Below are 72,089 nucleotides of genomic sequence, written 5' to 3' on the forward strand. Positions count from 1 at the left end.
CGAGAGTAGGAATCAAAAGATTTCAATTTCAGGGAACTATAAAATCTCTGCTCTGATATGTGCTTGGAGTAAGTAGACTTCAAGACAGACCTAGAGTTTGTGGTTAACAAATGAGGATCATCAAACATGTATCTAAGCCCTAGGTTCTCAAAAGAGTTTTGCAGAAACATAAGCCAGGGAATCCTATTTGAATTTTCCAATTGTAGACAATCAGAGATACAGTCTTAGACCAAACTTGCCGTAGGGTTTGACCAACATCTGATCCAGAGCAGTAGGGGGACCATAAAGACCCTGTCCTCCAAAAAGCACTGACCAAGTTCTTCATGGCAGATTCTATTTGCGGTGCATTTTGGAACCAACAATAATCTGCGCAGGAATTTATTTTCAACACTCTGAAGAGACGGTATTTTATTATAGCCCCAGACGCCTGCCCCATAAAGGACTGATGCAGTGCATTTGGAATTGTAAAGAGTTTTCAACTGTGCAGGGGGTCTGTGACCTAATTTATTTGAAAAGCGAAAAATAGCTTCGTTGTTCCTTATCAACTGTTGGAGTTTAAAATTAATGTGTGTCTTCCAGGACAAGGAAGAACTCATGTACATGCCTAGATAACAACATTCTTTGACCTTAATAAGGGTGTGCCCTCCCATAGTAAATTGTTTAGACTTAGTATTGCGTGGGCCACAAGTCATAACGAAAGTCTTGGGGTAATTTACTTTCAGATCAAGGTTCAACATAAAATCATAAAATACATCCAGTAGTCCCTGTAAACCGTTTGCAGTACGAGCAATTAAAACTGCATCGTCAGCATATAATAAAACTGGAAGTTGTCTCTGGCCCATCTTCGGTATATCCTTTGCATGTTTTAACAGTGAATCATAGAGCCCATTAATGTAAATCAGAAAAAGAAAAGGGGCTAAGATACATCCCTGCCTTACACCCCTAGTTGACGGGATGGGGGAGGTTCTCTGCCCATGTGAACCGACCTGAACAGAAATCGTTAGGTCTGTGTGTAGGCGTTTAATAAGTTCCAATAGAGGCGGATCGCAGCCTAAGGCTTCCAAAATTTGCCATAACTTTGACCTATTAACCATATCGAAGGCACTGGTTAGATCAATGAAAGCCATGTGAATCGACTCTTTTTTGACTGTCACGTATTTGCTGAGTATCAGCTGCAAGTTTAAGACTTGCTCAACTGTGCCTACACCAGGTCTGAAACCAAATTGAATAGGAGATAAATCTGGGCCTCGGACACCCAATCTTCTAAACGGGACAGGATCACGCTACCTAAAATCTTTGCTGTCGAATCGATAAGAGAAATTGGTCTGTAACAAGAAGGATCTTGTCTATTTCCTTTTTTGAAGATAGGAACAATAATAGCCGATTTCCATGAAAGGGGCACGTTACTATTTACCACACTATTCAACACATTGGTAACTAACGGACCCCAAAGATCAATTTCTGATTTAAAAAGATCAGCGGGAACCCCATCGGGGCCAGGAGCTTTTCCCTGCCTTGATCTATCAATGGCATTTTTGACCTCATAGAGGTCAAAAATAATGTTTGGGGCCTTAGTTTTGGAGTCTAAAATAAAAAGTGCAGAAGGATTTACATGCAAATTCTCATAAGTTTCTGAACAGAAGACTTTCCTAAAATGAGTTAGCCAGACGTCCTCAGCAATAAGACATTCATTGGCCAAAGAGTGGTTATCAGAAAAGTAAGAGTGATTTATCACTTTCCAGAATTTAGAAGTATCCTTCTGCTCAGATGCAGCCAAAAGTTCGCCCCAGGCCCTAGACCTAATTTCTGATTTCCGTTTGTCAATGGCAGCCTTATAATCGGCTCTTGCTATTTTGACTAATTGACAGGAGAAAGGAACTGCTTTAAGTGCATCTTTGAGTTTTTTATGGGCGGATGAGCACGCAGAATCGAACCATCTGTGGGCCACCGGCCCCTTCGCAGGCCTGTCCGCCGCCAGGGCGCGTGAGATGTCAATGCTTAAGGATTCAAATTCACGCACTATGCGGTCAGAATCTAACTGCTGGGACAGACACATATGAATCGAGTCAGACCTACTTCTTACAATTTCCTGGTTAAAAATTTTTGGATCTATTTTGTCCCATTTTAGACGTATGCCACAATTTGGATTATAAACAGTAGCAGCGCTCAAGCTTTTATTCTTGGGTGCCTGAATTTTTTTTAGGTCCAATATAATGCTAAGGGGGTTATGATCGCTTGCACAATGAGGCGTAATCTCAAATTCTTGAATTACATAAAAATCAGAGGAGCTGATAAGTATGAAGTCGATAGTGCTCCCCCTCAAATTCCCTGTAAAGGTTGGTGTATTACAGGCGTCGGGGGCCAATTTCTCGGTGACATGAACCAGATCAAATTTAGAAGTAAAAAGGTTTATGGCATCTCCTTCAGATGTATGGTTAAAATGAATTACTGACTCTCTGCCCTCAGTGATATTGATATATATATATATATATATATATATATATATATATATATATATATATATATATATCTACATAGATATATCTATAGATAGATAGCTATATCTACATAGATATATATATATATATATATATATTAGTTGTTGTATGGTTTCCTTGGGGGCCAAAATGGCCCCCAGGGAAACCCTACAACAACAAAAAAAAATATTGCCCCCACAGGGGGTCGCCCTGCCCATGGGCGACCCCTTGTCCATTTCTTTAAAAAAAAAATATAAATAAATAAAATATAGCCCCTGGGGGGGGCGTGATCGCCCCCCCCCCCCCCCCAGTGGGCAACTACCTTTTCTTGCCCATTTTCCGAGGGGGCTGACTCCCCCAAGTGAAATCCCTGGTGTCTAGTGGTTTTTCCAGGCCCCCGATCGCAGCACAGTTCGGCCAGGAAACACTTTCAGGAAGGCCTCGTAAGAAAGGGGAGACTCTCCCCTTTCTTACGAGGCCTTCCCGAACGTGGGGAAGGCCGTTTGTGGCCGTTTTCACCATTGGAGCATTTTCACCATTGGAGCAGGAAGCGGCCGCAAGGCCGCTTCCTGCTCCAATGGGGAAGTCCACAAAGTGACGTCAGCATGCCTCGCAGTGCGCTGACGTCACAAAGGGGCGGGTGGGTGGCGGGGGGAGACACGGAAGAGCTTCCGTGTCTCCCAGCGAACAAAAAATAATAATATTATAGACCCGCACCAGGGAGGTAGTGGGGGCGTTGGCCAGTGGCCGACGGCCGCATTTAAAGGGTTAAAGAGTTATTGATAATTCTTCCTACAAGTGTGGCAGGAGAAGTAGATAAAATAATGTTCTTGAAGAAGTGTGGTGGACAAAGCCTGCTTGCTTTGACCAAATCCATAAATTTACCTTGTGATATTTGTTTGAAGGAGTGCAAAGTGTGGGTTGGTTCACTCTTTGAGGGGATTTTAGGAATTGGGTTGGTGCTGATGGTTTTCTTCTGTTTTTAAATATGAGTCCAATGTGTCTGCCTTGGTTGTGTAATGAATTGCCAGTTTGTTTGTGAAATATTGAGTAGTGGGATAACTTCCTTCCATGCATCTAGGTTTTTGAAATTCATTGAGAATTTTATAAAAATCTTTAGTTGCAGATTTAGCATTTTGAATTCTGTCCAAGTAATACCTTTTTTTTGTTTAGCTTTTTTGATTGATGATTTGTATATGCTGGTAAGTTGTGTAGATGAAGTTTGTCTTGACTGTTTTGTGCCAGGTCCATTACAGCCCTCTGGTTTGTTGCTTCGTCTTTTTTAGTTCTGTGTTTCTCCAAAGTGTTGGTTTTCTTTTGTCCTGTTTAGTTTTTTTGAGTGGTATTAATATATTGAAAGCTTCCTGTAGCCACTCATAAAGTTTTGGAACAGAATTTATTGGGTCTAGATCTGCATTGGCTGTTAGTTGTGTTTCTAAGTCTTCAAAATGTAGTTTGTTCCATGGTCGCTAGATGGATACATGTAAGGTGTAATGGGTTGTTTTGATTTGTGGTGTTTTCTGTCTGAAAGTTACCAAATGGTGCTCTGACCATGTGATTGGCATGATGCTTTGAAATGTATGTAGTTCAGGGTTTGCAAAATGCCATCTAGGATGTGTCCAGCGGTGTGTGTGGGATTTTGTACAATCTGAAGTAGGTTCAGTGTGACGAGGCCGGTGATGATAGCTTTTAGATGGGGCATATATTGGGTTCATCAAGCCAAATGTTTAGGTCCCCAAGAATGCATAGGTTGGAATATAATGTTATATGGATTGAGACTGTGTCTAGAAAAATGTCCGGGAATGTTGAATTGTTAGGCCTGTAAAGGAGAAGAAAGTTACAGGAGGAAGTTGGTGTAGAGTTGCATCTGGAGAGGAGGGCCTCACAACCTTGTATGGAAATGCTGTCTGTTTTACTGAGATTTATTGCTTGTTTGAATATAATAGCTAGTCCACCTCCTCTTTTGCATATATGGTTTTGTGTGATAGTTTGATAGCCTGGAGGAACAGTTTCATTCAATACTGGAGCCATGTCATCTCCCAACCATGATTTCCGTTATGAATAGTAAATCAGGTTGTGTGTCAGTGAGTAGGTCGTATATGTGGTGCTTGTTTTTTTTTTTTTAGAATAATCGAGTATGTATGAGCAGGCAGTTTAGAAAATGTGTGTTTGTGGCTGTGTCATTTTGTTTTGGAGAAGGGTGAGCAGTATATTTTGAGCTTGTAGCAATGTGTTGTTATTTGTGATAGCTGTATGAGGGTCAAAATAGTCCTGTTTTTCTATATAGTGTTTCACATCATCCAGCAAGCTTAGGAAGCATTTTGTTTGGTCTGTGTGTACTGGTGGTTGACTCCGTGGCTGAGAGCGACATAAGTGTAGTTTGTTTGTAGAGTAGCCTTATTGTGTAATAGATCCTAGCCCTAGTACCACTTGCAATAGAAGCCCTAAAACCACAGCCATAGTACCAACCAGAACACAAACCCAAATCCTTAAGTCAATAGAAATACTAGTCCCAGCAACCAATCACAACAACATATGCTACAACCAATAGACATGTATATAAGGGCCACGTTAACTAAAGCCTAAGCCCCTGTGGAAGGGAGGAGGGAGGTGCTCCTCTATGCAGAATCTGCTTGGATACAGGCAGGCAGAATCCACACTTCCAAGCTAGCAAAGACTACTTTCCAGGTAATGGACAGATTGAAAAGACTGAGACACTGTTTGTCTCACACTCAAATATTTTACTTTTTCAAGGCAAAAATAAGTGCTACAGACACTTTCTAAACACAGTTTAAACCACAGAAGCAGATTAAGCAGTCTCCTAAACACACTCTGGTTAGCCACAGAGGTGTATTTACCCTTTTTTTTTTTTTTTAAAGTGTGCGGGGGTATGGCTTTATTCAGTCCTTTTTCACATACTAGGAGGGAAATTTCAAACAGTCACGGGTAAAAAAAAAAAATTGCAGTTTGAAAAGCACCAAGCCAGCTGAATCACAGAGAGCCTACTGTAAATAGGCACGGGTAGCTGAACAAAACCTTTTGACCAAGTAGCAAGAATTCCCCAAAAGTCTGGGGCTCTTACCAGTCTCCTAGGATTTTTGATCACTGGACTGTATTAGGGCACAGGGAAGGCTGGGCTCATAAAATGGAGGCGGCTGTTTTGGAGTTCCCTCCACAAACTTATGCAACAGTGAGATCAACAGTGGTACACCACTTAATACCCTTGATTAGAGAAAGCATCTAATTGATCTTAGGTAAGGGAAATTGATCCACCAAAATAATTGTACTAGGATCCCTTACATTAACAGGCCCCATTTGCCATTAGCACTTCTGGCGACTACTTGGGGACAACCCTATCCGAGGGTTTTACAGGTTCTATCATCCTCATCTTTTAAAGCTTTCAGAATATTTCTAGCCTTATGGTCACATGGCACAGTTTTAGGTTTAAAAACTATTTTATATTGAAATCCATCCAAATTAACAATTCCTCACAAAAATACTTCAGAGCAAGAGCTCAAAAAGCTGTGTCCAAACTCCTCATCAGGTTGACGAGGTAACACTGGCTCGGGACTATTGGGATTTAATGTAAATCCTGATTCTGCTTGTTCTTTCCAACCAAGCACAGATTGTCCTATAGCTGACACATACAATTTGCTTAGTATTTCCCTGTTCTTGAATTTGATTATTTTCCTAAAACCAACAATATCAATGGTTTCTTCTGCAAAAGGTTTTGGAGCTATATCAGCTGGTTCTAATTCTTCCTCAAGAACCGGAACAAACGTATTATGACAGACACCATTGGTACCACTGAAAGACATATCACAAATCATTTTTTCTTAATTCCCCCCCAGTACTCCACACATCAGCATCAGTATTTTGAAAAAGTAACATTAGGCGTGCCGCGTCGCGGGGTCGAATGCAGTGCGCCTTAACTGCCATGATGCTTGGGCTGCATGCGATATGGTGTAGCCCTGTGCTTCTCCTTAACTGCAGATCAAGTGTTGGTCGTCGGCACAGGTGTCCAGGGTAAAATGTGCAAGTAGTGTCATTCTTGAGGTTTGGGTATCCAGTGTACTCTGTGCCATCTTGGTCTTATAAATGCCCTAATACAAGGTAGTGTCTTTCCGATTCTTTCGTATGGGTGTTTCCCAATCCAATATGGCAGTGCTTTACTTCCTGTTCCTGGTCACCTTTCAGTATATAAAGCAGTGAGACCCTGTCTAGAGTGTAAAAATGCCAATTTAGGGCATTCTCTGACGGTCCGCTGTACTACTGATTTACCTTCAGTGCAGGAAGGAACCCTGGCTTTTGATGGTAAGGCAGAGAAGGTGCATGAGTTCCTGGATTCCATGACGGTACATTTTACTTTCCGCCCAATCCAGTTTGATCAGGCCAGAACAAAGGTGTGGGCTATGTAATCAGTTGTCTTTCTGTAAATGCCCTTAGTATCCTCTTTGGTTACCAGTTTGGACAATTATATTTTGTTCCTGGATAAATTCCAGAAGATATTTTCTCATCCAAATCTTAAATATTCTGCAGAAGACACCCTATATAATATACAGCAGGAACCTCAAGATGTCATGGCATACGTAACTTGCTGGGCAGAAACCCAGGGGCTGAGTGGTCTTGTCTCACCCTTTTTAGGCAGGCCTAAAAGAAGAAATTAAGGATGAGTTAGTGCATGTTCCTCGACCAACCTATCTAAATGAAGCAATTGAAACAGTGTTACATATTGAATTTCACCTACAAGAAAAGATTAGAGAGAGGCGGAATAAGTGAGGAAGTTATTCTTCTTCTGCAGCAAGGCCCTTCACTCCCATTCCACAAAAGTACAGAAGTCCACAGAGTCCCCGGAAGAACCAATGGAGTGAAGTATGAGTGTAACTAAATCTTCCTAATCATTTGTAAAGATATCCCCTTGAACAGGTTCCTTCTGTTTTATTTCCATTCTGTTATATATTTTTAATCCTCCAGGACCCAAACAATGCAAGAACATTTTATTTTTCTTCTCTGGCATAAGATCTTGATCATCATCAAAAATAGATTTATAATTTCTAAAATATTCTCTGCACTCCTCACATTTCATTGAGGACACCCCTGATGATGCAAGATAAACTTAAGGGGGCGAAAGAGTCGTAATATTCCTTGATGCCTTGATGCAGGGTTATACAATGGAGGTAAGTGAAGAGCAGTATTCTGACTGAAAGGATTGTAAAAGAGAAGTGTAGCACGCACAGTAATACTTTTGAAGCAAAGTTTTTTTTGTTATTTAGGGAAAAAACCTAACTCAGATGTATGTTGTGCCAGCATTAGTATGAATGAGACACTGAGATTTTCGAAGCACTGGAGAATGTGTGCTGTGGAGATAATACACTACTGGATTGTTGTTTGTTACACCTGGCATCCTTGGCTTGGTCTCCCCAAACATTTTACCTCTGCTTCCCAGGTTTTCGCTATGTGCTAGACTCTGTGTTTGCTGTTTTTGTTACTCTGGACACTTTATCACTGCTGACCAGTGCTATAGTGCACGTTTTCCCTATGCCAAATTGTACGTGTAATTGGCTTTTCCATGATTGGCATATTTGATTTACTAGTAAGTCCCTAGTAAAGTGCACTAGAGGTGCCTAGGGCCTGTAAATCAAATGCTACTAGTGGGCCTGCAGCACTGATTTGCCACCCACATGAGTAGCCCTGTAAACATGGCTTAAACCTGCCACTGCAGTGTCTGTGTTTGCAGTTTTAAACTGCCAATTCGACCTGGGATGGTACCCACTTGCCAGGCCCAAACGGTCCCTTTTTATACATGGAAGGCACCACGGGGAGGGTGCAGTATATGCTAAAGGTGGGACATGTAGTGGTGTGTTTTACATGTCCTAACAGGAAAATACTGCCAAATACGTTTTTCACTTTTGCAAGGCCTATCTCTGTCATAGGTTGACATGAGGACTGCCTTTAAATAACCTTAAAGTGCAGTTTTCCTTTGAGAGCAACTAGAGATCAGGAGTTTGGGGTTTCTGAACTTACAATTTCAAAATACATCTTTTAGTGAAGTTGGTTTTTAGATTGTTTGTTAGTTTGAAAATGCCGCTTTTAGAAACCATTCTGTGACTCTGCCTGTTTGTGGATTCCCTGTCTGGGTCAGACTGACAGTTGGGCTGTTTGTGAATCTCTTCTAGACAGTGACAAAAAGGGAGCTAGGTTGTAGCCTGCATATGCTGATGAGCCATCTGGGCTAGAGTGGAGGGAGGAGTGGTCACTTACATCTGAATGGATCTTGTAAACAACAGAGACTTTTCTTTAAAGTTGGGCAACTTCAAAGGCAGAAAGGGGTATAAATATTGGACCCAGAACCCCAGGCTTTAGATTTCTTCAAGATTTGCTTCTGGGGCCCAGAGGAACCTGTGCCAAGGAGAAGAGCTGATAAAAAGTGCTGCCCCTGCCTGTGACTGTGCTTTTTGGGCTATCCCTTAGTTGCTGCTGCTGCCTGTGAAAGGGGACAAATACTAGACTTTGTGGCATATTCCTGCTTGAGAAGAATCTCCAATGGCTTGGACTGAGCGTGCCCCCTGTTCTGAAGTCTCAGGGCCATCCAAGACTTCTTCTGCCAGCACCTGGACTCTCTGCTGAGACTCCTGCCCTGCCAAGTGGTGCCTAATCCATTCTCTTGGCCCATGAAAGGAGAAGCTGGTGGAAAAACCAAGTGAACAGACTTTGGACGACCCCAGACTGATACCGCTACCGAATCCTGGGACGCCGCCTGCAACCGAAGCCGTGGTCCTCCCTAGAGTGCGATTTCCCCGCAGGCCCTATGTCATTGTAGCCTTGCTAAGGTCCGAGACTCTGTGGAAGTCACCCCACCACGTCGGGACCGCCGGACATAGACCTCCACCGCTCCGCAGCAAGGACCCGACACCCCTTCATGACTCCTTTGCTCCGCAGCACCGGAACTGACGCTGCCTCAGATCCAGCGTCACCGCAATCCTTGACTCTGTGCACCGGCTTGTTTCCGATTTTGCACAAGGTACTTTATCTGGAGGTTCGTGTGACTCCGTGACCAGCGCCATTGGCATCGGATTGTTGGGAAAAACTCCACCACAATGCCGTGATATCACCTAATCTAAGCATTTGTGTTTCTAAGGGCTATTTCTGTGTTTTTGGGTCTGTGGGCTAAGCCTTTCTGCTTGTGCCAAGCTACCAAGGGTGTGAGTGCAGGGTTAACCGGGTGTGTTTCTCCTTTGCCCTTACGAGAGTGAGGGTCGTTGCTTGGACAGGGGGTAACCTGACTGCCAAACTAAGACCCCATTTCTAACATTGTTGATAGCATCCGAGGTACTGAAGAATGAGTGATACATATGGTACCATCTTTTTGTTGACAAGACTAGAACTAATCTTCTTCCAGGATGACCTCACATCGCATGAACTCTTTGTGTGACTTTTGTGTCGTTATTTGTTCATGATGTGCGCTTCGTGACGGACCCTTTGCATTTGAGCAAGAAATCCGTTCCAGTGATGGAATAGTAACATTTTAAGGCTGGCTTTGAGTCTAGATATACAATTAAATGATAATTGATATAGTAACTGTTATGCAGAAATACAGATTACACTCAAAGTTTGTAAATTATTGCTGATGACATAATGCCTCTAATTGTACTGTTTAATAGCATATAACTATTATGCTAATACTTGCATTCTTTAAAGAACTGATACAGCAAATAATGGTACAGTGTACAAATGATGCAATGGGTTCCTGGTACCAGGACAACTCATCTCCAATTCTGTAATGATACACAACACTGTACAGTTCATTTTCTTTATGTAATATACATTAAAACCTGGTACCAAAGACATGTCGGAGTCATTCCTTCACACCACTATTGCCTCATCTTCTAAGGACTTCTCTCCCACAGATCCACCTTCTCGCCACATTCTAAATTCCAACACAATACTCAGAATTATATATGGTGTCCTCAGTTGTACAAAATGAATGTAATATAGCAGGAATAAGTAGAGGCCACCTTCCAAGTCATGACTGTCCCAGGAGGTTAATGTAAGGTGCGTAACAAAGGAGTAGAGTCTTGAAGAGTGGAAGCATGTAGGCAGCCAGGGGAACTTCCAAATGTGGTTGCCTGCAATAATTTCATCCACCAAACTCTAGGCTTTCTCTGTGTATCTAAGCTGGGCTGCATGATAGTAGTTTGTTTTTTGTTGAACTCCCGGGTCTCTGTCAGATGAAGGGTGATACACCTTGCTTTTGGGGAGTCCAGGTCTCTCACCTCAAGTATATAAGTATTTATTGTGCTCTAGATGTCTTTTAAGGCCCCGTTCAGTAGTTGTAAGGTAAGGGATTGGACAGAGTAAAGAAATCTGGGGGAGGGCTGACATATTGACTGGAGTGATTGCTGCAGAGTCGCAAGAAGACACCATTATGCCATTTTAAAATTTTAAAGATTAACTTGAAGGAGCTTCAGAAGGTCCAAACAGTTTACACAGGCCTTGTCTTCCAGGGAATGATAAACCTTAACTTTCTGGTACGTGATGTATTTCTCAGCCCAAGGCAGGTGGTATTGTGCCCGTATTCTATGCATGGGCTTCGGTGGGAGGGATAAGTTTAGTAGTTGGGGCTTCTCTAGATTAATTTTAAATCCTGCTACCTGGACAAATTTGGCCCGCGTCTCTAGAAGGGGCAGAAGCGAGTGGACTGGATCAGTCAGAGTACATGCAGATTTTATGATCCTCTATGCCTATGAATAAACCTTTAATATCTTGTTTTGCTCTAATCGTTTTTGCCAGCTACTCCATATATACAGCACAGAAAAGGGGAGGATGGGGACAGCTCTGTCTACTCCCTCTCAATCTGAAACATGTCAGAGGCCCTCCAATGACCATTGCTCTGGCTAAAAGACTCATATAAATGCTTGCTATTCAGGCTCTGCACTGAGGCCTGAACCGACATTCTTCAAGAATTTTCCATAAAAACGGCCAATGCACCCTGTTGAATGCCTTTTCAGGATCAACAGCCAGGAAGAGTGTGTAGGTGTGAGATCTGCGTACCTTGTCTATATACAAGGTGCCCTGTGTAATATTGACCATGCTTTTGTCTGGGATAAACCCTGCTTGGTCAGAGTTGGTAAATCCCTGCATGTGAGAGGCTAGTTGAGTCATCAGAATTACAGTGAAGATTTTGGTGTTGTTATTCAGCAGGGAAATTGGCTAGTATGAGGAACACAATGACAGGACCTTACCCGATTTAGGGATGATTGCTTCGGAGGCTTTATGCATAGATTCCATAGTAGCAGAATTTGTGACAAAGAAATTATAGAGGTGGGTAAGAAGAGGGGCCAATATAGAACCAAAAGTTTGCTAAATAAAAAAAAAAAGCCCCACGAAGCTGTCAGGGCCAGCAACGTATTGCAGTTTTAACTTTGCTATCAGAGGAATAACCTTTCGCTGTGTCAATTGGGCTGTCAAGGGCATCCCTTTGGGACTGTGGTTGGTATGTGAATGTCAAGTTTCTAATATACCCCAACATTGCATCTTTCCCATGCACTGGTGTATATGGGGTTTTCTAGAAATCATGAAAACCCCTAATGGATTTCTGATTCCTCAGGATGTAGGGTCCCTGATTTGGACCTAATGGAAGAGATCCATTATATTCTAATCCTGGCTGTTAGTGTGGTAGCAACACATTTCCTGGCCTTATCACCCTCACTGCAGTATGTTTGTTTCACCTATAAGTGTGAGTAATCAGCACTGTCATAATCTAGTAACTTTAACAGTCTGCAGATCTGGCAGAAGATACGTCTCATTTACGTACTTCGTCCAGTTTCTTGACCTGTCCTTCCAAGTCAGCTCTTTTGTCTTTTATGACCCTATTGACTTTGTCTGTCAGTGATAACATTTCCTTGCATGTAGTACTTTAAGGTGTCTCACAGAGTGTTCATCTTGTATATGTTCCCAAGTTGCCCTGGGACCACTCAAGATACATCAACATCCCTATCATCCTTACCATATGGAGAGCCATGATGTCTGCTTCAGTCAAGTCTCTGAGTTTGGGGTCGAAGATCAGGTGGTCTTAAGTTGTGAGATGAGCTGCCATCTGGAGGTCACGGGTGCTCCCGTCATTCCCAGTGACTAAGACAGGTTCTAGAGAGGTGGAGGGCGTTCAAAGATGGCGATCGGCAGTATACAGAGGTGGGGTCCTTCAGCGATGCAAGTCCGCTTAGAAAAAGACGGGAGATCCTGTTGTAAAAGGGTAAACCCAGGCGAGCTTCGGCGAGGCGGCACTCCTTTGAAGCCCCAAACAGCCGTACGGGACAAAGCAACCAGACTTCTTACACGAAGCTTAGCGTTAAGGTGGGCACAGCTCAAGTAGCCAAACGACACGCCTAAGCAATGATCCCCTCCGCCATTGGGATATATTTCACTTGCCTTGCTGCAGCACTTTACAGCAGATATGACACCTCCACATGGCATATAAATTAGGAGTTGCCAGTTCTAATATCAAGATTTAAGGTACGCCAAACAGGCACTGGAGCACCACTACTCTGACACTATATTACATTATATGCTTAATGCTACATATTCACCTGGTCGACCTAAAGAACAGAAATAGATTTGATGCGTTTAGTGACACACTGAAATGCTATATAAGAATATAACCTACGCCTTGTGTCATATAATCCAGCAGGGACTGCGGGGATCTCATAGAGCAAGTATTAAACACCAAGCACTGTGAAGCACTGTCAAGAAAATAAGAAACGAGTAATAGTCTTTCTTTTGCTATATGAGTTCCTTCGTTTGAGCAACAGCAGGAGGGTCTTGTAAATAGCCACTGCATATCTCTTTTGATGCAAGAGAGCTCCTTGGAATACAAGTTATGGTGTTCATGACTTTTGCTACTATATGGCAGGTGTATGGCAGCCTAGAGAGCTCAATAGGGGCCTCTCTAGGTAGAAGCCACCTCTGGTTGCTGCGGAAGCAGTTCGCTTTGTCACAGATGCAGTTTGTGGCCTCCCAAGCTTTGCCTTTTTGCCGTTATTTTTACGCTATCCCATTACTGCACCATAACCTCCACTCTTGTGGATAGGGGAGCTGATATTGCAGACAGAAACAGAAGCATGATGAAAAGGTTCCCGCTGAATACTTCGCTGCATGCCCTCAAAGCATCGGGGACACATCACTTCCAGTAGCCCTAAGATAGTGTCAGGACAAAAAATGATGGACAGCTCATTAGACTAGTTAGTGCAGATGTCTTTTTACAATCTGTTTCATCTGAAGGTGTACAGCTGGCTACTAATGATATTGAGCTAATCAAAACACCAGCACTGGTGGGGCCCACTGCCAACAGGAAATCCACAACAGCTCCTTCAGACATATTGTGGGAACCAAGAAAGAAAGCCCCATTAGAATATGTAGAAATTGAGAAAATGGGGCAAATGGATATTATTGATAAAAGCCACCATGCCGGAGCAGTGCTTGAATAACCAGCCTATTCCATATTTACCGTCATAAATACAAAAGGCTCTCAGGCTCTGCAATTTCAGCTAATATGACGACCAGCCCCAGGAAATGATTAAGCTGTCTCGGGAACAGGCCAAATAAAAACAAAAACAAATGATCAACTCCTTCAACTCAATATTAATATGCAGCTCTTAAATGCCCGTATGTCCCTAGCAGAACAAAGAATCAGATTTGGAGGGCTCCAAACAGAAGATAGATCCAGCGACTTCAGAGCTATAGTCTAAATTTGCAGATTTGTAGTGGATGATTTGGAGAATTGATCCCATTGATCCAATCTGCTCTTCATCAGCATTCTGGAAGGACATGAGAGTGGGACCACCGTTACAGCAGTTGTTGCTGAGTTTATAAATAAATATATGTGCCCCAACATGGTATCCAGTGAGGTGGATCTCACTATTTCTTGAGCGCATCATGTACCTCATAATCAAAACCCTAATTTCCAGCATTCATGAACCATTTTGATAAACTTCTGATAAAACAACGGATTCTGTCTAGCGTGATCAAAGACAGGGTGTACCACACAGCTGATAACTTTTAATTTAGTGTTCTCTGACATGTCACTTATAGTGGCCTATCGCCGCAAATAACTGAAGGGCATGATCAACGCCTTTTAAACTTTTGGGGCATCTGGGGAAATAGTCCAGCAGTCAAAATTGAAAGTCTCATATAAGGGACACACCCATATCTTTCAGTAAGTAGAGAAAATCAAGACTTTTTGGATCAAATTCATCAGAATTGAACAGCTGTAAATTTGGTGGTGTATTTTTATGTATCAGCTTTTTATCATAGTAGGCGGGTATAGGTGGGTGCATGGCTCAAACACATGAGATTAACAAATCTGTAATTGTAGAGGGGGTCAAATTGTTGATGATTTGTGAAAGGTGTAGCGTCCTCCAATCATTCTTCTGCTAGGAACCTGCCTGAGGCGCCATGCCAATGTGCCATAAGCGGGGGTGATGGGAGATGCTCAGGAGGAAGGAAGGGAGCTCTCCTAGATATGCCCAAGGCGAGCAGGGTTTCAGGTACAAGGAGAGTGGGAGGGGCTAGAGGGGGTTGGAGGGACACTGGGTGGGGAAGCACAAGGGACAAAAAAGGACTATCAGGAGAAGGCATATAACACAATTAGGGTCCTTTCAAGGCGAGAAGATGCTTGAAAAGGTAGGAGGAAGAATGCTGGGCAGTGCTGGTTACAAGTATTTTGTGCCACTTATCCTTGGCAAAAGAATGGAAGCCATATGGAAAAGGATCAGTATGGCTTATCAAGGTTTAACAGAGAAAGTATTCAAGACCATTTCATATAATGCAAATGGTATTAATAATCCAAATAAACGTAGATCCATTCTATCTTGTGACAAATCAACAGAAGCACAAATAATCTTTCTTCGGGAAATGCATTTGAAGGTATCTGCAAAACAACCAGCTTTTTCTGAAGTATGTATCACAGGCTTTCTTCACATCTGCAAACACGGCTGTCACAGGGATTGCTATTTTGTTTACTCAGAGGTTCACAAGTGAACTTTTAGGGGTAGGCCATGATCCAAAGCTCAATGGATTCTTGTGTGCATAAGAACTAACAGCACTACAATCCATTTAGTTCATTTTTATGGTCCAATGAAAGATTTGGCAACACCACTCCAGGAACACTGTGACCTTTTATCCCCTCTGACTAGATGAGTCTTAATTGGAGGGGATTTTAATCTTAAATAAGAGACCAATCTTGATTGTTGTAGTCAAAGCAAAGTACAGAATAAACCAAATTCAGCAAGGGCCTTGGTATGGATCAAAAGGGATCTTGTTTTGATAGATCCCTGGAGAACGACTTCACTGCAGTGCAGGAATTTACATGTTTTTCTAAGCGTTTTCATACCACATTCCGCATGAACTACTTTTTGGCAAAGAGCAGGATACAGTATTCTGATTAATCCTTTTTCTGACCATTCCTCTCCATATACAGATTTGAAAATCAGTAGCCAGGCAAAGAGGATGACACAATGGGTCATAGAGAGGTCTTTGCTGACTCATGACAGGTGGGTTGCCAATATGGAGGAGGCATTAACAGATTTTTTTTACAAACAAATCAGGGCACAGCTTCGAGCTATTCAGCCTGGAAAAATAGGGTAAGATGCAAAGAAATTGATGCACTGCAACAGGAACTAGATTAGGCCAGGAGGGTGGATGCCAGCTTAAATACAACCCAATCTAATGCCAGACTAGTAAAAGCCAGTCAAAAACTTAAAGATTACTTTGATTCAAACGAGATTATTAATCAAAAGACCTGTTTTTAGAAAGTATATGAAGAAATGAACATATATATAATGGGCGTCTTTTAGCATGGTCAATCAAAAAACAACACAATCAGGGGATTATCAGAACCGTTTTTGATCCTAAGAATAGGGTGACAATAACCGATAGTGAGCAAGTAGGTAGAGTATTTTTTTAGAGAACTATTCCGATCTGTATTCCCATAGTGACTCTCCCACACCCAACCTGGTTTTGCATTTCTCAACTCGGTCAAATGTCCTGTGTTGGAAAATTATCGGAAGGAAAGCACAGTTGCTCCCATTACCTGGGTCGTATTGTTGAATGCCATCAAAATTCTTCCTAGTGCTAAAGCATGCAGCAGCTATGGTATGCTGTCTGAATTTTACAAAATGTTTGCCGCACAAATAGTGGACCCTCTGCTTACCTTATTTAACAAATTTTTGAGTGGAAGTGAAATTCTAAAAGACTTTACCGAAGCGGTTATAGTGAGCTTCCTAAAGAAAGATAAGCCTCCTGATTCACCAGGCTCCTATCGGTCTGTCAGTCTGCTAAACACAGACTATAGGCTTCTTGCCAAAATTGTGGCACTACGACTTGATCCTGATGTGGCATTAGTTGTACACAGGGATCAAAAAGGGTTCTTGCCCAGCAGGTCTATCTCCAGTAATACCAATTTCCTGGTTCAGGCTTCTGACTACTTTTCAATTAACAGCATAAAATCTGCCATAATGATGCTGGATGCCAAAAAGGCACTTAGTCCTGTTCAGAGTAAGATCCTGTTTACAATCCTTGCACGTTTCGGCTCCCCCTCAAATTTAATTGGGCTGCTGTGCAAATAAGAGAGCAGAGACCAAGATCATGATCAACTTGCAGATAATGGGATATATTCCAATACGCAGGGGCACGCATCAGGGTTGTTCAATGTTGCCGGTAATTTTTTCTTGTTCGTAGAGCCAATGGCATTGGCCATTATACAAGACCCAGCAATTTTACCACCTTTTAGATGGAGCCCCAAAACTCAAACTATTTGTGGATGATATTGTACTCTACCTAGCGGGGACTGCTTTGAATATGCAGAACACTTTAGCCAAAATCCAGTCCTTTTCAGATATGGGGGCTATAAATTCAACCAGGCTAAAACCGAAACTCTGTTGTTTCATTGTCAACCTGAAATATTGCCTAGAAAGATGCAAGAAAATTTACTCAGACACTCATTCTATAAGGTATCTTTTTTTGTTATGTGTCACTTTTTGGAGCATTATAAATTGAATTATATAGCTATTCTGAAAAAGGCATCTTCCATTTTGTCTAATTGCCATCATCTACCATTGTCAATAGGACAAGTCATGATAATCAAAATGTCTATTCTACCACCATTTACTTTCATTTTTTCAAATATTATGATTGCTATCAAATAAGCGTTTTTTCGTAGAAATTGATCAGATGATACAGAGGTTTCTATGGAAAGGCAAAAAAAATGCAAAAAATTGGCCATTCCTCAGCTTTCTACTGAAGATGGAGAATTACCACTCCTGCACAGGCGTAAATATTATCAGGCAGCATGCTTGGACTGGGCTACAACAGAAAGTGTTGCATCAAGGTGTTTTTACCTGCAAAAAATGCTTGCCCAGTGTTTTCTTTTTTTTTTAAATATCGACATTTTCAGTTATTCAAGAGGACTATCAGTTTCCCTTGATGCACCTCCACATGCTTCTGAAGGAATCTAGATTAGTAAGCCTAAATCTACAGCAAAATATCATCAAAACATGGGCCAGATTGGGATATCATAGATTCAAAAACTTTGTATTAGCTGGCCAAATTAAAACATGCCAACATATAGTTACAGATCAAGCAAATATCCCAATTGATCTAGTGTTTTCCTACCTTCAGATCTATCAACACCTCCGAGCACATATAGCGGCATCAATTGGGGTACACAAGCACATCAATAAGGCACACTTTGTAAAAGAAACAAAAAACTTACAGGTCTGGGAAACTGGTACTGGATATTGTACTTATTCACACAGTACTATTGCTTGAGCTGCGTTTGGCTCTATTTCACATCACATTGAGGGGAAGCTTAATTTTGTTGGCTGTGCTAGGTTCAATCGTATGTCTTATAAACACCTGCGTGGAGCTTATTTGAAGCGCATGATGTTTTATTCTAAATGGGCACTGTAATATACCCGATATCGCTTCCAGCAAATGTTTCCGCTAGGTGCCACAGACATAATCATCAGAGAGGAGACTGGGCACATATGGGCTTTCTTTGTCTCAATTTATCTGAGTTCTGGAACAAGATCTACTGCTTCATGAGTGACAAATTGCCGGTCCATATTAAACCAGATGTAAGGTGAGCCCTGCTCAGAATAGCCTGCGTTCACTGTCAACTGCGTCTGTGAGAACAACAATTTTATTTCATTGTCTCACTTGTAGCCAAGTCCTTGAACTTGCAAGAATCGAAGTCCCCGAGTCCTCCCATATTCAAGACTTTGTTTATTAAAATGAAGCAGGTTAGGAGGCTGGAAGTGGCATATGAGCAGAGAGTGGGGGCAAGGAGAAAAGCTGTAGGTATTTGGAATCTTATGAGGGGGAATTGATCAAGAGGCTGTGGTTGAATAAGCTGAAACATTTTATTACCTCGTAATATTTATATTTTAATGAATGAAGTTTCAATATTACATTACAATATTATATTACATTCTTATACTTTTTATCTTTTGAGATGACATATGTTCAAACTTAAGTATCGGTATACCTGCTTATCTAATAATAACAATTTTAAATAAAAAAAGAAAGAGATGCCCATTATTCCTCTCTCCCAATCCACCAACATGATTACCTCCTTTTATTTATAACTGGGGCACGCAAGTGAAGATATCGGCGGTGGGGATTCTACACTTAAGGGCTGAAGTGCCTTTTCTTTGTGTCCAGTCCGTGGTGAACTCTGAATGAGATAGAACTAGTAGGATGTGCAAGAAGAGCCCCTTAACATACAGTTCAAGGGTATCAGCTTTGGCCACCAGTGGGACTTCCCTAATTAGGTGAATTCATGGTTACCACAAGGGTGCATGAGTCAGATACCCCAAGAAGGTCAAACAGTTATAATTTGACTTTGTTTTGTTTTTAAGCCTGAAACTCTATCTGATGAAGACAAGCTAAAGTATATAAAAACGTGGTGGATCGAATGCTTTATTTAATATTGGCTACTGGTAGTTACTTGGGGCTGCATACCAGTCCATCATTATTTTGCACACCATGCCACTTCAGTTTGGATCTAGCCATATGCAAATCAGTCTTGACCCTCCTTCAGTGGGAACAGTCCAGCCCAACCTGCCTGGCAAGGTCCTCCACGAACTGGAACACAAGCAACCCAGGGGTGGTTTCACCCTAGTTAGAGCTCATCATCCAGGTATAGCTTGGTTGCAGTAACACAGTGTACACACGACCCACGCCCAGGCATACGCCTCCCACTTAGGGTGGCAAACTAAAGTATACAAAAACATGATGTAGGAAATGCTTTAATTGATCTCAGCCACCCTGTAATTTGTCTGGGCCGCATCTCAGCCCATCGTTATTTGAAGAAGATGCATCAAATTGGACACCTTTGCCATGAGGTCCCACTGAGAGCTCTGAAGGTGGTGGAAGTCCAAACATTTTCCAACTCCCAACTTTTCAGGTTTTCTGGAGCAACTCCTCTTGCTCATTTCTAAAGCTCCCAGGACCCAAATGGACAGCACTTTGGGGCCAGGAGTCACTACAGGAGAGGCCACCCATAAGGTCCAGCCAAAGTTCAGTGGTACGGGTGAAATGGTAATTTCAGGAAAAATGCCTCCTGTAGACTGCTGTGTCCTTGTAGCCACACAGGAGGTCATATCCAGATGAGTCGTGGAGTCCACTTCTTTGGGCTGGGTGCAAGAAGAAGGCAGCCCAGCCCCTTGGGCTCCTTTCAGGTCACAAACAGCACATCCAGTCCTCTTCTGATCTTCCACAAGAACAGAAAACATTCTGAGGATTGTTCCCTGTGGTGCCACATTAATGGTTGGCACTAGCGAGATGGTGGGGTGATCAATGGAGAAAAAGTCCATAGGGGCACCCCATCCACTTTTTTCAGCAGTTCCTATTTGCCCTTCTACAAACAATCCCACCATGCCTCTCACTCCTAAAATCCAAAATGGGAAAACCCTTCTCCACCATGTAGAGCTCATGTCCACCTAGAGGTGTGGCCTGGGAACTGAGCAGTCCCCTCTCCTGTGTCTTCTCCAAAGCAGTTCTAGGAGTAGCTTCCCTCACCTTTTGGTCTAGAGCCAGCCTGGCTAGATTGGGCCTTATGGACAAAAGCTTTCCCTTCTTCAGGCCTCACCTTACATGAAACTATGATTTGGGAGGCCTCACCTCTATACTTTTAAGTTATTAAAGTACTGGGGTCCACTTAACTGTCCTTGTTGGGCTGATAGGGATCCATTACCTCATATACAGTCCATCCCTGTTGCAAGGCCCAAACAGTTGTTCCTCTCTGTTAGATATTTCATACCTCATTAAGGTCAGGCACTTGCTTTGCAGCTGCTAACAGGCTAATGAAAATTAGCCCCTGGGGCTTCAGGTAGGGAAAAGGCAACTTTCTATCAGTTAGTTTCCTGAATAATTACTAAACCCAAAGTTCAACATTGAATTGGACTTTTAATAAATGTGCAAAACAGTCCTTGAATTACTGTTTTTGCCATTTCTTGTGAAAAGGTACAGATTAAAGTTCATAATCTGTATGTTGACATTGTAGGAGGCTGGACTGGCTTGTAGTGAGTACCAAGGGGTACTTGCACCTTGCACCAGGCCCAGTTATCCCTTATTAGTGTATAGGGTGTCTAGCAGCTTAGGCTGATAGATAATGGTAGCTTAGCAAAGCAGCTCAGGCTGAACTAGGAGACGTGTGAAGCTACTACAGTACCACTTAGTGTCATATGCACAATATCATAAGAAAACACAATACACAGTTATACTAAAAATAAAGGTACTTTATTTTTATGACAATATGCCAAAGTATCTTAGAGTGTACCCTCAGTGAGAGGATAGGAAATATACACAAGATATATATACACAATAGCAAAAATATGCAGTATAGTCTTAGAAAACAGTGCAAACAATGTATAGTTACAATAGGATGCAATGGGGAAACATAGGGATAGGGGCAACACAAACCATATACTCCAGAAGTGGAATGCGAACCACGAATGGACCCCAAATCTATGTGACCTTGTAGAGGGTCTCTGGGACTATTAGAAAATAGTGAGAGTTAGAAAAATAACCCTCCCCAAGACCCTGAAAAGTGAGTGCAAAGTGCACTAAAGTTCCCCTAAGGACAAAATAGTCGTGTTAGAGGGAGAATGCAAGGAAAACACAAATCAGCAATGCAACAACGATGGATTCCTGTCTGAAGGTACCTGTGGAACAAGGGGACCAAGTCCAAAAGTCACAAGCAGCTCGGAGATGGGCAGATGCCCAAGAAATGCCAGCGGTTGGTGCAAAGAAGCTCTTACTAGGCTGAAGAACTGTGAATACTGCAGGAACGACAAGGGCTAGAGACTTCCCCTTTGGAGGATGGATCCCCCACGCCTTGGAGAGTCGTGCAGAAGTGTTTTCCCGCCGGATGGACGCCAACAAGCCTTGCTACACGCAAATCGTGCGTTTGGCGTTTTTGGACGCTGCTGGGGCCCAGGAGGGACCAGGAGGTCGCAAATTGGACCTGCAGAGAGAGGGGACGTCGAGCAAGACAAGGAGCCCTCACTGAAGCAGGTAGCACCCGGAGAAGTGCCAGAAACAGGCACTACGAGGATGCGTGAAACGGTGCTCGCCGAAGTTGCACAAAGGAGTCCCACGTCGCCGGAGACCAACTTAGAAAGTCGTGCAATGCAGGTTAGAGTGCCGTGGACCCAGGCTTGGCTGTGCACGAAGGATTTCCGCCGGAAGTGCACAGGGGCCGGAGAAGCTTGCAAAGTCGTGGTTCCCAGCAATGCAGCCCAGCGAGGTGAGGCAAGGACTTACCTCCACCAAACTTGGGCTGAAGAGTCACTGGACTGTGGGGGTCACTTGGACGGTGTCGCTGGATTCGAGGGACCTCGCTCGTCGTGCTGAGAGGAGACCCAAGGGACCGGAGATGCAGCTTTTTGGTGCCTGCGGTTGCAGGGGGAAGATTCCGTCGACCCACGGGAGATTTCTTCGGAGCTTCTGGTGCAGAGAGGAGGCAGACTACCCCCACAGCATGCACAAGCAGGAAAACAGTCGAGAAGGCGGCAGGATCAGCGTTACAGAGTTGCAGTAGTCGTCTTTGCTACTATGTTGCAGGTTTGCAGGCTTCCAGCGCGGTCAGCGGTCGATTCCTTATCAGAAGGTGAAGAGGGAGATGCAGAGGAACTCGGCTGAGCTCATGCATTCGTTATCTGAAGTTTCCCCAGAGACAGAGACCCTAAATAGCCAGAAAAGAGGGTTTGGCTACCTAGGAGAGAGGAAAGGCTACTAACACCTGAAGGAGCCTATCAGCAGGAGTCTCTGACGTCACCTGGTGGCACTGGCCACTCAGAGCAGTCCAGTGTGCCAGCAGCACCTCTGTTTCCAAGATGGCAGAGGTCTGGAGCACACTGGAGGAGCTCTGGACACCTCCCAGGGGAGGTGCAGGTCAGGGGAGTGGTCACTCCCCTTTCCTTTGTCCAGTTTCGCGCCAGAGCAGGGGCTAAGGGGTCCCTGAACCGGTGTAGACTGGCTTATGCAGAATTGGGCACATCTGTGCCCAACAAAGCATTTCCAGAGGCTGGGGGAGGCTACTCCTCCCCTGCCTTCACACCATTTTCCAAAGGGAGAGGGTGTCACACCCTCTCTCAGAGGAAGTTCTTTGTTCTGCCATCCTGGGCCAGGCCTGGCTGGACCCCAGGAGGGCAGCTGCCTGTCTGAGGGGTTGGCAGCAGCAGCAGCTGCAGAGAAACCCCAGGAAGGGCAGTCTGGCAGTACCAGGGTCTGTGCTACAGACCACTGGGATCATGGAATTGTACCAACAATGCCAGGATGACATAGAGGGGGCAATTCCATGATCATAGACATGTTACATGGCCATATTCGGAGTTACCATTGTGAAGCTACATATAGGTAGTGACCTATATGTAGTGCACGCGTGTAATGGTGTCCCCGCACTCACAAAGTTCAGTGAATTGGCTCTGAACAATGTGGGGGCACCTTGGCTAGTGCCAGGGTGCCCTCACACTAAGTAACTTTGCACCTAACCTTTACCAGGTAAAGGTTAGACATATAGGTGACTTATAAGTTACTTAAGTGCAGTGTAAAATGGCTGTGAAATAACGTGGACGTTATTTCACTCAGGCTGCAGTGGCAGGCCTGTGTAAGAATTGTCAGAGCTCCCTATGGGTGGCAAAAGAAATGCTGCAGCCCATAGGGATCTCCTGGAACCCCAATACCCTGGGTACCTCAGTACCATATACTAGGGAATTATAAGGGTGTTCCAGTAAGCCAATGTAAATTGGTAAAAATGGTCACTAGCCTGTCAGTGACAATTTAAAAGTAATGAGAGAGCATAACCACTGAGGTTCTGGTTAGCAGAGCCTCAGTGAGACAGTTAGGCACCACACAGGGAACATACACATGCACACCTATGAGCACTGGGGCCCTGTGTGACAGGGTCCCAGTGACACATACATATAGGCCACAAACCTATGAGCACTGGGGTCCTGACCAGCAGGATCCCAGTGACACATAACAACCATACTGAAAACATGGTGTTTTCACTATGAGCACTGAGGCCTGGCTATCAGGATCCCAGTGAGACAGTGAAAACAGTGACAAACACCCTGACATACACTCACAAACAGGCCAAAAGTGGGGGTAACAAGGCTGGAAAGAGGCTACCTTCTCACACAACCCCCCCCCAAACGAAGGACAATAAGGCTAACCTTGGCCAGTTGAGACTTTATTGTCTAAGTGGTGATAAGTGGAGAGTAGCTCTGCAATAGACTGGTTACTCCCTTTATCATCCACTATATGGTTACTTCCCTGTGGGGATGTAAACCACCCTGTTTGAAGTTTTTTAGCTAAGCAACAATGTGAAGATGTATTTTCAGAGTTTCTATCAGTAAGTCTTAGGTTAGAGCAGTGGGAATTGTCCACTGAACCTATTTGTAGTGATGGAAATGCCAGACAGGGATGCTGTCTCAGAAAAGCCATAGCTGGGCAAAAACTTTGTCCATCTGGCTGGAAGAGAGAACAGGGATGCTGTTTCTCTTGAGTTGGAGCAGGGCAGGGATGCTGTACTATGAGCTCCACACTAGGGCAGGGATGCTGTCCTAAGTGTTGTGAGGTAGTGCAGGGTTTCTGCACTAAAGTTTCTCTGGGAGGGTTGGAGGGATGCTCCATGTTAACTAAAATGGTGCTGTTTTTCTCACCAATGTTAGTTATCCCACAGAGAGGTACTTCCACCTCAGGGAGTCCAGCTTTGCCAGCTGATGATTCCCTTGGAACAGGTGCCACCCCAGGAGAGGTTTCTCCCACCACAGGAATAGTATCCTGAATGGTAGGGTGGTTAGGGGATACTGTGATACCCTTTTTACCTGTTGATGGAGAGGGATCCTGAGTTTTCAGGCCTTCTCTCCTTTGCTTTTTCATTTCACTTGAAATGAGAGGGAACAATTCCTCAGGGATGCCCAGCATGGCTGCATGGGCATAAAACTCTACATCAGCCCAACCTGAGGCCTCTAGGTCATTACCTAAGAGACAGTCTACAGGTAAGCTAGGTGATACCACCACCTGCTTAGGGCCAGTAACTCCACCCCAACTAAACTGAATTATAGCTAAGGGAAGAAACTTAGTGGAGTTATGGACATCAATAATCTTATACTGTTGTCCAATGATGTGTTGTTCAGGAGGCACTAGGTTTTCAGTCACCAAAGTGAAACTGGCACCTGTGTCCCTGTAGGCCAAGGCCTCAACACCATTTATTGAAACTGTCTGCCTGTACTTATCCATTGTAAGGGGACAAGCAGCCAGTGTGGCAAGGCCAATGCCACTAGGTGTGACAGAAACTGTCTTGGGACTGATTACATCAGTTTCCACTATGGACCCATAAGTGAACCCAACTACACCCTTTGCTTGACTGTTGCCAGCAGTCCCACCACTAGTACCACTACTGCTAGGGGCACTAGAGCTTGATGTATTAGTGGTGGTAGGCTCAGGGGGTTTACCTGGACAGGACTTATCCCCTGGCCTATGGCCTCTGTTTTTACACACAAAGCACCAAGGCTTTTTAATGTGTGCAGGTTGGGAAGAAGAGGAAGAATTTGTTTTATCCCCACCCTCTGAAGAGTGTTTAAGATTTGAAGTGGGATCTTTGGTTTTACCCTTATCCCCATGCTTATCTTGAGATTTTTCACCATCTTTCTTCTTATTGCCATCTTTGTCACCCCCTGTATGAACTTTTCTGTTCACCCTTGTTCTGACCCATTTGTCTGCCTTCTTTCCCAATTCTTGGGGAGAGGTCAGATCAGAGTCTACCAGGTACTGGTGCAACAAATCAGACACACAATTATTAAGTATATGCTCTCTCAGGATTGTGTTAAACAGGCTTTCATAATCAGTAACTTTACTGCCATGTAACCACCCCTCCAAGGCCTTCACTGAATGGTCAATGAAATCAACCCAGTCTTGTGAAGACTCCTTTTTGGTCTCTCTGAACTTTATCCTGTACTGTTCAGTGGTTAAGCCATAACCATCCAGGAGTGCATTCTTAAGAACTGTAAAATTATTGGCATCACTTTCTTTCACAGTAAGGAGTCTATCCCTACCCTTTCCACTAAATGATAGCCATAGGATAGCAGCCCACTGCCTTTGAGGGACATCCTGTACAGCACAGGCCCTCTCAAGTGCAGCAAACCACTTGTTAATGTCATCCCCCTCCTTATAAGGGGGAACTATCTTGTGCAGATTCCTGGAATCATGCTCTTTTGCAGGATGACTATGGGGAATACTGCTGCTGCCACCATGGGTATCTAAACCCAACTTCTGTCTTTCCCTCTCTATTTCTAAAGACTGTCTATCCAAATCCAGCTGTTGCTTCTTGAGCTTCAGTCTGGTTTGCTCCACTCTCAATCTATTGAGCTCCCTTTCCAACAATCTGTCATCAGGGTGGGTGGGAGGGACATTTCTAGATACAGAGGTATGATGGGAATGAACAGAAGGAGACCTGTCCCTTACAGAGGGCACCCTAACAGCTTGGCTACCAGTATAATGTGAGAGCACATCATCAGTATGATGTGATTCAACCTCTGTACCAACTATGCTAGACTGTCTAGTAATGGGCAGGCTGAGAAGTTTCTTTCCTGAACCTTTTCCTGGGGGAGTCCCTGGATCAGATTGAGAACCATTAGCTACTTTTTCTACAGATTGGGCACTTATGGCCTTATCCTGTACTCTTAGCATATTAATTAACAGTTCTAAGGAAGGATTCTTCCCTACACTCAAACCTCTCTCTATGCAGAGACTCCTTGCTCCTTTCCAGCTAAGGTGATCATATGCAAGTTTGGACAGTTCAACTTTTTGGCCTGTGCCAGACATTTTTAGAGAGAGTTAAAGTGATAGACAAAGAGAAAAAAAGTTTTCAGAACTTTTTGGAAAGACAGAAAAAAACTTTTTAAACTTTTAAGAACTTTTTGAAAGTTTAGAAGTACTTTTCATCACTTAGAAAAGAGTGAAAAGAGGAAATGCAAAACTTTTTGGCTATGTGTATATACACTGACCTTGTTTTGTATATTTTTCTCTTATGAAAAGTACAATGACAAGAGTGGTAAGTAGTCTCAAGCACTTATCCCACCACTGCACAACCAATGTAGGAGGCTGGACTGGCTTGTAGTGAGTACCAAGGGGTACTTGCACCTTGCACCAGGCCCAGTTATCCCTTATTAGTGTATAGGGTGTCTAGCAGCTTAGGCTGATAGATAATGGTAGCTTAGCAAAGCAGCTCAGGCTGAACTAGGAGACGTGTGAAGCTACTACAGTACCACTTAGTGTCATATGCACAATATCATAAGAAAACACAATACACAGTTATACTAAAAATAAAGGTACTTTATTTTTATGACAATATGCCAAAGTATCTTAGAGTGTACCCTCAGTGAGAGGATAGGAAATATACACAAGATATATATACACAATAGCAAAAATATGCAGTATAGTCTTAGAAAACAGTGCAAACAATGTATAGTTACAATAGGATGCAATGGGGAAACATAGGGATAGGGGCAACACAAACCATATACTCCAGAAGTGGAATGCGAACCACGAATGGACCCCAAATCTATGTGACCTTGTAGAGGGTCGCTGGGACTATTAGAAAATAGTGAGAGTTAGAAAAATAACCCTCCCCAAGACCCTGAAAAGTGAGTGCAAAGTGCACTAAAGTTCCCCTAAGGACAAAATAGTCGTGTTAGAGGGAGAATGCAAGGAAAACACAAATCAGCAATGCAACAACGATGGATTCCTGTCTGAAGGTACCTGTGGAACAAGGGGACCAAGTCCAAAAGTCACAAGCAGCTCGGAGATGGGCAGATGCCCAAGAAATGCCAGCGGTTGGTGCAAAGAAGCTCTTACTAGGCTGAAGAACTGTGAATACTGCAGGAACGACAAGGGCTAGAGACTTCCCCTTTGGAGGATGGATCCCCCACGCCTTGGAGAGTCGTGCAGAAGTGTTTTCCCGCCGGATGGACGCCAACAAGCCTTGCTACACGCAAATCGTGCGTTTGGCGTTTTTGGACGCTGCTGGGGCCCAGGAGGGACCAGGAGGTCGCAAATTGGACCTGCAGAGAGAGGGGACGTCGAGCAAGACAAGGAGCCCTCACTGAAGCAGGTAGCACCCGGAGAAGTGCCAGAAACAGGCACTACGAGGATGCGTGAAACGGTGCTCGCCGAAGTTGCACAAAGGAGTCCCACGTCGCCGGAGACCAACTTAGAAAGTCGTGCAATGCAGGTTAGAGTGCCGTGGACCCAGGCTTGGCTGTGCACGAAGGATTTCCGCCGGAAGTGCACAGGGGCCGGAGAAGCTTGCAAAGTCGCGGTTCCCAGCAATGCAGCCCAGCGAGGTGAGGCAAGGACTTACCTCCACCAAACTTGGGCTGAAGAGTCACTGGACTGTGGGGGTCACTTGGACGGTGTCGCTGGATTCGAGGGACCTCGCTCGTCGTGCTGAGAGGAGACCCAAGGGACCGGAGATGCAGCTTTTTGGTGCCTGCGGTTGCAGGGGGAAGATTCCGTCGACCCACGGGAGATTTCTTCGGAGCTTCTGGTGCAGAGAGGAGGCAGACTACCCCCACAGCATGCACAAGCAGGAAAACAGTCGAGAAGGCGGCAGGATCAGCGTTACAGAGTTGCAGTAGTCGTCTTTGCTACTATGTTGCAGGTTTGCAGGCTTCCAGCGCGGTCAGCGGTCGATTCCTTATCAGAAGGTGAAGAGGGAGATGCAGAGGAACTCGGCTGAGCTCATGCATTCGTTATCTGAAGTTTCCCCAGAGACAGAGACCCTAAATAGCCAGAAAAGAGGGTTTGGCTACCTAGGAGAGAGGAAAGGCTACTAACACCTGAAGGAGCCTATCAGCAGGAGTCTCTGACGTCACCTGGTGGCACTGGCCACTCAGAGCAGTCCAGTGTGCCAGCAGCACCTCTGTTTCCAAGATGGCAGAGGTCTGGAGCACACTGGAGGAGCTCTGGACACCTCCCAGGGGAGGTGCAGGTCAGGGGAGTGGTCACTCCCCTTTCCTTTGTCCAGTTTCGCGCCAGAGCAGGGGCTAAGGGGTCCCTGAACCGGTGTAGACTGGCTTATGCAGAATTGGGCACATCTGTGCCCAACAAAGCATTTCCAGAGGCTGGGGGAGGCTACTCCTCCCCTGCCTTCACACCATTTTCCAAAGGGAGAGGGTGTCACACCCTCTCTCAGAGGAAGTTCTTTGTTCTGCCATCCTGGGCCAGGCCTGGCTGGACCCCAGGAGGGCAGCTGCCTGTCTGAGGGGTTGGCAGCAGCAGCAGCTGCAGAGAAACCCCAGGAAGGGCAGTCTGGCAGTACCAGGGTCTGTGCTACAGACCACTGGGATCATGGAATTGTACCAACAATGCCAGGATGACATAGAGGGGGCAATTCCATGATCATAGACATGTTACATGGCCATATTCGGAGTTACCATTGTGAAGCTACATATAGGTAGTGACCTATATGTAGTGCACGCGTGTAATGGTGTCCCCGCACTCACAAAGTTCAGTGAATTGGCTCTGAACAATGTGGGGGCACCTTGGCTAGTGCCAGGGTGCCCTCACACTAAGTAACTTTGCACCTAACCTTTACCAGGTAAAGGTTAGACATATAGGTGACTTATAAGTTACTTAAGTGCAGTGTAAAATGGCTGTGAAATAACGTGGACGTTATTTCACTCAGGCTGCAGTGGCAGGCCTGTGTAAGAATTGTCAGAGCTCCCTATGGGTGGCAAAAGAAATGCTGCAGCCCATAGGGATCTCCTGGAACCCCAATACCCTGGGTACCTCAGTACCATATACTAGGGAATTATAAGGGTGTTCCAGTAAGCCAATGTAAATTGGTAAAAATGGTCACTAGCCTGTCAGTGACAATTTAAAAGTAATGAGAGAGCATAACCACTGAGGTTCTGGTTAGCAGAGCCTCAGTGAGACAGTTAGGCACCACACAGGGAACATACACATGCACACCTATGAGCACTGGGGCCCTGTGTGACAGGGTCCCAGTGACACATACATATAGGCCACAAACCTATGAGCACTGGGGTCCTGACCAGCAGGATCCCAGTGACACATAACAACCATACTGAAAACATGGTGTTTTCACTATGAGCACTGAGGCCTGGCTATCAGGATCCCAGTGAGACAGTGAAAACAGTGACAAACACCCTGACATACACTCACAAACAGGCCAAAAGTGGGGGTAACAAGGCTGGAAAGAGGCTACCTTCTCACAGACATATTCTAGGATCCAGCCACATCCCTAATTTAGAGGCACTGTGCAAGTATTTATGCAGCACACAAACTGTAATAAAGTGAAAACACAATGCAAGAAAAATCCCACACCAATTCAGAAAAAATAGAGTAAACTTTATTAAATAAGATGACATAAAAATGAATGAAATCCAATCAGTAGAATTGGCATTACAAGTTTTTAAAGTATTTCTTTTTTTAAATTAATAATAACATTTAAACGATCAAAGTGCCAACCGCAGGTATTTAGTTGGGCATGACTTTGGTGAAGTCAAAAGTTATGGCCAACTGCAAGTAAGAGGGAGTTGGCTACTTGAGGTGGATTGCACCCTATCCCAGCTTATTTTAGGATTTAGAAGAAATTCTGAAGAAAGTTCCTGAGAAGGTAAAGTTCAGTGGGGCAGGATCTGAGGAAAAGGCGACATTGCAGAGGAGCCATTAGACAAAGCCACAGTGAAGATTTCTATGTTAAGACTTTGCCAGTTTTTTAGAGGTTAAACATCTTCAGTGGGATGAGGCTTCAGGCTGTAGCCACTGTGGGAGCGTGATTTTTCTAATATGTTTATTAGTGATTTTCATACTAAAATGTGTACATGAAAAACATGAAAAAACGACTAACTTTTGAATAATGATTGTAAATGTTTGTTTTCTGTTATTAACTGAGTACAATTCTAACTAGATGTTGTGGTTATTTTCCATAATTCAAAGCTTACATAAAAGTGTTTTCGAAGTTTGTGTAGCTGTACCTACAGCTACCCCTAGTGGGTTGCTGCGTTATGTCTTACAAGGTCATGTTTTAAACAAGCATTGAATATGTTCAAATGTCCTATTGTTTGAGAATGTTACTAATATCTGGTCTTTCCTCGAGGATGGAAGTAAAACAGTAACTGTAAAAGTTTTTTCCTGAGAAGTGGTGTCCGAACGGAGATGGAACAATGGGGCTACAGACACGACGGAAAAGGAAGAGATTAAGCTGAAGAAAATGTTTTAATGTAGAATTGTCGTATTTTAGGTTATCAGTTTAGTTATTGATTGGCTAGAGCGTAACCACCCTAAGGACTAACCAATCATAAGCTTTTTAGAGTTTAGTATAACAAGTTAGAGAAGAGAGGAGAGGAAGCAATTGATGACGAGAGTCAGATGAAGCAGGAGGCTAACAAGTGTTCATGTACCAGTGGGTTTAGCTATCGTTCGGCCCAAATTCCGAAGACATAACTGATGGTGTCCACTGGCTGAAGTAGACTGCTTGTTGATGTTACTATTAATAGGGTAAAGTATAATATTGAATTGTTATGTGTTTTTCTTTATTTTCCAAGTGCCAGCTGCAACATATGATATGATCGCTGCATAATAATAATATTATTACTTCTATTAATCCAAGATAAGAGTTTTTCTAAGTTTGTGTTACTAAATTCTTTTCACATGGAGCCCAGCATGTTGATACTAATTTGGGGTTAGCTAGGGAACTAATATGAAATGCTCATGACTTATCTTGAAATCATTTTAATGCTGAACTAATTTATACTTTGCCATCATTACAGTTTTTTTGTATTATTAATAAGTGTGATTCTTTTGGAAATAATTTGTTTGATTGTCCTACTCAGATTGAGATATATAAGACACTTTAATCAACCGCTAGTAATCTTATATGCCTATCATTTGTGTTTGAGAGTTATTTTCGTCACATTGGCTTTGTTAATATAGGTAAATAAATTAATAAATTCTTCTTAATAAACTGGTGTGATTATTGAATGTGGTTTAGTATTATTAATTGTGATTGACTTTTTGTTGATGCTCACATCGCTCATTGATGACATCACCTCAAACCTATGTCGCTTTGATCCATCGTCCTCTAGCGCAGAATCTACTATTCAGTGTAAATAATAGCTAGCATTCCGTAGCGCGCTACAGCACCACCAAGGGCTCTACAACACCAGATACCATTTCTCTGCGGTCCTACTGAACTGATTTGCTGCTGCAGAGAGGAACATAGCAGGAGCAACCGCAAAGTCAGGCGACAGCTCAGGTGGATCAGCGAGCAGATAGGTCCCAGTCTTCTGTTGGTTCCCATGCCAAGTTTTGGTGAAAAATATTCTAAGTATCAACTTTTAGGGTTAGTCAGGAGCAGCACCTTCCACACCACAAGAGTCTAAGACTGGATAGGTGCCACTTGGGGCAGAGATCAGGGCTAACTCGAGCAGAGGCCAAGTGCAGGGTTCAAGGTCTCTGGAACCTATGGCCTTGTAGCTCACTCAGGAGACAAGCAAACTAGCCCCTTGAGTCACTCTGGTAGTCCTGGGTTCAAGCAGCAAGGCGTGCTTCAAAGCAGCCGGGAAGTCCTCGGAGGGTACAATGCAAGCTTCAAGCAGCAGGACAGTCCTCTGAGATACAGAGCAGGCCTCAGGCAGCAAGACAGTTCTCTGAAGTACAAGGCAGTCCTTCTGGAGTGCCTCCACAGGTCAAGGCGTGTACTCAAGCTGGTCTGAGAGTCCAGTATTTATACTTAATGCCAGCCTTTAAAGTGGGTGAGAGCATCTAGGCTACCCCACATCTGGTTTTGCAAAATTTCCTTCCGTCCCCTGCACAGGCTCCACGTGTTCTAGAGTTAAAATAGGCTGATGTCAAGTTCCTTTGTGAGTGTGCTAGAGACAGTTCATTGAAATGTAAGTGGAGCAGAGAACAGCTCAGCCCACCCTTCCTGCCAATACCTAGTCCCCCTTTGTCTCACTGTCTTGAAGGAACATACAAAAGCCAACTGCCAAGTATTCACAGTCATTTGACCCAGGACACAGGCTGCAGGCACTAAATGGTTAATACAAGAGAATGCCAACTTTCTAAAAGTGGCATTTTCAGAATTGTAATTTATAACCCAACTTTACCACTAAAGAGAGTTTTAAAATACATTTCTTTTGAGAGCAGACATGATACTTTTACCTATTCCTATCTAAGGTTAGCACTTATATAATGTAATAATGTAACCCAATGTTATTCCATGGGAGAGGTAGGCCTCAGTAGTGACAAAACAAATTTGGGAGTTTTCACTACCAGGACATGTAAAACATAAAAACGCATTTCCTTCCTTTTGAATACAATGCACCATACCTGCATACCATGCCTGTTTAGGGTCTAGTTTAGCAATTACAAAAAAAGTTTAAGCATGGCAAAAGGTTCATTTTGCCAGGTCGAATTGACAATTCAAAACTACATGCAGGCAGCAATGGCAGATATAGTTTAAAGGGCTAATAGCATTTCATTTACAGGCCCCTGGCACACGTAGTACCACTTTATTAGCGACTTATGAGTGAATTAAATGTGCCAATTGGGTTTAAGACAATTTTACCATGTTGTAAGAAGAAGGCACATGCGCCTTAGCTCTGGTTAACAGGCTAATGCCACTAAAATTGAAATTAAAAAAACAGAAGGGTAGCAGGCAAAACGTTTGGAGGAAGACCACACCAAGGATGTTAGGTCTAACTATATACTAGGGACTTATAGGCATGTTAAGTATGTCAAGAAGGGGTAAGGACATTTAACCAGGTTTAAAAGGGAGTCACTGGCACTTTATTCCTGTGTATCAGGTGCAAAGAACACAGAGTTATAAAAACACCAGAAATAAGATCCATAAAAGGTGTTAAATCTGGGATGACCATGTAACAAAGACAAATGTGCTACAAATTGCATCAGGAACTAAACTGATGTGACAATTGTATTCCCCTGATGGTTCTAACAACTGGTTTCATTAACACATCTTGAAACTCAAGATAGTGTTTAGGAATGTATGACAAAGTTGTAATTATCAGGGAGGAAGCGGAATCTTGAGTGAATAACCCAGGAGACCAATAATGAACAAATAGTACAGAATGAGAAGGTTGGTTCCAATGATGTGAAGAGGCTTTCAAATCAAAAGAACACATTTCTACATGTTTGCCTTCACTTGTAGCAGTACAGTTCTCTCAGTCATTGGACCAGGACTTAAACAGATGCATCTACTGCTCAGACTACATCAGGAGTTTAATAGTACTACTTGAATCTGGTATTGATCAGCCCAGGACTTGTCCATAAATGATGCTGTAGCTCTACAGTGTATCTTATTGGGAGTGTCAAAATTAGAATTAGGAAGTATCGACTGTGGAAACATTACCAATGGTACTGATTACTGAAGGGAGCAATGAATTTGAACTACCTGCACTCACGTCCCCTTCTTGAGGAGGGCATCAGAGTTTGTCTGTCAAAATTGGGCACATGTGTAACATGACCCTTTTTACTGTAGTATAAACCGAGAACCCGTTCCCTACATCTCTTTCATTCTTCCTCAGACAGAGGTCATCTATTGGAGCCTACCTGAATAAGCACTTTTGTATTTCCAGAGGTTACATATACCATACTATTAACTGAAGATCTCAACAAGCTAGGGTGTGAAATTTGCCCACGCCCCTTCTCATTCTTTCTCTCTGCGATATTATTATGCTCTATATGTAAGCAAATTTCTAATAATCCTTGTAGAGTCTTAGGACAAGTTACTCTGGCTAATTCATCCTTAATTGCATCACGTTGCCCTCAATGGAACAAAGTGTACCATGTCTTTTCCTGCCAATCTACTTTTAATGCTATCTGTTTAAACCAAGTTATGTATGGGAGCATATTGAAAGAGCCCTGATGAAAATCAGAGATATTGTTCAGTGAAATATAGTGTTTCAGATCAATCAAATGTTCTACCCCTGGACTTTGTATTCCTGGTTTTCTTCAGCCCTTTGAGACTTTGCCCAGCATCTGGGTTTTTTTTATGCCCTTGGCTTTTTCCTGCTGAGACGGTGGCAGTGTCCTAAAGGCACTTGCCTACCACACAGTTCTGTGTGTGGTGACACCATGGCTTCCTTAAACAGTCACCCATACACTGGACAGTAGAAGATCAGGACCCGGGTTGCCAGTTAGTGTCCAGACCTGAAGAGGTTGAGAAACCCAAAACGTTTGACTGTGTTCAGCATGGAACCTAGTGTAGACCTTGCCAGTGTCCTTCAGCAACAAACCCTGTAATTGGCCCAGTAAAGGATAAGAAATCTGCATCCACCAAGCAATCCCTTTCAGGCCCTGCAACCTTACTGCCTTCAGCCTTTCAAAGCTTTAAGTATTTTGATATCATTCAAGGCTGAAAGATTTTTTTGATGGCCTGGTGGTTTATTTTTCCTTTTGACCAGGACATTTTCCCTCTGACAGATTGAAATTGAGGTATCTGATTGGTTCCTTGACCGGTGCAGCTCTGGCTCGGGCAGCTTCCTTAGTTGTCACGAAAGACCCATGTCATAAAAAAGTATGCCCATTTTTTGACAAACTTGAGTAAGATGTTTGGAAGAACCAACTATGAAGCTTCCGCAAAGGACGCTGTGTGAGAGATATCTCAGGGAACATCTGATGCACTATTCTCTTGTACACACTTTTGTAAAGTTGCACTTAAACCGCCTGGTTAAACACATTCAAATGACATTGTCCCAAAAAGGATTAAAGGAGTAGCTAAAAGTTGAGCTGACAAAAGTTCCCTTGCATTTTCTATTTGCTAAGCTCCTGGATCAAGTTCTCCTGATTGAACACAGTGGAATGTAATAGCGGAGGTTCTGTTCTACTCCTCCTCCGTTAGGTGAACTGAGCCTGCTGACTCTTTGCCTGATGTGCCTGGCAAACCAATGCAGCTTGGATCTGCTAGAGTCCCACTGTCCACAGCTGAAAGAGATCAAAGATGTAACGAAGGCTTGTATCTCTATTGTACAGCACAAATCATTTGTTGCAAGACTACTGTTGGACCTTCCAGGCCACCAGAAGAATGCCAGATCCTGTCTTCTGTGAGGTGAAAGGGGACAGAAGATTCCATTCTCCCTAAATGTTTCCCATACCTCTTGTGCTTTCAGTTCACGCTTATTCATGGTAAATTTAGTCATTCAAGTCTATCCTGGCTAGTCCATCTCTGTTCCAGCCCAGTTGGATTCTGGTGCCACTAGAATGAATATGGACTTGAGTTATGCCCAAATTCAAGTCAGAAAGAAGTTGTCTCTGAATCGTTTACAAACAATTGACGGATCACCATGGTTATCAAATCATGTGACCTCCATCATGGTTCTCTTCCTAATATATTTAGGCAGTCCTAAAGAGATGGTTGCCTTTGATCAAATCACATCTCCTAACTATGCCTTATTGCTTGGAATACCCTGGCAGAAATAACAAAACACATACTTTAATTAGGAGACCAGGGTTGTCTCTCTTTCCTCCTAGTTTTGTAGATTATTGTTATTCAGACAAGAGTTGTTGGGCTCCACAGGTACAAGAACGTTCTAAAGACAAGTCTCATCCCACTATAGCTCAGACCATATCCATTCCTATGGCGTATCAAGAGTTTTTTTAAATGTCTTTCTGAAGCTCATATCTGTGTTTCTTCTTCCTCATCGGGATTTGGATAGTGCCATTCTGACTGTACTCATAGCCATATTGCCCTATGGCATGATATATTCACTTTTGCAATTTGAGAAAAGGAAAATCTTGATAAACTTTGGACTGGCCTGATTGTCAGGTAAATGTTCTCCACTGAATCACCTATTGCCTTTCTCCCAACAAGGGCCAAAAATGTAAGACCCTGCATAAATTACCCTGTACTGAATAATGTCACCATTGAGGACCGTTACCCACTTACACTCATCAAAAACACACTAGAGCCCATTCATGGTGCAAAATATTTTATGAAGTTAGAGGTCAATGGAGCTTACTATCTGCTCGAGACGAAGCAGGGTCATGAGTGGAACACTGCCTTGCAGGCACCCTTTGGGCACTATGAATTGGGTCATGCTCCTAGGCCTTACCAATACTCCGGCATCTTTACATAGATTCATGAATAGTATCTTCCCAGACATCGTGAACCAGGTTTTATTGTGGTATACCTGGATGACTTCCTGCCTTTCTATGAGTTTCTCTAAGGTGTTTTTCAATGGTATTTATTTAAGTTGCATGACAGAAATGACTTGTCATATTCCAGTTAATGCGTTGTTTTCTTTTCCTTTATTCAGGTTCTCTTCGTCCATTTAATTTGACCCAGGTTTTCCATCCTTGTTCTTTTCCATCATCTTCCTCTTCCTGTGCCTGCTGCAGCTGATTTCCTATAGAGACTTTAGTCTGAAAGAAAAATACAAGATTCCAAAACTGCTATGAAAGCTAAAACCAATAAATTTAATAAGACCAGTCCCATACTTTAAGGCGGGAGAAAAGATGTGTTTGTCTTTTAGATGCTTGCACACTCGAAATTTAGCAGTCCATGTTTTTCCTCGTATTTTTATTTATTTTGTAATAACCAAACAAAGCTTTTAGGCTCCATTTTCCTAACTCTTGGAAGATTCACCTTTCCTATCATGTGTCAAAGTTGAGGCCTTTTGAACCTGACTCTTTTTGTCAAAGTTCTCCTCCTCATTCTTTTATGGTAGATTGGGAACCAGAATACAAAGTTGGCGAGATACGTGATGCCTGAATTTTCAGAGGGTAGTTGCAGTTTTTTGCACTCTAGAAAGGCTATCCTACTAGTGAGCATTCTTGGGTTCGTGCCTGGGGCACCAGGAAGTGGATATGCTGTTGCGGTCACGGCATCTGTTACCTGAATGCCCGAGAACCCCGGTACCTTGTATGGTACTATGGTACATGTGGCTCAGAAAACACCACATGAAACCTGCTGCTGTAGGCTGTGAGTTTCACTCACCTGGGTTTGCCTTCTTTCTTGCTCCTGAGTTCTAAGCTACTGCTTCTTGCCCTTCCAGCTCCAAAATGGCAATCCCATATCTGAGTTTTCAGCTGCTTTTTAAATGTACTATGCAGCTAGTCCACTTCAGGTTTTTATTCTCTTTTGTTTTTGTTTCCATCATTGCTATTTCTTCCTTGGTTTCTTCCTGATTTTCTCAATCCTTTGTGTTTCCTGTCATGTGATGTTCTGATGTCATTTCCTTTTCCTGTTGCATGTGTATAATACTTCAACCAAGTTGGAACATGTGTCCCAACAAAAACTGTGTTCCTTCTCTTGTTTACTTGCTCCCTCCACTTGCTCATCCTGACCTTTTGCTCTTGAAGAATTCCACAACTGGATTCTAGATTCTTGGCTTTCTTTAATGCTTTGAAGACTTTACAGATAAAGGATTTTTTTTTTACACCTTTGTCGTTTTCCTCCCGAGAATGTGGCAGCTTAATGCCACATAGTTCAATGTTTGGTGACAATGTGGCTTCCGGAATCAGCCACCCATACATCGGAAACTGAAAGACCTGGCCACCGTTTACAGGTTTGTGTCCAAAGTTTAACAGATAGTTAGTTATCCAGTACAGCATCATAGGTAGGGAGCAAAAGTGTTGCTCATGTCAAAGCATTCATGCCGAGATTACTGATCAAAAATCCAACCTTGGGTCTATCAGTACTCATGGTGCCGGCATTTACACATTTCTTAGGCTGCTTTAGGCACCCCTCAAACCTGGTTCCCCCCCAACACAGCTAAACATTATTTTTCTTACAGGGGGACGTGACCCAAAAATTATTTAAATGTACTCTCAGCATTTCAGAATGCATTTAGAATCCTGTTCACAGAAGATGGAAAGCAAAGATGGAAAAGCAATAGGAAAGGAAAAAAAGAGGAGACAGATTACTCATAAAGGTCTGCAAAAACATTTGTTAGAAACATCAGATTGAATATTGATACATTATGACCATACAGAGAAGAAGTAAATACCAATGTGGTTATCCCCAGTGTTTAAGATCTAAAGGGATAGTTAGTTAAAATGGGCAGGGTTAGACCCAGCTTGCTTTTGAAAAGAGGATGCTACTGACTGTAGAGCAAATACCCTAAACCCTTGAATTAACTGATAAGGACTCTTATAGATACTGTGGAGGATGAGCTTCCGCAATGATGAGATTCCCCAACTAAACAGATCTAGAATTATAAAAGCATTATATCTCACCCCCCAACTAAGAACACCAAGCTCTAATGATATTAAGCTGGTAAGACTGGTATCAGATGGACCATGTATTTAAAGTTCAAGAGTAGAATTTGTGTCTAATTTAGATCAATTGATTATGAAGTATATGAATACTCTACAGTCAAGGGAGAGTGGTGTAATCCTGTTTGCAACTACTAAAATTGGGATAGAGCTGACTTTAGCGAGACAAAACCTCCAATTGACCATTCCGTCAGTCTTCTGATCCCTTCATCAATATTCTCTCATTTTCTCTTTAGATATTAGAGTTGTCTAATGTTCTGGTGGATTGTGCCTTTTGAGCCTATATCTTGTTTGATCTCATTATTAAGTACATACATTTCTTGTGCCTCCTCCTCTGTAAATGCCAATTTTATAGCACCGTGTTCCATGAGATTAGTTATTTCATCAAACGACATGTCTCAATCGGTGCAGGAGTCTGCTGTGCTCACCTTTTCAGTTTATTGTTGTTTATACTGATATCACTTTGTTAATAGAAAAGCATGGTTATTTTATGCTCAAAATGGATTCCTTTCCCCAATACATGTCAGTTCAGTGTCCTACAATACAGGGTGTTTACAGTACAGTATGAATGGTATGCAGACTTTGTGTCATTTTTACTGACACTAGTTTCAACGCCTGCACTAAGTGTCTAATTAAACAGCACTGCTGTTGTAGTTGGCGAAGTGCCCATGGGTAAGTTGGGAACTTGGATTGGGGGCACAGGTTGGCACACCTGTAGAGTCAAAAACGGCAGTCACCTCGGGGCAAAAATCAGTGTCAAGACTATGTCGGTGTTTGCTGCACTGTGAAAGGTCCGCAAATCAATAAGTGCAACTAGAAAAATATGTACAACTAGAAAAATAAAGATGACGTGTGATCAGGACCAAAACATATATACATTTGGAATAGCACTTCAGAAAAACTTTTGAGCCCTTCTGAAGAATAGTCTGTAAATCAAATCAAATATGCTCTAATGTATCACACATTGGGCAGGATACAAATGAGGTGTGCTCAACAAAAAAAAAAAAACACAGCAGGAACATCTAGGTGCACTGCTTTTCATGGGTAGCCAGTGCTGTAACTGCAACCAGGCACAATGGTGATCTAGTTCCTCTATTTAGCCAAAGCTTATCTATAACATGCAGGAATATTGCAGGATTGGCTCACCCCTTAAAGAAAGATTTTGTAGGCAAACAGAGTGCATCAGCCAATTGCCTAGAAGAAACTTTGGGCATGAGACATTTTTGTGCTTGATGGCTATTCCGTAATTACTTCATCAGTGAGAAAGAGTATCATAGGTCATGCAAGAGGGGAGCCTGGCAGACCTCTATGTGAGCATTTCCTAGCACAATTAAGTTTTGCCCCTTAATTGGATGAATAACCAGGTGTGAGAAATTGTGTTTCTGGTTGAGGGGAGTGTAAGCCCTTCTCAAACAGCCTCCACAATCCTTGTAAGGGTGAACCGCAAAAGTCACTAAATTAACCTGTGCTTAACCTTTAAGTGGTTTGGCACAGAAGCAGTCAGGCTTAACTTAGATGTAATGCATTCAGGGAGCACTCAAACAGTGATAAAGTGAAAACACAATGCAAGAAAAATCCCACACCAATTTAGACAAATAGAGTGACATTTAATAACTTATTTGACACCAAAGTGGCAAACATCCAATCAGTAGAACTGAAGACATGCAATTTTAAAAGTTTCAGTTAAGTATAGTGCCTAAAAGCACAAAGCGAAACTTGCGGTTATCTGGTCTTGTGAGACTGGGTGAAAGTCACAAGTTCAGGACAACAGTGACCGAGAGCATGGCAGATACAGATGCCAGATACAGGGCCCAGCTGAAAATGATACCTTTTAAAATCCAGTAGAAGAGTCCAGTTTGCAGTGGAGGGGTCTGCAAGGAGCAGAGACAGTGTCGCATAGGGTTGCCGCTGTAAAGTGAAGAAAAGGCCGGACATCGTGGATGGTTGACTCTGTAGCATGAAGATCCTGTCAGGTGTCGTAGACGGTCATTGCTGGAAATTCATGGGGACGGTCACCTCGTGCTGTCAATGTGGTAGCATGGAGTGCAGCTCTCTCATTGCCGGTTGTCGCTGGTGGTCGCTGTAGCACAAAGAGGCGGTTCATTGGAATGTTGCGTTAATGGTCAGCTTGGGCAGCAAAATCTTGGCATAAGCTGTCCCATTTGCAAATGTAAAGTAGCCAAAACTTCAAGATTTCTCCTTCCCTTCAAGGAAGAGCTCAACAGATGCCACACCAAGTGTCCAGGACTAGGAAAGCACCTCATGGGGGTCAAGAACTCACTACAGCCTAGGCCAGCAGGCCTCAGGCAAGTCCATTTGCAGGTCATGTTACAGCATGTTGACTATACAGCTGCAGAGAGGCTTGTGGAGCATGTTGTGCCCCTGTAGCTCGGAACAGAAGGTCAGTCAATTGACCCTTGCAGTCACTTCAGCCTGGGATGAAGGTTGCAGGTTCAGTCTTTCTTTTCGGACAGTAGGGCAGGCCTCAAGCAGCAGGGCAGTCCTCTGGCAACAGGGCAGTCTTCTTCTGTAGTATCCATAGGTCAGAAGTGTACTGAAGAGTGGGTCTGAGGGCCCCATTTACATATCTGGTACCCTCCTTGCAGTGAGAGAAGGTTCTGGAGTTTTCCCCCCACAAAAATATCTGGATTTTCCTGCCTCCCTGGCCTGGTCTGTGTCGTAACGCAAGGGCCTCCGCTTGCCCTTGCAGGGGACAGGGGCTGCGAGGGGAGCCCCGATGAACCTCTGACCTGGAGGCATCTTTACATGCCAGCGAGGCTGGGGAGGCCCTCCCAGGGCCTAGAGGAACCCATCACCGATGCTTTGCCACCGTGCAGGCCAGAGGAAAAAAAACAGGACTGAGGCTGCCACCCAGGGGCCTACTGGAGCCCGACCAGAGCCCTTGAATCTGACCCGGCAAGGGAATCCTCCCCAGGCCTGATGGACTTCCAGGCCCTTCACAGTGCAACAGGTTGGAGGAAGGGAGTGCCCATCCTAGGGCCTTGCAGGGGCCCAGGGCCCTGTCTGGGCTCCTGAACATGGCCACGCAAGGGGAGGCATCCCCAGGCACTGTGGGGCCCCGTAGTGGGAGATTTGCCATGCGGCAGGCTAGAGCAGGAAGCCCTGGGTGGGGGCTCCTAGCCGTGGCCTGCCAGAGCCCCTGAACACGACCCGGCAGTGGAAGCCTCCCAGGCTTCGTCCCAGTTGGTCTGGGGCACAATAGTGTAGTGTAAAGTACTTTGTGTGTTAGCTGAGCAGTGTCTTTTTTAAGTGCAAGTGACAGGTGACAGCTCCGCCCCTCTCATCCAGTGAAGTTGGCCCATCCTGCCAACGCCCAGATCCTATACTGTGATACAGTCTGGGAGGAATACACAAAGTCCAACTGCCAACTACACCTACTCATGTCACCCAGGATACACACTGCAGGCACCAAATAGTTAGGATAAGAAAATGCCCTCTTCCTAGAAGTGTCATTTTCAGAATTATGACTTACAATCTGACTTTACCATTAAAGAGGGTTTGAAATTACAATTTCCCAGACACCAAACATGATATTCTCACCTGCTCCCAAACAAGCATTATCAATTAATAAATATAATAATGTAACCTAGTGTTATACTATGGAAGAAGTAGGCCGTGCAATAGTGAAATACGAATTTGAGAGATTATCCACTACCAGGACATGTAAAACTAAAAGGTGTATGTCCAACTTTTTAAATACAGTGCACCCCACCCTGCAGGTTGTTTAGGGCCTACACTAGGGTGAAGAGTATAAATTAAAAAGGAAGGTTTAGGCCTGTCAAAAGGTTTATTTTGCCCAGTTGAGATGACAGTTTAAAACTGCACACAATAGCTGCCATGGCATGCCTAAAACATGTTTTAAGGGGCTACTAAGTGGGTGGCACAATAAGTGCTGCTGGCCCACTAGTGGCATTTAATTTACTGGCCTAAGGTACAAGTAGTACCACATTACTAGGAATGTACATGTAAATTAGGTGTGCCTATCGTGTGTAAGCCGACTTTACCATGCCTAAAGGAGAGAGAACAAGCAGTCTAGCACAGGTTAGCAGTAATCCTAAGGCCAACAAAAGAGGTTCAGCAACATAGGAAGGGTAAAGACCCAAAAAAGATTGAAGGTGACCCTGCAGAGAGGGCCACGTCCAACATCGGTCAAATTGTATGATGTTAGTTGATGTGTATATCCCACTAGAGAAATTGTTCTATAAAGGGTTGTTAAGTTATCTGAATGCTATTACAGCAATAGAATTTAGTGCAGAATAAAAAGAAGTATTGCCAGGTAATAATAGAGGATTTAAAAATGAACGTATCAAAAATCAAGTAACCAAGTTATTTGTTACAAGATATAGAGCGCCTGCAATAATGCAAGAGCTATTTTCCACCCTCCTACAGGACAGATAAACAATGTTCATTATTGGTAGATAAGCTGAGAGAAATGTGATGCTTGATATTGAACTGAAGGTTGGACAGTAACACACTGGCAAGCTACACCCGAAAGGGTCCTAGATGTTTATTAATAATTGAACTTGTAAATACAGTTTATGAACAGTTTTATATATTTTTTTAGCTGCGTGTAATTGGTGATGATTTTAGTGATTGCTATACTCAATCAGTCTGGATAGATTTTCCCTGCAAATTCATCATTGCACTTGATGAAGTACAAGTCACTACACTTCATGACATGATCCATGAAACATTAGACTTTACTGTAAAATCTTAAGCTCCTGTTCTTCCACCAAAGGTTACTGAAGAAATAAAATCAGAATAATCAATTTTGTATCAATAATTCAGATGAATGAGGACTCAAACGTTTTGTAAGCGGGCTTACCACCATTATTATAGGGAGATTGCAAGGCCCTGGCTTCTTGACAGATGTCATGAAAATATAATGAATACATCAACTGATCAGAGGAAAGAATTGTACACTCATTTTAATGCAGCACCTAGAGCTTTCCAACTGTTAAATAATGATGTGGATGAATAGGAACAGTGATGTATGATGGGGAACCCTGAGTTCCTCAGAACCTGAGTCTATTGAACTCAGTAAAAAATAATGCTCGTGTCAGATCTATTTTAGAGCTCCAGTGAGTGCTAAGGACACGGACAACATGTGTGCAAACTTTTTGGTGAGTTTTGATTGACTAACATACATATGACACAAGTATAAACAGGATCTCTTTATAAACAAAGTGAAGCAGCACAGTGCTCTAGGGCAGAGATGATGGTGAAGGTAAGCAAACATACAAAAATACAAATATCCACAAAAATGTCAGGCTACATAATTATAATGTATTACAAAAGGCAATTATCGACCCCTAAATTTCCCTAATCACAACACATGTGATGTATTGTACAGTACAACCATGTATATTCAAGGCATCGAGGTTTTGACATGTGGAACTGATTATTTTAGAAACCAGGCGTTCATCAGCACAGAACAAAGGGATGCATCATGTAGACAATCTCAATAGGCTCCCATAAGAAGTGTGAAACAACTTAGAAAACGCAGCAGTAAATGCCAATTTATGGGAGTAAACGTTTAATTCCCAGTTGTATAGAACATAGACAAGCGTAATTGATCAGCTTTGTTAGGATAATACAGTTTTGAAAGCTGTTGAGGAAGGAATTTGCTCGCCATATAAAATGAGGGATGTGAAATTGATCACATGCTCAGTCCAAGACTAGTGGAAAAATAGGGTTAAAAGATCCCTGTAATGCACAGAGGCACCCATCAGAACAAGTTACTTACCTTCGGTAACGCTTTTTCTGGTGGATACACTGACTACCTGTGGATTTCTCACCTTATGAATTCAATCCTTGTGCCAGCATCCGACGGAAAGTCTTCTTCCTAGCTGTCTACGTCGACGAGGACGTCATAATGGCACGGCTCCGCGTGACTCCGTCTAATGTCAGCGTGCCAATAAGAGGTCCCCGTCGGCGTACTAACGTCAGTTTCACCTCACTTTTTTCGTGCCTTTTTAAAGCAAATAGGAGTAAAACGACCATGAAAATTGATAAATAATATAGAAAGATATACACACACAAAAACCTTGATCATTTAAATAATCCATTCTTATTGAAAGCTGGGATACATAAATATACAAAATAAATAGAGAAATATCACTATATACATATAAATATACATATATATGCGCTTTCATATATATAAATATAAATCTAAATACTGCAAGATAAGAGTGTAACCAGGCAGGCAACGGGGAGGCGGGAGGGACCGTGAGGAATCCACAGGTAGTCAGTGTATCCACCAGAAAAAGCGTTACCGAAGGTAAGTAACTTGTTCTTCTGATGGATACAACTACCTGTGGATTCCTCACCTTATGAATAGAGTCCCAATCAGTACTGCACTCGGTGGTGGGTGCCCGCCTGATTACACCAAGAAATCTTGCAATACCGAGCGAGCAAAGTGACCGTCCCTCCTCATCTCAGAGTCTAAACAGTAATGTTTCACGAAAGTATGGAGGGACGCCCAAGTTGCCGCTTTACATATATCTATCAATGGAACTCCCCTCGCCAAAGCCGAAGATGCGGATTTAGCCCTAGTAGAGTGGGCCCTGATACCTTCAGGAGGGACCTTTTTTGCCAAAGAGTAACAGATCTTTATACACAAGATGACCCACCTGGAGAGTGTCCTTTTCTGTACAGCTCTGCCTTTTTGTTGACCAGCATTCCCAACAAACAGTTGCTCATCCAAACGAAAGTCTTTAGTTCTTTCGAGATAAAAACTCAGGGCCCTCTTAGGATCCAACCTATGGAGTCTCTCTTCTTCTTTAGACGGGTGGGGAGGAGGGTAAAAAGCAGGAAGTGTGATATTCTGCCCTAAATGAAAAGGGGTGACAACTTTCCGCAGAAAAGCAGCCCTGGTTTTTAGAACCACTTTATCAGGGAAAAACACAGTGAAAGGAGGCTTAACGGAGAGCGCCTGAAGCTCACCAATCCTCCTAACAGAAGTAATCGCGATCAAGAAAACAGTCTTGAAGGCTAAATACCTCAATGGACGTGAATGCATGGGCTCGAAAGGCGAACACATTAAAAATGTTAAAACAAGATTTAAGTCCCACTGAGACATGTGAAAAGGAGTAGGAGGAAAGCTATTCACCAAACCCTTAAGGAACCTATGTACAATGGGAGACTTGAATAAAGATGGCTGATCCGGAAGGCAAAGAAACGCCGACAGAGCTGCCAAATAACCCTTAACTGTAGCTATAGCACAGCCTTTCTTCGCCAAACTGAGAACAAACAAAAGTACATCGGAAAGATGGGCCTTTAAAGGATCTTTTTGGTTCTCTCCACACCACAACACAAATTTTGCCCACCTTCCGGCATAAATAGACTTAGTGGAGTGTCACCTGGACGATAGTATAACATCCACTACATCCGGTGGGAGAGAAAAAGAACTCCGGTTGCCCCGTTCAATCTCCAGGCATGAAGGTGCAGGCTCTGGAGGTAGGGGTGTAGAACCTGCCCCTGCGATTGAGAGAGGAGATCTGCCCTGAGCGGGAGACGGAGTGGAGGGCACTGAGAGAGTTGAAGTAGGTCTGTATACCATACCCTTCTCAGCCAGCCCGGTGCTACCAATATGACTTGGGCCCGGTCTTGACGAACCTTCCTCAAAACCCGAGGAATCAAGGCTATGGGGGGAAACGCGTAAAGCAACTGGCCGTTCCAGGACATCTGAAACGTGTCCCCCAACGCCCCTTGCATCGGATACTGGAGGCTGCCGAATAACGGGCAATGCGCGTTCTCCAGAGTGGCAAATAAATCCACCTGAGGAGTACCCCACATCTCGAAGATGTGGAGGACTACATCCGGATGGAGACGCCACTCGTGATCTAATGAGAAGTGACGACTGAGAACGTCCGCACGTACATTCAACACTCCGGCCAAATGATTTGCCATCAAGCAAATCTGATGGTCCTGAGCCCAGGACCAGAGTCGTAGGGCTTCTCGGCAAAGACGATACGACCCCACTCCTCCTTGCTTGTTTATATACCACATCGCGGTAGTGTTGTCCGTCAGGATCTGAACTGACTGACCGGGAAGGGAGGAAGGCCTTGAGCGCGAAACGTACAGCCCGCAATTCTAACAGATTGATATGCAACATCTGTTCCACTGGAGACCAACGACCCTTGATCTCCAGGTCCCCCAGATGAGCTCCCCACCCTAGAGTGGAAGCATCCAATATCACTGTGGCCACCGGAGGTGGTAGTGAAAACGGTTTCCCCTGGGAAAGGTTGCCGTCCACTGTCCACCAATGAAGATCCGCTACAGCGTCCCTGGAGATCTTTATTGAATCCCTGAGATCCCCCTTGTGCTGGAACCACTGTCTGCAGAGACACCACTGAAGAGCCCCCCTATGCCAGCGAGCATGAGTGACCAACAGAATGCAAGAAGCAAACAGACCTAGAAGGCGTAAGACTTTGAGGACTGGAACTGCCGCTCCTCTTTGAAACAAAGGACTCAGTGCCTGAATGTCCCGCACCCGCTGAGGCGGGGGGTAGGCCCAAAACCTTGTTGTGTCCAATACTGCCCCTATGAACAGGAGGCGTTGAGAGGGCTCCAAGTGAGACTTGGGTACGTTCACCGAAAAACCCAGATCGAACAACAACTGCATTGTCATTCGCAGATGAGACAACACAATCTCTGGAGACTTGGCTTTGATCAACCAATCATCCAGGTAGGGAAAAACCGCTACCTCCCTCTTTCTGAGATGTGCTGCAACAACTGCCATCACCTTTGTGAAGACCCGGGGTGCTGAAGTAAGACCAAATGGGAGGACCGCAAACTGGTAATGCTGCGATCCGACCACAAAACGGAGATTCTTCCTGTGCGACTTGATTATGGGAACATGAAAGTACGCATCCTGCAAGTCTACAGACACCATCCATTCTCCTTCGTTCAACGCCAACAGCACCTGCGCTAGGGTCAGCATTTTAAATTTTTCCTCCTTGAGGAACAACTTCAAAATCCTCAAGTCTAGGATCGGCATTAGGCGACCGTCCACTTTGGGAATCAGGAAATACCTTGAATAACACCCCTGACCCCTTTCCTGCAACAGTACCAACTCTATAGCGCCCTTTGCCAACATGACTACAACCTCCTGTTGCAACAACAGAAGATGTTCTTCTGAACAAAAGGAGGGACGGGGAGGGAAGGGAGGAGGAAACTCCTGAAAGGGGAGAGCATAGCCCTTTTCCACAATTCCTAGCACCCACAAGTCTGTTGTAATTGACCTCCATTGCTGCAGAAAAAGACTCAATCTTCCTCCTACAGGAGAAGTGTGACTGATAAAGTGGGGAAAACTAGGGCTGCTTCTGCTGCTGTCCACCCGAGGAGGATGAAGAAGAAGAGAGCTGCTGGGCTGGACCTCTAGCCCTGCCCCTACCTGGCCCTCTGAAGGCACGATAGGGCGGGTTGGCAGGTTGTTGGGCATAAGATTGAGACCTAGGAAAGGCAGAACCTCTAGCAAACCCTCAAAACCTACGAAAAGGCCTGTACAATGTAGCAGAAGGGGTCTGCAAACCCAGGGACTTAGCTGTAGCCCGACAGTCCTTAAACCGTTCAACGGCAGAATCTGCCTTGTCCCCAAACAGCTTTTCCCCATCAAATGGAAGGTCCATTAAAGTGGATTGTACATCCGACGAAAAACCCGAAGACCTTAGCCAGGCATGCCTTCTCGTAGCCACTGATGTTCCCATGGCCCTGGCTATAGAATCCGTAGTATCCAGGCCAGATTGAATAATCTGCTGTGCAGCCGCTTGCGCATCCAAGAAAAGGGCCCCAAAAGATTTTCGCACTTCCTGTGGCAGATCTTTTGCCATCTCCTTCGCAGAGTCCATTAGGGCATGAATGTATCTGCCTAGCACACAAGTGGAATTGGTAGCTTTCCGGGCCATGCTGCAAGAAGAGAAAATTTTCTTTGAGGATTGCTCCATCCTCTTGGATTCTCTGTCTGTTGGAACACCAGGGAATGTACCGGGAGCAGATTTTGCAGAACATGATGCCTGAACCACCAAACACTCCGGAGTCGGGTGACGAGATAGAAATGATGGATCTCCTGGGGCACTCCTATGCCTTCTTGCCACTGCCCTGTTCACCGCAGGAGATGTCACCGGCTTTTTCCACAGGTCTATAATAGGCTCAGTCAACGCCTCATTAAAAGGCAACAAGGGGTCAGTACTGGAGGAAGAAGGATGAAGAACCTATGTGAGCAGGTTAGTCTTGACTTCTGCCGAGGACAAAGGCAAATCCAGATAGTCAGCCGCCTTCCTCACCACAGCATGGAAAGAGGAGGCCTCCTCAGTAAACTCCCCCGGAGAAGCAATGTCCCACTCCAGGGAAGTATCCAAACCACTTGCAGTGGCAAGTCCTTGGAAATCATCAGAAGGCTCTATCTCACCTTCCTCAAGTCTTCTGTATTCCTCTTCCTCCAGAAGCCTCAACGCCTTCCTTCGAGATCTTAAATGCGTTTCCAGAGCCGGCGTCGACAAGGACTCCATGGACGCCGATGATCTCAGACCTTGAATTGGTTCCAGAAGGCTCCCGGATTCAACCGGCGCCAGAGGCGGCGCCCGCCTGAAGTCGGCAGATGACCTCCTCGACGCTGAATGTGCAGAAGGAGATGGAGCCGGTCTGGATGAGGCCATCAATGACGCCGGATGGCGCGGAGAAGGAGTCGGACGAGAAGCCGACGGATCCACAGTCCCAGGCGAAGGACTCCTGCCAGGGGAAACCCCCGGCGCCGGACCACCAGGCTCTGAAGGGCAGAAGGGCATGAATGGAGCAGCCCCGTACGACGCCGGCGAGCCCAAATTGAATGCCAATGGCCCTGTGGGACCCGCCGGTGCACCAGCAGGTGCCATGGCTTGAAACACAGCATACATCGCATTCAAAAAATGCGGCCGGATCCGTCCCTGGAGTAGGGAACGCTGGGTACTGCTGTGTAGACGTCTGGGGAACATCATGATCCCTCGGCGCCGGTGAGAAGCGAGGACTACCTTGAGTGACCTCATAGACTGAAGGCGCCGGTGACAACCCCAGACTCTCTGGTTGAGGCGTGACCGTAGGACTCATTTCCCACGTCTTCTGGCGCCGTGACGAACGAGACCTCGACCTCAAAAGAATCCTCGATCGGCTCCGCTCTGAACGGCGCCGAGAGTCATGACGGCACCGAGAGTCATGATGACGCCGCTTCTTATGTTTTTTGGGAGAAGCATGGGAAGAAACCTTATTGTGTTCCTTCTTCTTTGCCTTGGCCAAGAAGAGCTTTGCTTCTCGTTCCTTCAGAGCTTTAGGATTCATGCTCTGGCACGAAGAACAGCCTTCCACATCATGCTCAGAGCTCAAACACCAAATACAATCCGAATGGGGGTCGGTCACTGACATCCGACCCCCGCATTCCCTACACGGCTTAAACCTGGACTTCTTCGGAGGCGACACTGTAACTTCAAGAGATCGCTACAGTAACCAACGGGCCAGGAAGAAAAAACGTTGAAGTCGAATGCACGGAAAAAGGAAAATCTGACGTTAGTACGCCGACGGGGACCTCTTATTGGCACGCTGACGTCAGACGGAGTCACGCGGAGCTGTGCCATTATGACGTCCTCGTCGACGTAGACAGCTAGGAAGAAGACTTTCCATCGGATGCTGGTGCAAGGATCGAATTCATAAGGTGAGGAATCCACAGGTAGTTGTATCCATCAGAATGTACAATTTATATTATAATTTACTGTACATGGTAGGATTAACTTTATACTAAAAAATCATACATAGAAAAGAAACTACATATGCAAAGGGCAAGACAAAGTTAATATGGTCAGTTGCCAAGGGGGGCGTGGCTGGGCGCCATGATGGTAGCAACCTCCCTGTGAGGCTCCTGTCCTTCTCTCCCCGTCCCGGGAGATCCTGACCTGCATGGACCCTACAAACCAGCTGGCAGTGGGGCTGACGATATGGCGTGTCCAACAACAGCGCTGCGGGAGCACTTTTAGCCCCAGGGACCGGCTTTTGAGGCTGATATTTCGAACGGCGCGGAGCCGCGAGTGATCCAAGATGGCGGCCCCCATCTTTGGCATCGTGCGGAAACCTTGCTGACGAGCCCAAATTCGAAGAGCGCAACCAAACCTGAAAAGCCCCTACTTTGATTTGATCTGAACCCGAATGGAATGAAGGCCAGGGGGACACACCGTGAGTTGAACGGAGTGTAAAAGCCACATTCCAAGAGGCGCTCAACCGCGGGAACCCCAGCTATAGCATCAACCACCTGGTAAATACTTTAAAAACTTCCGATAAGAGGCGCACAAAAGACCTCACCCCTTCGAAGATACGAGGGGAAAGCCACTAGAACTATAAAAACCCAGGCCCTCCACCCACCAGGACCGCATCTTCCTGCAGGAAAGGAAAGGAAAAGAGGAAAGTGGCCCTGTTGATGACTGTGGGAGAGATTGAGCAGGGCAGAACTGAAGCCCCATTGCAGCAGAACAACCCCTAGGACGAAATACTGAACACTTGAGTGGTGAGTTAGGACGAAAGTTGGTGGAGACCACTGCTAGGCGCTTGGGAGGAAAGAAGGGGCTATAAGGAGAGAAGCAATCCCACAAACAGAACAAGCCTGACCCCTTATGTGAAAGGATCCCCACTGATCTGGAACAGAACCTAACACAGTGTCTATCTTGAAAAATGAACAGGATGGGTAGGACGGGCAAGAAAAAAGAACTAGAAAAAAAAGTGGACCCTGTCCAAGGGAGATGGCAGATCTGGGAGATCCATTAGATTCCGCTCCAGAGGGGAGGGGAGGAGACCCCACTCTTCAAGATGTCCTACTAGCTATCTCAGCATCCTGGGTCGTGCTGGAAGGGAAAATCGATGCGCTGGCCACTGATTTTACAGTACTCAGGGATGGTCATCGTCGCCTGGCTGAGAGAGTGAATGCCACAGACAAACAACTTGAGGAACTACGACCCGAGATCAAAGACAACATCAAAACAACGCAGCAAATGGAAAAAAGGGTCCAAATACTAGAACTACGTGCAGAAGACGCTGAAAACCGCTCTCGCCGGAACAATATTTGGTTGATTGGATCACTTGAGCGGGCAGAAAAACCTAACTTGGTGGAGTTTCTTGAGCGCTAGCTGAGAGAGGAGGTGGCTGAGAATGGTTTATCCCCCTTCTTTGCAGTTGAGAGAGCACATCAATCCCCGTCTCTCTCTTCCCCCCGTGGGCCCCACCATGACCAATAATAGCTAAATTGCTTCACTAAACAGATCGAGACTTCATACTGAACCAGAGCAGGAAGAGAGGAGACAACACGATAGATGACCAAGTGGTCCGCATCTTCCCAGACTTCTCCAAAGCGGTACAGAAACAGAGAGCTTCCTTTAGGGACGCCAAACAGAGACTCCGTAAAATGGGGATTCAATATGGAATGATGTTCCCGGCCAGACTGAGAGTGGTGACCAAAGCGGGCATACAATTTTTTAACACAGCCAAAGAAACCTGGCAATGGATTGACACACAATCCCACGAAGAACAATTACAGAGCTCTGAGACCTCCCAGTCAGAACGGCGGAAGAAGGTCAACCGCAGTAGAACCAGCAGAATGGGTAGCCCATCTCCATCCGAAATATTGAAAGAGAGACAAAAAGCGATGGAGGCAGCTGCCTCCTTTGGGAGCCCAGACCCGGACTCCTATAAACCGACGCAAGAGGAACCCGAATTGTCAGGATCTGAGCTAGAATCGGATCTATTGCGCTCGCCAGATAAAGTTGGCCCCAGTGTGACACCTGACACCTCAGACTGCATCATTTGAGGAGACGTTGTCTGAACCTGATTATTGAAAATAGCAAGGCCCAAAATTGAGAGGATGATACAACCAATGAGACGTCGAAGAGCTAATCTGAGATCATCTCTGGGCCCTACTGTATAACAATAACTGAACTTGCAGAAAAACAGGAACAATGTTGATCCAGTATACTACCTGCCCTGGGATGGGGAGATGGTGTCGCAGTGCACCTTAGATTTGAGATAAGAGCACTCCCCCCTATTTGACACATTGGGTTATAGCTTTTCTTTGGTTTGGGCGATAGACGTTCCTACTTTTGCCCTGGGGATGGGGAGTTGGGCTGCTAGTTATAGGGGTTTAGGGGCAGGGACAACTGAGCTTCTGATAAGAATTTCTAGAAACAAGGCGCGAACTTGGATATCTACTAAACTGGGAGGAACGAGTGGCAGTGCTATTGAAGGGGTTCTTGGCCAGGTGGGGAGAGGGAAACACTGATATCACAACATTAAATTCATATAAATTCCTCACATGGAATGTAAGAGGCATGCACTTGATGACTAAAAGATGTTTACGGAGGGGAATTCAGATAGCAATGCTTCAGGAAACACACTTGACCCAACCAGAGGGGAAGGCATTGCAAAAGAGATGGCGAGGTCAGGCATACTTTGCCTCCTTTTCTGCATTTGCGAGGGGGACAATAATTTGGATTCGTGCGGGGGTCCCATTCCAGATGTTAGATAGCCTAGTAGACCCGGAGTGTAGATTTGTAGCAGTCAGGGGCAGACTGGAAGGTAATGACCTCGCACTAATTAATGTATATGTGCTCAACACAGACCAGGGAGAATTCTTCGCAAACACATCAGGCTCACTGGCCCCTTACTTGCAAGCCTCGGTCATACTGGGGGGGGGGACTTTAATTGTGTGGGGGACCCTACCCTGGACAGATCACATCTGTCACGACATGATTTACCACTGGTGAGAACGGCCCTTTCATTCATGACCTGGCAAAAGAACTGGGGGCTGATTGACGCTTGCCGCAGATTACACCCCAATGAAAGAGATTATTCTTTCTACTCCCAGTTACATGAATTGCATGTTAGATTAGATACATTCCTCTGCACCCCAGATGTATACCCCCAAATACACAATACCGAATACTTAACCCACACTATTTCCGGTCACAATCCACTGCTATTATCAATGGGATGGGGGTCTTTTATCCCCAGCATACCCACTTGGAGACTAAAACCTGAAACTCTCGAAGACCCACTCTTCCGAGAAGAGTTACGGCAGCACATTACTCCATTTTTTAAAGACCATGATGCAACTGCTGTTGACCCTTTGAATGAATGGGAAGCTTTTAAAGTGGTGATCCGGGGGAAATGCATAGCAGGTGTGCAAGGCTTGCGTAAAACTTTGCTAGGGGAGACAAAACGAGCTGAGGACAAACTGAGGGAGGCTGAGAAACGCCGGCCTGAGAACCCACACCTACAGAAAACCATTTTGGAACTTAGGGCGGAAGTAGCCGACTGCACAGAATGCCTCCGATGTTTCGACTATAGAAGTTATATTGCTCGGGTAAATGGGGAGAGAGATAAGGCGGGCTGTCTACTTGCATGGGTAGTATCAAAATCCCTTAGGTACCCAGCCATAAAGGATTTAACCACGGAACAGGGGTGTCATATATATGGACAGGAACAAATCAACGAGCGCTTTACATACTTTTACGAACAACTATACAAGACTAGAACCAGTCACCCCCTCGGAGGTCATAATGGGATATCTATTGGGGCTACAACTGAACTCATTGCCACCAGAGGCTCTAGAGCAACTGGATGGGCCCAAAACACAAACAGAAATTAGAGAAGCTATTAAAAGCCTGGTTAGAGGGAAAACCCTAGGGACAGATGACCTACCTATAGAGTTCTACACCACCTATACAGACATTCTTACACCATGACTAGAAAGCCTATATAAAACTGCTAAAAAACAGGATGAACTACCAACAATGGCTTGGGAAGCAATTATAATTCCCCTCCTCAAACCTGGTAAAAACGCTACAGAGGTAGGGGCATACAGACCATTATCCATGTTAAACCTTGACTACAAAGTTCTCAATAAAATGTTGGCAACCAGACTCCTCCCATACATGACCACATTGATACATCCAGATCAGACAGGCTTCATCCCAGGGAGTAACACTGCCAACAACATCCGCAGACTACTAGCCATTATGAGAGATCAATCAGCCAGAACCTCCCTCACCGGAATATTGGCAGTAGATATAGAGAAAGCGTTTGATAGTTTGAATTGGGAGTTTCTTTACAAAGTGATGACACACCTCAAAATAGGTCCTGGTTATAGCTCCTGGGAGAAACTCTTGTACACTAAGCCCACGGCAACAGTGTGTACAGGACGGACAATATCCAGGAGTTATGTGGTCGAAAGAGGAACTAGGCAGGGCTGCCCCCTATCCCCACTTCTATTTGCCCTGGCAATGGAACCCCTAGCAGCAGCGGCTAGGATAGGAGGAGGGGGACCGGGAATAATGGCAGGAGGCGAGAGGCATCGTATAGCCCTATATGCTGATGACCTCTTAATATTCATAGAGGATGTCCAGAGAGATCTGCCAGAGGCACGCTGCATGTTAGCCAGGTTTGAAAGATGCTCAGATCTGAGAGTAAACTGGGACAAAACTGGCCTATTCCCGCTGGGAGGACACCGGGCACCTCCGCCAAACTTAGTGCAAGTCAGGTGGATCCTGAATGGACTCCCATATTTGGGAGTAAAAATTTACCATGATACACAAGACATTCTGGAGGGCAACATTGGTAGCTCCATTCGTTCTATAAAGGCATGTATGGCCTTTTGGCAGACTCTACCATTATCATTAGCAGGGAGGATAGCAGTCCTCAAAATGATAGTCCTCCCTATACCATTTTACAGTACTGCCAATATGGATCCCGAGAGTAATCTTTAAAGAACTAGAAACAATGACAACTTCATTCATATGGGGGAGAGGGCAGGAGAAGAGTAGCCCTGTTTAAACTCCAGCGTCAGACCACAGACGGCGGCCTAGCAGTACCAGATTTTGAATCTTATTATATGGCAGCTCAGCTTCAGTGGTTGGCGCAATGGAGGTCAAGTAGAGAGGAAGAGGGGACAGTGGTGAGGGCGTTTACACCCCTGGAGCCCAGATTGTTTGAAATCTTGTTGAGAACCCCTGGGAATAGTAAACTAGACCCTCCTGAATTGGAGGTTCTGGTGCTGTGCTGGAAAACTTTCCTACGAAGAATCAGGGTGAGGTTCCCTTATTTCCCGGAGCTCCCTATTATGTCACTACGGGTACTCCTGCATTGGGACTCATGGAATGACCTTAAATATTGGGCTGAGGCTGGGATCCTTACAGTAGGTGAATTGTTCAAAGACGGGGAATTGAAGTCCTTTGAGGCCTTCAGGGTGGAATTTGGGAAACCGGGGGGACACTTCATGCTACATGGAGCATTAGTAGCTTCCGTCCATAGACACTGGCAGACGAGAGGAGTGGAACCCACAACCTAGGTGGTTTGCACTTATCTGGCTTCTGCCACCGGCAAACACAAAGCAGTTTCGACCCTTTATGGCCTATTGTGGGCAGATAAAACAATCCACCTGACCCTACTTAAACAAGCTTGGGACAAATATCTAAACCAAAACATTCCACAGGAAGAGTGGGAGGGTATCCTGAAGGAACTCCCTGGAGCGACACGCAATGCCAGATTCAAACTCATACATTTTTATGTGCTTCACCAGGCGTACTTGACACCTGCACGTATTAACAAATATTTTGGTAAGGTGACCGAGGGTTGCCCTAGATGTGGCTTGATAGGAGAACGAGTTCAGACACATGTTCTGGGATTGCCCGAACTTGGACCACTATTGGACCGAGATACTCCTCACTATGGCGTGACTTATAGAAAAAGAAATACCCCGGGACATTGCCTCTTTGTAAAGAAATGGCTCCCTGTTGCAGTTACCCCCCACTTTTTGCCTGATACTGATGCTGACTTGACTGAGAAGTGTGCTGGGACCCTGCTAACCAGGCCCCAGCACCAGTGTTCTTTCACCTAAAATGTACCATTGATTCCACAATTGGCACACCCTGGCATCCAGATAAGTCCCTTGTAACTGGTAACTCTGGTACCAAGGGCCCTGATGCCAGGGAAGGTCTCTAAGGGCTGCAGCATGTATTATGCCACCCTAGAGACCCCTCACTCAGCACAGACCCACTGCTTACCAGCTTGTGTGTGCTAGTGAGAACAAAATGAGTAAGTCGACATGGCACTCCCCTCAGGGTGCCATGCCAGCCTCTCACTGCCTATGCAGTATAGGTAAGACACCCCTCTAGCAGGCCTTACAGCCCTAAGGCAGGGTGCACTATACCATAGGTGAGGGTACCAGTGCATGAGCACTGTACCCCTACAGTGTCTAAGCAAAACCTTAGACATTGTAAGTGCAGGGTAGCCATAAGAGTATATGGTCTGGGAGTCTGTTTTACACGAACTCCACAGCACCATAATGGCTACACTGAAAACTGGGAAGTTTGGTATCAAACTTCTCAGCACAATAAATGCACACTGATGCCAGTGTACATTTTATTGTAAAATACACCACAGAGGGCACCTTAGAGGTGCCCCCTGAAACTTAACCGACTATCTGTGTAGGCTGACTGGTTCCAGCAGCCTGCCACACTAGAGACATGTGGCTGGCCTCATGGGGAGAGTGCCTTTGTCACTCTGAGGCCAGTAACAAAGCCTGCACTGGGTGGAGATGCTAACACCTCCCCCAGGCAGGAGCTGTAACACCTGGCGGTGAGCCTCAAAGGCTCACCCCTTTGTCACAGCACCGCAGGACACTCCAGCTAGTAGAGTTGCCCGCCCCCTCCGGCCCCGGCCCCCACTTTTGGCGGCAAGGCCGGAGAAAATAATGAGAATAACAAGGAGGAGTCACTGGCCAGTCAGGACAGCCCCTAAGGTGTCCTGAGCTGCGGTGACTCTAACTTTTAGAAATCCTCCATCTTGCAGATGGAGGATTCCCCCAATAGGATTAGGGATGTGACCCCCTCCCCTTGGGAGGAGGCACAAAGAGGGTGTACTCACCCTCAGGGCTAGTAGCCATTGGCTACTAACCCCCTAGACCTAAACACGCCCTTAAATTTAGTATTTAAGGGCTCTCCCTGAACCTAGAAACTAGATTCCTGCAACAACAAGAAGAAGGACTGCCTAGCTGAAAACCCCTGCAGAGGAAGACCAGAAGACAACAACTGCCTTGGCTCCAGAAACTCACCGGCCTGTCTCCTGCCTTCCAAAGAACTCTGCTCCAGCGACGCCTTCCAAAGGGACCAGCGACCTCTGAATCCTCTGAGGACTGCCCTGCTTCGACGACGACAAGAAATTCCCGAGGACAGGGGACCTGCTCCAAAAAGACTGCAACTTTATCCAAAGGAGCAGCTTTAAAGACCCTGCAATCTCCCCGCAAGAAGCGTGAGACTTGCAACACTGCACCCGGCGACCCCGACTCGGCTGGTGGAGAACCAACACCTCAGGGAGGACCCCCGGACTACTCTACGACTGTGAGTACCAAAACCTGTCCCCCTGAGCCCCCACAGCGCCGCCTGCAGAGGGAATCCCGAGGCTTCCCCTGACCGCGACTCTCTGAAACCTAAGTCCCGACGCCTGGAAAAGACCCTGCACCCGCAGCCCCCAGGACCTGAAGGACTGGACTTTCACTGCAGAAGTGACCCCCAGGAGTCCCTCTCCCTTGCCCAAGTGGAGGTTTCCCCGAGGAAGCCCCCTCTTGCCTGCCTGCAGCGCTGAAGAGACCCCTTGATCTCTCATTGACTTCCATTGCGAACCCGACGCTTGTTCTAACACTGCACCCGGCCGCCCCCGCGCCGCTGAGGGTGAAATTTCTGTGTGGGCTTGTGTCCCCCCCGGTGCCCTACAAAACCCCCCTGGTCTGCCCTCCGAAGACGCGGGTACTTACCTGCTGGCAGACTGGAACCGGGGCACCCCCTTCTCTCCATTGAAGCCTATGCGTTTTGGGCACCACTTTGAACTCTGCACCTGACCGGCCCTGAGCTGCTGGTGTGGTAACTTTGGGGTTGCTCTGAACCCCCAACGGTGGGCTACCTTGGACCAAGAACTGAACCCTGTAAGTGTCGTACTTACCTGGTAAAACTAACAAAAACTTACCTCCCCCAGGAACTGTGAAAATTGCACTGTGTCCACTTTTAAAATAGCTATTTGTGAATAACTTGAAAAGTATACATGCAATTGAAATGATTCAAAGTTCCTAATGTACTTACCTGCAATACCTTTCAAACAAGATATTACATGTTAAATTTGAACCTGTGGTTCTTAAAATAAACTAAGAAAAGATATTTTTCTATAACAAAACCTATTGGCTGGATTTGTCTCTGAGTGTGTGTACCTCATTTATTGTCTATGTGTATGTACAACAAATGCTTAACACTACTCCTTGGATAAGCCTACTGCTCGACCACACTACCACAAAATAGAGCATTAGTATTATCTCTTTTTACCACTATTTTACCTCTAAGGGGAACCCTTGGACTCTGTGCATGCTATTCCTTACTTTGAAATAGCACATACAGAGCCAACTTCCTACATTGGTGGATCAGCGGTGGGGTACAAGACTTTGCATTTGCTGGACTACTCAGCCAATACCTGATCACACGACAAATTCCAAAATTGTCATTAGAAATTGATTTTTGCAATTTGAAAAGTTTTCTAAATTCTTTAAAGTCCTGCTAGGGCCTTGTGTTAGTCCCTGTTAGCATTTCTTTTAGAGTTTAAAAGTTTGTAAAAGTTTGAATTAGATTCTAGAACCAGTTTTAGATTCTTAAAAAGTATTCCAACTTTTAGAAGCATAATGTCTAGCACAGATGTGAATGTGGTGGAACTCGACACCACACCTTACCTCCATCTACAGATGAGAGAGCTAAGGTCACTCTGTAAACTAAAGAAAATAGCAATGGGCTCCAAACCTACCAAAGTACAGCTCCAGGAGCTTTTGGCAGAGTTTGAAAAAGCCAACCCCTCTGAGGATGGCAACACAGAGGATGAAGATAGTGACTTGGAGGAAAATTCCCCCCTACCAGTCCTATTTAGGGAGAACAGGGCCTCTCAAGCCCTGACTCCACAAATAATAGTCAGAGATGCTGGTTCCCTCACAGGAGGGGCCAACAACTCTGAAATCACTGAGGATAACTCCAGTGAAGAGGACATCCAGTTAGCCAGGATGGCCAAAAGATTGGCTTTGGAAAGACAGATCCTAGCCATAGAAAGGGAAAGGCAAGAGATGGGCCTAGGACCCATCAATGGTGGCAGCAACATAAATAGGGTCAGAGATTCTCCTGACATGTTGAAAATCCCTAAAGGGATTGTAACTAAATATGAAGATGGTGATGACATCACCAAATGGTTCACAGCTTTTGAGAGGGCTTGTGTAACCAGAAAAGTGAACAAATCTCACTGGGGTGCTCTCCTTTGGGAAATGTTCACAGGAAAGTGTAGGGATAGACTCCTCACACTCTCTGGAAAAGATGCAGAATCTTATGACCTCATGAAGGGTACCCTGATTGAGGGCTTTGGATTCTCCACTGAGGAGTATAGAATTAGATTCAGGGGGGCTCAAAAATCCTCGAGCCAGACCTGGGTTGATTATGTTGACTACTCAGTGAAAACACTGGATGGTTGGGTAACTGGAAATGAAGTGTATGACTATGTTGGGCTTTATAATTTGTTTATGAAAGAACACATTTTAAGTAACTGCTTCAATGAAAAGTTGCATCAGTATCTGGTAGACCTAGGTCCAATTTCTCCCCAAGAATTGGGAAAGAAGGCAGACCACTGGGTCAAGACTAGGGTAACCAAAACTTCCACTGGGGGTGACCAAAAGAAAGGGGTTACAAAGCCTCCCCAGGAGAAAGTGGGTGACACTAGAAACAAAGAAAAAGAGTCCCCTGTAGGCCCCCAAAAACCAGACCAGGTGGGTGGGCCCAGAGACACAACCCAAAACAAAGGTGGGTACCAGGGTAAGAGCTGGGATGCCACTAAGGCATGGTGCCATAACTGTAAACAGACAGGGCACCACACCAAGGACACTTCTTGTCCCAAAAACAAACCCCCTAGCAAAATCCCAGGGGTGACCAGTGCAGCCATTGGGGATGACTCCTCAGATGAGGAGGTCTTCATAGCCTTCAACTGGAAAAAGGGCCCAACAGGTGAGTTGGAGATTCCAGAGGGAAGTAGACACTTCCACCACCTACTGGTGAATGGAATCCCAGCCACTGCCCTGAGAGACACTTGCGCCAGTCACACTATTGTGCATGACAGGCTGGTGTTCTCAAACCAGTACATCCCAGGTGAGACTGCCAGAGTAAGAGTTAGCCCAGACAGGGTCACTTGTAGGCCAGTGGCTTTTGTGCCCATAGAAGTGGGTGGGACTTTTAGCTGGAGAAGGGTGGTAGTCAGTACAGACCTCCCCCTTGATTGTCTCCTTGGAAATGACTACCCAGAGGTTAGTCAGAGCCCAAGAGAGGAACTGGTCCAGTGCCAGTCCTCTCCCAAGGATTCTGGAGTGCCTACCTCTGCAGTAAATGCAAGTAGGCCCCAGAAGAAAAAGAAAAGGAAACAGAGTAGGAAAGGTGGACAACCTTTAGCCAAGGTTCCAGCAAGCCAAGGAGATTCTGCTCCAGTAGGGGAGAACTCCAAAAGTGGCTCTGATAAAGTCCAACCTGACCCACAAGAAGTCCTGGCTAGTCAGGCAACTGTTAAGCCTGAGTGGGTGGCTCCTCAGCTAACAGAAGAAAGAGTGGAAGAAGGGTGTTTACTACAAGATGTAGTAACCCCCCACTCTAATACAGCAGACAGGCACCCTGAACCCAAAGAAGCCTGTAACTTAGCCCCTTCCCTTGTAGGTGAAGAGCTAAAGGTGTGGTTCTGGGCACTGATAGCTGTCAGTGGCCTCTGCTGGGTGTTAGCCTTTATGGCTGCACTATCCTTGGCATGGTGGTCTGACCCCATGCCAAATAGCAAGTTAGGCCCCCTGACCCTGTTGGTCATGGTGGGGTTACTCCAGCTCTGGGTAACCTCTTTGTGTAAGCTAGGGGTGACCCTGGCTAAGATAAGATTAGCAGAGGTGGATACCTCTAACCCCAAAATAGAGAGAATGGGTGAAGACATAAAAAGCACAGACAAGAGGCAGTTCAGACTAGGTCCTATCACTGTGGAAGTGGGTCAGTTCCCCAGAGGGAATGACCTGAACAGGAGGATGTAAGGCAGAGTAGGCCCTGCAACAAACCAGCCTATTTCCTCTACTCTTCCTCGCCTGACAGACTAGGAAGACTCTCCCAGCTTTGGCTGAGTCTCCTGGCCTGTGGGCTGGGGGGGGCTTGTGTAAAGAAATGGCTCCCTGTTGCAGTTACCCCCCACTTTTTGCCTGATACTGATGCTGACTTGACTGAGAAGTGTGCTGGGACCCTGCTAACCAGGCCCCAGCACCAGTGTTCTTTCACCTAAAATGTACCATTGATTCCACAATTGGCACACCCTGGCATCCAGATAAGTCCCTTGTAACTGGTACCTCTGGTACCAAGGGCCCTGATGCCAGGGAAGGTCTCTAAGGGCTGCAGCATGTATTATGCCACCCTAGAGACCCCTCACTCAGCACAGACCCACTGCTTACCAGCTTGTGTGTGCTAGTGAGAACAAAATGAGTAAGTCGACATGGCACTCCCCTCAGGGTGCCATGCCAGCCTCTCACTGCCTATGCAGTATAGGTAAGACACCCCTCTAGCAGGCCTTACAGCCCTAAGGCAGGGTGCACTATACCATAGGTGAGGGTACCAGTGCATGAGCACTGTACCCCTACAGTGTCTAAGCAAAACCTTAGACATTGTAAGTGCAGGGTAGCCATAAGAGTATATGGTCTGGGAGTCTGTTTTACACGAACTCCACAGCACCATAATGGCTACACTGAAAACTGGGAAGTTTGGTATCAAACTTCTCAGCACAATAAATGCACACTGATGCCAGTGTACATTTTATTGTAAAATACACCACAGAGGGCACCTTAGAGGTGCCCCCTGAAACTTAACCGACTATCTGTGTAGGCTGACTGGTTCCAGCAGCCTGCCACACTAGAGACATGTGGCTGGCCTCATGGGGAGAGTGCCTTTGTCACTCTGAGGCCAGTAACAAAGCCTGCACTGGGTGGAGATGCTAACACCTCCCCCAGGCAGGAGCTGTAACACCTGGCGGTGAGCCTCAAAGGCTCACCCCTTTGTCACAGCACCGCAGGACACTCCAGCTAGTGGAGTTGCCCGCCCCCTCCGGCCCCGGCCCCCACATTTGGCGGCAAGGCCGGAGAAAATAATGAGAATAACAAGGAGGAGCCACTGGCCAGTCAGGACAGCCCCTAAGGTGTCCTGAGCTGAGGTGACTCTAACTTTTAGAAATCCTCCATCTTGCAGATGGAGGATTCCCCCAATAGGATTAGGGATGTGACCCCCTCCCCTTGGGAGGAGGCACAAAGAGGGTGTACTCACCCTCAGGGCTAGTAGCCATTGGCTACTAACCCCCCAGACCTAAACACGCCCTTAAATTTAGTATTTAAGGGCTCTCCCTGAACCTAGAAACTAGATTCCTGCAACAACAAGAAGAAGGACCCCTGCAGAGGAAGACCAGAAGACAACAACTGCCTTGGCTCCAGAAACTCACCGGCCTGTCTCCTGCCTTCCAAAGAACTCTGCTCCAGCGACGCCTTCCAAAGGGACCAGCGATCTCTGAATCCTCTGAGGACTGCCCTGCTTCGACGACGACAAGAAACTCCCGAGGACAGCGGACCTGCTCCAAAAAGACTGCAACTTTATCCAAAGGAGCAGCTTTAAAGACCCTGCAATCTCCCCGCAAGAAGCGTGAGACTTGCAACACTGCACCCGGCGACCCCGACTCGGCTGGTGGAGAACCAACACCTCAGGGAGGACCCCCGGACTACTCTACGACTGTGAGTACCAAAACCTGTCCCCCCTGAGCCCCCACAGCGCCGCCTGCAGAGGGAATCCCGAGGCTTCCCCTGACCGCGACTCTCTGAAACCTAAGTCCCGACGCCTGGAAAAGACCCTGCACCCGCAGCCCCCAGGACCTGAAGGACTGGACTTTCACTGCAGAAGTGACCCCCAGGAGTCCCTCTCCCTTGCCCAAGTGGAGGTTTCCCCGAGGAAGCCCCCCCTTGCCTGCCTGCAGCGCTGAAGAGACCCCTTGATCTCTCATTGACTTCCATTGCGAACCCGACGCTTGTTCTAACACTGCACCCGGCCGCCCCCGCGCCGCTGAGGGTGAAATTTCTGTGTGGGCTTGTGTCCCCCCCGGTGCCCTACAAAACCCCCCTGGTCTGCCCTCCGAAGACGCGGGTACTTACCTGCTGGCAGACTGGAACCGGGGCACCCCCTTCTCTCCATTGAAGCCTATGCGTTTTGGGCACCACTTTGAACTCTGCACCTGACCGGCCCTGAGCTGCTGGTGTGGTAACTTTGGGGTTGCTCTGAACCCCCAACGGTGGGCTACCTTGGACCAAGAACTGAACCCTGTAAGTGTCGTACTTACCTGGTAAAACTAACAAAAACTTACCTCCCCCAGGAACTGTGAAAATTGCACTGTGTCCACTTTTAAAATAGCTATTTGTGAATAACTTGAAAAGTATACATGCAATTGAAATGATTCAAAGTTCCTAATGTACTTACCTGCAATACCTTTCAAACAAGATATTACATGTTAAATTTGAACCTGTGGTTCTTAAAATAAACTAAGAAAATATATTTTTCTATAACAAAACCTATTGGCTGGATTTGTCTCTGAGTGTGTGTACCTCATTTATTGTCTATGTGTATGTACAACAAATGCTTAACACTACTCCTTGGATAAGCCTACTGCTCGACCACACTACCACAAAATAGAGCATTAGTATTATCTCTTTTTACCACTATTTTACCTCTAAGGGGAACCCTTGGACTCTGTGCATGCTATTCCTTACTTTGAAATAGCACATACAGAGCCAACTTCCTACACTCTTGCACTAGTTTCCACACCCTGCCAAGCATAAAGTCACAAATAGGTTTAAAGGTCTGGCCCTTTCACTGGCTAAGTGAGAGATCGCGGCATCTTGAAAAAATACAAGGGGTCCTAATGCGTCCCATTGGAAAACTGAATTAACAAAGTGGGCGAGTAGCGAAGGAATCATACTTCACCAAGAAGCCAGACGTGGAATCAGATCCCCAGAAGTGGCTGAAGGATGGGAGGTTATACTCGAGGCCCTCAAAGCTGACACCCAGAATCGAACTCCACAGTAGAAGTCCAAATTCTTGAGTCAGGATTCTATCCTGCGAAAGTCATGTTAGGCGCAGCACTACAAAAAGACCTTAAGGACTCCGCAGAAGCTTATGAGGGAGGGAATTGGGGCGGGGTAAGGGTGGGAAGTTGATGTGTGGTTTTATGTTAACCTTATTGTGTATGAATAACGAATTGACAATCACTGGGGACCCTGTCCCAATTGCTAATCGTGTAATATAGAATATTTGTCGACTGTATGTTTGCAATGAAAACCTAAAATCACAATACAATATGGTTTAAAAAACAAAAATACAAAGTTAATATGTCAGATGGGAGTGATCGGAGAAGCATTAACTGAAGCTGCCACAAACTTTAGATTTTCCTTCCATTGGGAGCCAACTAAGAGTGTAGAAAAAGGGATATGTGATAATAAATATCATCAAAGTATACATTTCTGGAGTTAAGAACAGTAAGTATATACTTACCTAAATATACTTACCTTTACAAAATTTCGGGTGCCAACATTCCGCCTATATCTTCGTATCACAGTTTATTTGTGCTCTGTATTTCGACACCCAGCAACGCAAGCCATACCATCGCGGACCTCCTGTGATTCAAGATTTCTTAAATGACTGAAGTTGATGGAGAATATTCTGGGCGGTCCTTAGGCCCAAATGCTACAGCTAACTGACGTGAAGTATCAGGTTCTATGAATGCACAGAGCAGCCTAGAACGAAAGGTCGTTTCGGGGATGGCGTTGCATTTTGACGGCACATTGGTAACAGTCATCCTCCTTGGGGACAGGGAAAGAACAGTTATAGGAAGTAGGGTAGGCATTTAGGTCAGAAGGGTGAAAGAGATAAAAAAAGCTGTAAACCACTTATGACTTAATGTGATTTTTCTGCATCGTCTTCACTTTGTGCAGATCCAAAACGTCAATGCAACAAGATTAAAGAGACACCTCAGCAGAGAAACAAGGTGTAAATTATTCATGTGACTTCAGTTCTGTTGGTTGTGGTAAGGCGCTACCTGCTATGAAAACGAAGAGTGGAACCTCGATGGCTCAATTGAATTAAAATCTGATCATCTAGCAGGGTTTTGGACATAGCATGCTAAAGAAATAATAAATTTGTGAGAATGTTACACCCAAGCTAGCTTATAATAAGTCTATTTGTAGGATTCGCACCAGGACTACCCCTCTAAGTTCTCTTTCCGTGGACTTCTGCTTTCAGTATTTGTAATAGCGGTTTAATTGCAGGACTAAACGTAGAACAATAAGCAACATACTTGTCTGGTTACCATTCGAAATAGCTGCAAAGTGAACATAGCATTGTTGCGAGAAGGTGCAATGATAGCACGTTTGCTATTGGCAGTGAATTCTGTTTTTCACTGCTATGATCTTTGAAAGAATACTGCTTTTTTACAATATTTGCTGTTTTAAGGGCATTGTGGGTGAAAAGAGCGTGTGTAATGCATGCATTAAAAATGTTCTTAAATCCACCTGTACCTGCTTCTCAAGCATGTGGTTAATAGGTGTACCGGTGTGCTGAGTACACCCAGGGACAAAAAACTACAGATATCCCACTTGTCAAAATGTATTGCTAAACCATATGCTAAACTCTCAATATCATTGCTGTTTTGTCTGTTGCTCATCACCGAAATATGAAGACCCACACATATGGTGTCAATTAATGTTTGAGCTAACAGGTGGTGAAGGAGCTTCACATTAGCCCAGGTGGACAGCTCCTGTAAATTCTCCAGTGGTAGAAACTAAATTATTTTTTGTGAGGAAATCTCGCTCTCCAATACATTTCTATTTTCTCACTTGTTAAAGGAGCCATTTAGTGTACTCTTGCTGCTATGGCATCCAGCTTTGTTGCATCCTGTCTGGTCACAGATTGCAGGCTTGTCCACAGGTGTTGTTTTAGCTAAAAAAAAATAGACTAAGGGGGTTATTCCAACTTTGGAGGAGGTGTTAATCCGTCCCAAAAGTGACGGTAAAGTGACGGATATACCACCAGCCGTATTACGAGTTCCATAGGATATAATGGACTCGTAAGACGGCTGGTGGTAAATCCGTCACTTTTCCGTCACTTTTGGGACGGATTAACATCTCCTCCAAAGTAGGAATAACCCCCTAAGGGCCATGTTTGGAGTTTGGAAGATGGAGTTACTCCATCACATGCCAAAAAAAAAAAAAAGTGATGGACGGAATGCTGAACAATGACACACATTCACCCCCAGTAAAGAGATCTGGGCCTAAATCCATCGTTTTTTTGCTGCCCATGCCATTCCAGTTTGGACCCAGCCATATGCAGATCAGTCTTGACCCTGTTCCCCATGGGAACAGTCCAGCCTGATCTGCCAGGCCAGGTCTTCCCTGGACTGGAAACAATCATCCTGGGACCGGTTTTGTGGTTTCACCCCTCATCAGCCAAGCTAGCTTGAATCCAGTGGCATGGGAAGCAAGGGACCCACATCTGGCATTATCCTTCCCACTTAGGGTGACAAATGGAAAAAAAAAAACAAGTGATGGACAGAATGCTGAACAATGTCAAACATTCACCCCCAGTACGTAGATCTGGGCCTCAATCCATCGTTTTCTTTGCTGCCCATGCCATTCCAGTTTGGACCCAGCCACATGCAAATCAGTCTTGACCCTGTTCCTCATTGGAACAGTCCAGCCCAAACTGCCAGGCCAGGTATTCCCTGGACTGAAAACAAGCATCCTGTTCCGGTTTTGGGGTTTCACTCCTCATCAGCCAGGCTAGCTTGAATCCAGTGGCATGGGAAGCACGGGACCCACGTATGGGCATACCCTTCCCACTTAGGACAACAAATGCAAAAAAAAAAAAAAAAGTGATGGACGGAATGCTGAACAATGTCAAACATTCACCCCCAGTACAGAGATCTGGGCCTAAATCCATTGTTTTGTTGCTGCCTATGCCATTCCAGTTTGGACCCAGCCATATGCAAATCAGTCTTGACCCTGGACAGGCTGGACTGTTCCCATGAGGGAACAGGGTCAAGACTGATTTGCATATGGCTGGGTCCAAACTGGGGTGGCATGGTGAGCAAAAGAACGATGGATGAAACCCAGATCTGTGACTGGGGGTGAGTATTTGCATTGTTCAGCACTCCGTCCATCATCCTTTTGTGTTGCTAAAGTTGCCCTAAGTGGGAAGGGTATGCCCAGATGTGGGTCCCTTGCTCACTATGCCACTGGATTCAAGCTAGCCTGGCTGATGAAGGGTGAGACCCTGAAACTGGTTCCAGGATGTTTACTTCCAGTCCAGGGAGGACCTGGCTTAGCAGTTCAGGCTGGACTGTCACCGTGAGGGAACACGGTCAAGACTGATTTAGCATAGAGCTGGGTCCAAATTGGGGTGGCATGGTGAGCAAAATAATGATGGATTAAACCCAGATATGTGATTGGGAGTGAGTGTTTGCATTGTTCAGCACTCCATCAATCATCCTTTTGTGTTGCTAAAGTTACTCCATCACAAATATGAGGGATATCCCATTCGCCATATGGAGCTTCCATAATTTCCTATGGAAATCCTAATATGGCGGACGGGATAGCCATCATGTTGTGACAAAGTAACCCATCCGCCAAGCTCTAAATTAGGCCCATAGTCCCAGCATAGGAACCCTTACCAGACAAAGGCACTTCAGGTATTCTGCCAATGAAAACTGTGTTGAGTACGGAATTCAAATTTTCCTGCTAAATGATTTTCTGGCCAAAGCCTATGGATTCAGTGCAACCTCTTCCAGTGCATATCTAATGTATTCAGTTACAGCCTTCAACCTTGTCCTGCTGGAAGTTTTCTATTTGCAAAACAAGTGCTAAGTGGGAAGATAAAAGCTTTGACTGGGTTACCCCACTGGGGTTAGTTGACTTCCAGTGTATTCTAGTTAGCTTCAATATATGTTAAGGTCCGGTCCAACGCACCCACAGATGCTATGATGTTTCTTGAGGATTTTTAATTTAAGAACAAATAATTTTAAACAGATAATCTGGTCTTCATGACTGGAATTAAATAGTTTTAGTGTAATTTTTCGGGCTTGTTTTAGACATTTGTTTGGGGTTTTTATTGTGTTGTGGTTTGACTTTTTCATTGTTTTGATACTGCTAAATACGTGACACATATTCTTCAAGTTTAGCCCAGCTGCTGTGTGCAATAACTACCAGGGGGTTGAGACAAGGATTATATAGCCTTATTGCTTGTGGGGGACTCAGACCCTCCCTACCTAATAACCCACTTGTGTACAATGTGCATAAAGCGGTATTTAGTAAGTAATACGTATAAATTTAAGAATAGGAATTACAGAAATGTAATGAATGTTTAGTTTTTTTTCTAGTTGCACAGGTGACAAATCAGAGCCTTAATTAACCAGTGTCAGAAGACACGTTCTAAAGCTTGTGGTAGTTGTCTTGCCAATAGGGAGGGGAGTTTCTAAGCATTGGAGTAATCAGTACTTCCTTGTATTTCAGTTTCAGGAAGGTCAAGAACACTGGCAGTTGGTTACACGTGTATCTTTATGGTATATCCTTTCACTAAGAACGTTAGATGCAGAACTTTAAAGACAGATTATCAAAGATTGTCTATCTGTCTTTAGACATATATATTCCAGCCGGCAGATGTCAGTGTCTGGCATAGTAATGAGGCAGAGTGGTGGTATCCTGTGTTTCTTTTTCACTCTTATTCAGTTCCCATTTCCCAGTTCTGCTATTATATCATATCTTCTGTGTGTGTAGTCAGTAGTGGATGTGGTAAGGGGGAGAAGAGGAATCTGCTCCCCGTTTAACCCAGAGTGCAAGTATAGTGCTTTCTGAATTTTACTTATTATCTCACATATGTATCCTTTTGAGTCTTAGAATCACTCAATGTGAAAATATATTTTAAACAAACAGAAAGTTAAGCATGTTAGCACAATTAAAGCATATACTTTCCACTGATACCGAGTAAATATATTGTGCTGTTTTTATGTATTTTATATTTTTTGTTTGGTGTTTCAAGTGTAGTACTTCGCTATGGCTCATGCCCAAATACGTGTCTTAGCAGCAGCCTCTACCCATGCTTATCACCCCCATTTGCAACCTTTGCGTGTTCTTTCAGAAACACACACCCAAGCAAAAATATAACCAGAATGGGTTGAAAGGGTGTCCTTAAATGAAAGGAATCTGTCACTGCATAACTCATGCCGTCCTAGGGTTTCAGACAGGAGACACTGGAAAGGAGGAATTTGTTCACAGAGTATGGACAGGGCTTATTGAGTTCCAGAGAAAGGTTGGAATATGGAAGTCTGGTTGTTAGCAGCTCTATATAACATATATAGGACTACAAACACACACCTTTCCCAGTCAACAAGTGGAGCCAGGAAAATACTCATATCGATTACATACTTTCGGAATTATAGGCTGAACTGGAGAATTGGAGGAAATAACTGATTGCGAAAAATACATTTTGGAATACAAAGAATGCACTAGGAACATTACAAAAGTATGAGTCTGAACTAGGTACTATCAAGCAAAAAAAGAAGGATAATATACAGAAATACATACATACTCTCCAGTTTTAACCTAGCTAAACCTCTTCATCCTTTATCTTCCAGTGTGTTATCACTACTAAGTAGAGGGCTCTAAGTTGTACCTACAGACTCATACTATCTTTCAATCTATAGACAGAACTCTACTACTTCAGTAACATGTGACCATCATTTTTGCCTCAACTTCACATAAACAAACTAATCTACTGGTACCACCCACAACTTTTAATGCCCATACTTCTACAATGCCTATAGTCATTGCTTTTGAAAACCTGTTCTATAGAAAACGGCTGGTCTAAAGAATAATTCTGAATTTGAATGCCCTTCTATATCACTAAAGAGGAGAGACTTGGCAGAATAAATTAAAACAAAAGGAAATTAAAATCAAACCAGCAAGTAAGGGAGGAAGGAATGTTATAATTGTTCCAGTTGGATATACACAATAAATCCTTCACCAACTGTCAAACAATGAACTCTTCCAGTTACCCCAAAACATCCCCCTCCCAGATGACCATCAAGGCATTTTTAAAATTACAACAAACAGCGAAGTAGATGACTTTATTGACCACAATGACTTTCAATTTTTGAATAAAAAAGGCATCACTCACCCCAGTCACCCAGCATTCACCTAAAACAACTCTCCTGGTAGATTGATTGTATCAGATTATGGTTCAGCTGTAAAACCTACAGGTAACTATCCGGATTTTATTTATTACATGTTTTGTATCATCAACAACTTGCTATGTGAGGGACAGCAGTGATTTAATCACACAGAATGGATGCCACAGTTTTACCTATATTTAAGGTTTAATTAATTATCTAGATGCGCTTAATAAGTAGCCTCAACAGTAAGGTATCATAGTCATTGAGAAATGGCATGACTAAAGGCCTTCCCCCAAGTATCAACCACATTTATGATATTACTTTTACATATTACACTAATCAAGCCAGCTTCTAATTTGAAGACACACATTATTTAAAAAGGAAAGGAGTTTGCTTGGGCGCTTGCTTCCCTCCTAACTGCTATTT

Source organism: Pleurodeles waltl, chromosome 4_1, assembly GCF_031143425.1.
Source record: "Pleurodeles waltl isolate 20211129_DDA chromosome 4_1, aPleWal1.hap1.20221129, whole genome shotgun sequence".
NCBI classification, from domain to species: Eukaryota; Metazoa; Chordata; class Amphibia; order Caudata; family Salamandridae; genus Pleurodeles; species Pleurodeles waltl.